The sequence below is a fragment of the Lolium perenne genome, chromosome 4, assembly GCF_019359855.2.
Source record: "Lolium perenne isolate Kyuss_39 chromosome 4, Kyuss_2.0, whole genome shotgun sequence".
NCBI lineage: Eukaryota > Viridiplantae > Streptophyta > Magnoliopsida > Poales > Poaceae > Lolium > Lolium perenne.
This window is the reverse complement of record NC_067247.2, coordinates 258,427,451-258,498,432: the sequence shown is the minus strand read 5'-3', so window position 1 is coordinate 258,498,432 and position 70,982 is coordinate 258,427,451. Positions and strand designations below refer to the sequence as shown.

Below are 70,982 nucleotides of genomic sequence, written 5' to 3'. Positions count from 1 at the left end.
TTCTCGTCTTCAGTGGCTTCAGCATCCCAGGAACGGCGGCGAAGAATTTTGGCTCCTCCGTCGAAAGGAGCAATGTTGTGCTCCGCTGAGTCGGAGCTTTCTTCGTGCACATAGAGCCATCTCTTGCGCCACCCTTGGACGGAGTCGGGGAACTTGACGTCGAAATACTCGACGTCAGAACGAACACAGATAACAACGCCGCCGATGTTATATGCGACGTTGTGGGAGCCATTACGGCGGAGACAGAAAATGCATTTCCACAGAGCCCAATTAAGTTGGACTCCAAGGAAGCATTCACACAGTGTGATAAAAATCGACACGTGAAGGATGGAATTGGGCGTCAGCTGATGCAGCTGAAGCCCATAGACAAAAAGGAGACCTCGAAGAAACTCGTGGATAGGGGGAGAAAGACCGCGGATGAGATGGTCAACAAAACTGACCCGATACTTGATTGGAGGCGAGGGATAGCGCTTTCCTCCTTGGGGAAGCGCAGCGCGTTCTCCTTCTTGATGAACCCAAGCTTCTTCAGAAGGTTCATGTCCTGGTTGGAGATCTTGGATCTCTCCCACTCCAGATCTTCGGCGGCCATCTTGGATTCGGGAGTGCTATGCCTGGTCAGACGCGCGCGTGGTGCCATCAATGAGCGTGGAGGAGAAAGGTGCGAGCGTGGTTGAGCGCAAGAGGCAATGGGAGCAGTGGAGGATTTTGCAGAGGAAGAATAGAGGTGCGGTGCGAGCGAAAGTATTGATGGAGGAAGACGATGACCTTAAATAGAGGTGCGGTGAATCGACGCACCGTTGGATGAAGAGATTGCGGGATAGATGGTGTACACGTGGACAAGGGGTAAAAAAGTAATTTCATTCAGAAGAGAAAGAACAGGAGCTACAGTACGTGCGCCAGGAAAAGTGGAGGACGTGTGTCCCCCACTTGCACGACGTGTCAATTTGAAGAGAAATTTGGGCCCGCAAGGCAGAGAGCGAGCAGTTCTCGCGTTTTCCCGATACAGCGGTCATGGCTATCGTCAGCAATGATATCACCGTGGCAAGAGAAAAATTCGGCTAAGCAGCTTCATAAGAATGGCGACAGCAGAAGATTGTTGATTATTTCGAGAGCCTTTGGTCAAATACAAGTTTTTGATCAAATGCTCGGGGGCTACTTTGGAACAATGAAAAACTCGAGAATAACAAAATAGAAATGTCGAGAGCCTATGATCAAATACAAGCATTTGCTCATAGCCTCGGGGGCTACTCCCATCGGGAGCGCTGTTCGCGCACCCGATAAATATGAAAACTCCGAGAAAGAAGGAAAATATAGCAACGTAAGGCGTTGAGCCTACACCCAAGCACAAGTCCTTGGCTGTAGCCTCAGGGGCTACTCCCATCGGGAACGCTGTTCGCGTGCCCGTTGAAATTATGAAAAAGAGAGAAAGAAGAAGAAAAAGTGAGCATATTTTGAGTTATATAAATAACTCTACATATACTCCCATCGGGAGAGCAATATTAGTCATCCGTTGACTCAATAAAATGTGCTATTCCAACAGCCAAAAAAGCACTCGACAATATATTCTCAGAGCGCCAAAGTTGCGATCAATCTCTGAATGCCGCAAAAATTTGCGAAGGTAAGACCCCAGATCCGTTCTGAGGGGCGTGGCGCCGTCTCTGACGTCGGTTTGCTACTTTTTTCCGTATCAACAGATACGAAGAAAAATCCTAATGGACGCGTTAGGTACCCGGTAAAATATGACTGGGACTCGACAGAATGGTAAGACCTTAAGCGGCACCTGTCGAAGTTTACACCAGTATCCCGAGATCATGTCCAAGGACGTGATCTTGAAGTAGGTTTTTGCGGATAGCCACTAGAGCAGTTAACTAGTACCTGATCCGTCAGATGAACTAGCCCTAACTACCATTATCCCTGTACAATATATAATTTCGTATCCAAAGATATGTGGTAAAGTTCAGAGCTATTGAATAAATATAAAGTTGGAGATTTTCTCTGACTCTGCGATTCAAGCAAAATCTCGGGGGCTACTGACATAGGCATCCCCAATGGGCCTGCCAAAGATGGTACCCGGGGTTTACTGAAGGCCCACAACCTGAAGGATAAGAAGAATCGGAAGCCCAAGTTGCTATTAAGGAAAGCTAGAGTTGTACTAGGAAATAATACTTGTAATCTTGCGGGATGAGTTGGAAACCTTCCCGGACTCTGTAACTTGTGTATTACGAAACCCTCGGCTCCACCTCCTATATAAGGGGGAGTCGAGGGACAAAGAAAGCATCGATTCATTGTCTCACAAACCCTAGTTTTCATATCGTCGAGCACTTTTCGGCTGAAACCTTCGAGATCTACTTGCCCTCTACTTCCGACTAAAACCCTAGTCTACAACCCGTAGGCATTGATAAGTTAGTCCCTTGTCACTACATGAGGTGAACAACCATGAAGACGGCGCCATGGACCTTGACGCTACACCGACAATGATGGAGATCATGCCCGTGCTTTGGAGATGAAGATCAAAGGCGCAAAGACTAAAGGGCCATATCATATCACATATGAATTGCATGTGATGTTAATCCTTTATGCATCTTATTTTGCTTAGATCGTGATGGTAGCATTATAAGATGATCCCTCACATTAATATCAAGATAATAAAGTGTTCTCCCCTCGTATGCACCGTTGCTACAGTTCGTCGGTTCGAAGCATCTCGTGATGATCATATGTGATAGACTCTACGTTCACATACAACGGGTGTAAGCCATGTTTGCACACGCGGAATACTTGGGTTTGCTTGACGAGCCTAGCATGTACAGACATGGCCTCGGGACAACGGAAACCGAAAGGTTGAACACGAGTCATATGGATGATATGATCAACATGTTGATGTTCACCATTGAAGCTACATCATCTCACGTGATGATCGGTTTTGGTGTAGTGGATTTGGATCGAGTACCACTTAACAACTATGAGGGATGTTGTATTAAGTGGGAGTTCATTAGTAATTAGATTAAAACATGAACTAATTATCATGAACATAGTCTGAGTAGTATTTTGAATTAATTTTGTAGTATTGGCATCCGTTTTCTACCATGCGCTAGTCTTGTAATTGAGATAGATATACTGTTAAGTCTGACAAGAAAATTTACGGACTGGTACCGTATTGTTAAAGAATCAAGATATGATTAAGTCATATTGCGAACTTTTAGTAAACCTCACATTGCTGATTCAAAGAACAATAGTTTCAATCAGTACCTAGAATCATCTTGTCTCCGTGAAACTTGAAGTTCAAATCTGTTTGAAAAGTAAGGAGCTGAAAATTTTGTTTTCAGAAATAAGCGAGGCATGAGATATATGTGATATCTAAGACCTTGTTGCAAGGTGATAGAATATAATTTGGTGAGACTACATAAACTCATAAGTTTTATGGGAATATATGAAAGTTGAAGACGCTAGGCGTCCCAATCCTCCAACTATTGGGGCACTAACGATATTCGCATATCCATGAATTGATCGTCCTTAGTATGCACCGTTGCTAAGACTCGTCGTTTCGAAGCATCTCGTGATGATCGGGTGTTATAGATTCTACGTGTGCATACAACGGGTGCAAGCCAGATTTGCACATGCGAATACTAAGGTTAAACTTTACGAGCCTAGCATGTACAGACATGGTCTCAGAAAGTCGTCATGATATGATGGATAAAATTATGAGTGATATTGTTCATCATATTAAAAAGTTACTAATAGTGAAATCTGGAACACTTGTCATATGATGATCAACTTCAAACTAAGAACCTCAAGGTTATTGGTATTTGACCAATGGACTTAGAAGTTATTGAAGGTGAAGTGTTTTCTAAGAATGAGGAAAACTAAAAGAGAAACTACAAAATATATTTTGGCAGAAAGAAATAAAAGACTAGAAAGTCTAGCTCAGGTGTATATAAATGATATACATGTTATGAATGTATTCCTAGTTTGGTCACACAATGAAATTCTTGGGTATCTGTAACATATTGGTTGGTATGAAGTGTCATACAAAACAACGCAATACAAGAATAGAATGGCCTCAGTGACTGACAAGGAATATGATAGGAATGCACGTCTGGAACAAAAATAAAGTGTTATTATGTTCGTCGTTGGCATTCTATCTAGCCCTTAGAATTTATAATAAAGAGCTTAATAATTGTTATTTTGCTCTGGTCAAATGAAAGCAATGAGTTGTTCAAATTATGACATTACTCCATGTTCGATGGATAAGTTATTATAAATCTTAATGGTGAAACACACATGCATAACACTGACGCTAAAATGCCATAAGGCAAATGATTTGAATTCCACTTATCCGTGGAACCTCCATTTAGGTCATGTTAGAAAGGAACGCATGAAGGAACTCCATGCAAATGGATTTTGGAGTCATTCGATTTTTGAATCGTCTGGCGCTTGCAAATCTTTTCTAAAGAAAATGACTGAAATACCGTTCATAGGCCAAGAGTTGAACGGGCAACTAACTTAGTGGAAACATATATGATGATGTATGTGGTTCACTCGGCATAGTTGTGTGCGGGAGATTCTTCTACTTCATGAAAACTTCCAACAGTGAATTGAGTATATATATGTGGATATATTCAATAAGGAAGAAGTTTGAAACATTTGAATGGATTCAAATAAATTTCAGCATGAAGTGGAAATCATCGTAATAGAAAAGTCAAATATCTATGATTGTATCATTGGGAAAATATTTGAATTATGAGTTTTAGCGAACATCTAAGAGAGTTATGAAATTGTTCCACAACTCACATTTCTTGGAGTATCATAGTGATGGTATAGTATCCGAGAGATGTATCCAAGCCTTGTTGGGTTAATGATGAGATAAAAATAAAATGATGCCATTATATTTTTGTGGATTATGCTTTAGTGACTACCGCTTTTACACTGAATAGAGCATCATCATGATCCGTTGAAATGACACCATACGAGTTATGGCATGGGTATGAACCTTAATAGTCCTTTCTTAAATTTTGGTAAGCATATCATATGTAAATAAGTTTACAACCAAAATCGGATGAATGTCTTTGTTGGTTATCCCAGAGTTTTGATTGGGAATTCTTTCCACTATGGAGACAAAGACAAAAGTGTTTGTCAATGTTTCTTATTTCCAAGAAATTGTTTTCTAGCGAAGTATTTGAGTGGGAGGACAATAGAACTCGATAAGGTTTATGAACTTTAGCATAATGATCAGAGTACCGCAGCATCGGAAATGATTCCGGAAGCGGCCACGACGATCTTGGCTCCCATAACTACAAAGTGTTTTAGCCATGGAGATCGAAGTACATATTGAACCTTGTAGGTATGGTTTACTTTGTGATCAAATAAATGATTTTTGGACAAAGGATTGATTTTGAACAATGATAAACCAACTACAAACAAAGAAGTTATGATGGGCCCTGACTCCGTTAAAATGGCTATATATACGCCATGAAATAAAAGATAGATGAATACTTTTTGAAAGTAAATGGATCTATAAAATTGATGGATTTTATGGAATATCCTTGAAGAAGCTCGACTTGTCGAAAAGTAGTTTACGACAAAGTTCAAAGAATTGACCACGATAAGATTAGATCTTCCGTAGCGATGCTTATAGTCTATGTGGATTATTCTAGTAATCGCTACATATTTCTTTTATGAGATATGATAGTAGGATGAAAAAATACATTACTTAAGAGAAGTGTGTATTAAAGGTGTATACAAGATACAACCAAGAGTTTTGCTAGTCCGTGGAATACTAGATAGGTATACGAACTTCAATTGGATGAAGTAAGTATCGCGGAGTTGGAATCTTCACCAGATGAAATAGTCAAAGAGTTTTTGATTTCATCAGAGACGATGAAGAGGCTTGCATTTGCAAGAAATTAAGTGGGAGCGCTGAGACATATTTATAATACTTTATGTAGATGACATATAGTTGGTTATAAATAATGTAATTATATACTTGATTATAAAATGTTTCATTGAGAATTAACTTCAATGAAAGGATATGGACTGAAACATATTTAGTGTCAAGATCTATGAAGATAGATTGAAACACATAATAAGTTTAAGTCAAAGTACATAGAATGGATATTGAAGTAGTTCAATATAGAGTTATTAAGAAAATATTCTTGTCATGTGAAGGTTTAACAAGACTTGAGTGTATCTGACACTCAATGCGTAAAAACACATGAGTGATTATAGATCACGAATAATATGTACACAATCAGATGTCCTGTGCTCTAAAGTGTTATGAGCATATACCAGAATGATTCATGTGATGATCATTGGACGACAGTAAGAATATCCTGGAGTACTTTAGAAGAACCAAGGATATATATATAGTTTTGTATGGAGAAATGACAAACAAATCGCTGTAAGTTGTTGCACCGATATTAGTTTGGTCACATATAAAAATGAATTTCAAATCTCAATTAGGATAAGTGTTGATTAAAAGGTAGCACAATGAGCTAGATGAAATCTATGCTAGATTTAGATGAGTTCTAAATATTGTGACGGATTCTACAAACGAAGGCAGAGTATGTCATTGTTTTGAAAATGACTAAGGATGTTTAAGTCGAAGAGTTCTTTGAGAACTTGGTATAGTTCCATTAGTGTCAGAACTTTGAAGCTATATTGTGTATGACAATATTAGTTACATATTTCAGACCGCGGAATTAAGGTCCCACTTGAGGACTGAACATATATGATTATGCCGACTCATTTGGAAAATGAGTGATGCATTGAGACGCAAAATGAATTGCAAAATACATACGCTTCTGAGCATGTCAGATCCGTTGACTAAAACCTCTCCCGTGAGCAAAACATGATAAAGCACCGGAAGGCCAAGGTGTTATATCTTTACAAATGTAAACTAGATTATTGACTCTAGTGCAAGTGGGAGACTGTTGGAGATATGCCCAAGAGGCAATAATAAAATGGTTATTATAATATATCTTTCTGTTTATGATAATGTTTGCATACCATGCTAAAATTATATTAACCGAAACATTGATACATGTGTGTTATGTAAACAACAAGGAGTCCCTAGTAAGCCTCTTATATAACTAGCTTGTTGATTAATAGATGATCATAGTTTCGTGATCATGAACATTGGATGTTATTAATAACAAGGTTATGTCATTATGTGAATGATGTAATGGACACACCCAATTAAGTGTAACATATGATCACATCATTAAGTTCTATTTGCTATAAGCTTTCGATACATAGTTACCTAGTCCTTTCGACCATGAGATCATGTAAATCACTTATGCCGGAAGGGTACTTTGATTACATCAAACGCCACTGCCAAAATGAGTGGTTATAAAGATGGGATTAGGTATTCGGAAAGTATGAGTTGAGGCATATGGATCAACAGTGGGATTTGTCCATCCCGATGACGGATAGATATACTCTGGGCCCTCTCGGTGGAATGTCGTCTAATTAGCTTGCAAGCATATGAATGGTTCATAAGAGACCACATACCACGGTACGAGTAAAGAGTACTTGTCAGGAGACGAGGTTGAACGAGGTATAGAGATACCGATGATCAAACCTCTGACAAGTAAAATATCGCGTGACAAAGGGAATCGGTATCGTATGTAAATGGTTCAATCGATCACTAAGTCATTGTTGAATATGTGGGAGCCATTATGGATCTCCAGATCCCGCTATTGGTTATTGGTCAGAGAGAAGTCTCAACCATGTATGCATAGTTCATGAACCGTAGGGTGACACACTTAAGGTTTGATGTCGTTTAAGTAGATATGGAATATGGAATGGAGTTCGAAGTTTTGTTCGGAGTCTCGGATGGGATCCAGGACATCACGAGGAGTTCCGGAATGGTCCGGAGAATAAGATTCATATATAAGAAGTCATTTTACAAGTTTGAAAATGATCCGGTGCATTTATGGAAGGTTCTAGAAGGTTCTAGAAAAGTCCGGAAGAAATCACTATGGAAGGCGGAGTCCCGGAGGGACTCCACAAGCATGGCCGGCCAACCCTAAGGGGAGGAGTCCCCGGTGGACTCCACCTAAAGATGGCCGGCCACCCCCCTGAAGGAAAGGTGGGAGTCCCACCTTGAGTAGGACTTCCCCCTTGAGTAGGTTTCCCACCTATGGCAAGTTTTGTCGTTGGGGTCTTATTCGAAGACTTGGACTACAAATCTTGGGGGCTTCCACCTATATAATGAGGAGCATAGGGGAGGGGCCGGGCACACCAAAGCCTCCTAGGCCACAGCCCCCAAGTGGCCGGCGCCCTAGACCCCCTCTCTCCCCAAACCCTAGCGCCCCTCCTCCACATATCTCTCCCGCAGCGCATAGGCGAAGCCCTGCCGGAGATCTCCACCACCACCGTCACCACGCCGTCGTGCTGCCGGGATTCCGAGGAGGATCTACTACTTCCGCTGCCCGCTGGAACGGGGAGAAGGACATTGTCTTCATCAACACCGAACGTGTGACCGAGTACAGAGGTGCTGCCCGATTGTGGCACCGTCAAGATCTTCTACGCGCTTTTGAAAGCGGCAAGTGATCATCTTCTGCAACAACGAGATCTAATCTCGTAGGCTTTGGAAATCTTCAAGGGTTAGTATCGTGATCCCCTCGTTGCTACCATCTTCTAGATTGCATCTTGGCTTGTTTTTCGTATTCGCGGTAGGAATTTTTTTGTTTTCTATGCTACGAATCCCAACAATATGTAATGCATGATTATTTGAGAGAAACGTCCAACCACTACATGAAGTTTAGAGGTCCCGATAAAGCTCCTAGAACTTGCACCCAAAGATTTTGGTCACGGTGTCACCTCCAACTTACCCACTTCTACTTTAACAAGCCATAGTGCAATCCTATATTTATGCCCATATGCCCACATGCGCCACAAGTTCATCTTTCTGTGCCGCACTAGGCATATGTGCCACAGAAAGTTGACGTGATTTTTTCTCCCCACACAACTTCACCCCCCACACCCCCCCTGTGGATCGCTTTTTTAGCACTGTAAAGTAAAAAAGAAATAGATAGAAAATTTAAAAAATAAAATCTTTCGAGGTACCCATGTATTATGTCATCTAGCACCACCGAAAATTAACAAACATGATTTTAGACCTTTTTTTTACAAAATTACGTTGGAAAATCATCAAACTGGATTCCTGGTTGCATACGAGCTCGAAAAAAACGCACAATATATCAAAATGTTCCCACGGAAATTCTACATCCAAATTTACCCGGCTTGCCCGGTTGGACAATTTTTAGAATCGCTAAATTCGAAAAGAGTAAAAAGATGCGGCAATTTAAAGATTTTTTGCTGCAAAATAGAAAATTTGAAAAAAAATTGTGTGGCGCACCATGTGGACATGCGCCACATAATTCTTAGCCGAATTTTTGAATTTTCCCGGTGCCAATCTCCTCCTCCACTTCTCCTCTCACTTCTCCATCTCCTCACTTCTCCTCCACTTCTTCTCCAGCCACCACCACCTCCTCCCTTCTTCTCCACCACCACCACCACCTCCTCCTCCCTTCTTCTCCGGCGACCACCACCACCACCTTATCCTCCTCCTCCGGCCGGCCTCCTCCTCCTCCTCCAGCCACCCTACCCCACCCAACTCAACCCACCCAACCACTCACCTTCCGGTGATATTCCAAAAAAAAAAACTCGGTGAAATTCCGGCGGCCCCAGATCTAGATCTAGATTTGGCCGCCACTTTTTTAAAAAAATTCAAAAAAAAATTCTATGGCGCATATTGGCATGGTGCGCCACAGAAGTTTTCAAGAAAATTCTGTGGCGCACAATTCTGTTGCGCATGTACATATGCGCCTTAGAATTCAAATACTAGTCGTGTGGCAACTGTGGAGACCTAAATATGCGCCACAGAATTGAAATTTGGTGTGCCACAGTTAGCCTATTTTCCACTAGTGCCATCCGGACTAAAAGAATGATAATACATATAGAGATTCAATCAAGTTACTACCATAAACCCCAAGTACAAGGGGTGAACTTATATCACATCATGGCAGAGAGTGACGCGGATGCATTGGTGAAGGAGGAGAGGTGGTCGGAGGCAACCCCGGCAGTCGTGCCCCTCCAATCTTCCTCGGGCGATGGACTGCAGGGTCTGTGTTTCATGGTTTCTTCACTCCACCTCTGGACATCGGAAAATAAAATCCTCGAGTGGTTTTAGGTCAAAACCAATCCACTGACATAAAAATAAAATCCTTCTCATGGCCATGGAGGCGAAGCCGCACCATGGGCCTTCATGGCCGACTTGATCGATGGTCTCCTGGCACTCTACTTTAGCTTGTTGGACCCGTCTCAAAAAATCCAAAGCGTGTCCTTTAACCTTGCCTTATTGAAGTCTCAAAGCCCCCTAGAAGTTTAACATATTAATAGAAGGTTTTTCTGTCATCTAGAGTTAAATACCGAAATAATGAGATTTCTTGCAAAATCCAGTAAATCATTAACAACGATGGTAATAACTTTAGATAAGATATAAATGTGTTGTAATATGTTCTAATAAGTTACAAAGGTCATTCATGTATTTTACATGTATCGGTGAATCATCTACTTTCAATGTTTTAGCTAGCTTGGAAGGAACCTTCATAGGGACTCCTCTCTATCCCCACAAGTTCTCCAGACTGAGCTATAGTCGAATCCATCATATATAATAAGAGTTGGAGGCAATAACGTCAACAACTTTCAGATTCACGAAAGGGCTTGTGCACCCTCTAGTAAAACTGGGAGATCTAGCTGAAATTGAGTCAAGGTCATCCTAAGTCGAGTATGAGCCAAGTCTAGAAGTTGATCTCTAAACGCAACAAATTAAGCTTCCACGGGTTTTAATTTGAATGGTCGAGTTAAGTCTACCCCGCTCAATCTCAACATGTAATGTTGTAATTGGCTTGTGTATATACCACATCACGTGTGACATGCATTCACTGTAGTGACTCCACATTACAAAATGATGGCGTGCTTTGATAAATGAAGTGTTGTAGCGTGTCCGTCCACTCAAACACATTAAGAGGAATCCTTTTTTTCACGAGTTCCTTCCCTCTTAGGCCCCACACCCCCTCGGCCCTACTACCACCCTCGCCCTCCTACCTTTCCAGATCTAGATCTAGTCCCGCTCCCGCTCCTCCTCCATTTCACCTTTGAGATCCTCTTGACTTCGTCCATGGCCGGCGGCCGATGATGAGTCGGCCTCCATCTCACTGGTAAGGCTATCTCTCAACAATCCGAGTATCCGCTTTTACATGTCTAGCGTTGGTGAACCTCATGGGTGACACGTCGTTGTCATCGTCAAGCTCTCTAGTCAGCCTTGCCTCTCCTTTCCTTCCTTTCTCGTAGCGAGTGGATCCCACTAGTGTATGGTGCTTGTTCTGTGCTCTATAATCATAATTGGTTTATGGCTTTGTGCGATGCAGAGGTCAGACCCCTCAATTGTTTAAATAAAATAATATTGGATCAGACGCCCATGGCTGCAGGCATGAATTGCCATCGTCCATGTTACCAAAACATTTTTTTCTTCGAAAAAGTGGAATTATCCTCCGCCTTTGGATCCGGAGATGTACAAAAGCATATCACATCACAAAACATGTATGGGAAAGAGAATCATCCTCCGCCTTTGGATTAGTGCATGCACACAAACATAGGACATCAAGGACCATGTATGTAATGGTGTTATGTCTGTTGATCAGATCTTAAACCCATCGACTTTGATCCATGCCTTAAAGCCGTGCAATTTGTGAAAACTTTCCCCTTTCTGCCTGCTTTTTTCCCCACCGCCCTTGTTTATTCGTCAAGTTGGCACCAGCTTGTTCGTACCTTGCACACCTACATCAACCGATAGGAAATCATTGACGACTCCGGTTTGGGTAAAATAGCACATAAGTCTTCATTTGTGGTAGAATACTGACATCCCCTTTTCACACCTTGGCAATTCTGAAAGGACTATTTGCAAATGTGCATCTTATATAGGAATTCCTATATATAAACAGTGGAGTCAGGGAGAGGGAGAGTTCTCACTTGCCACACATGTGGGGTTCTGGTTCTCTCAGACAGAAGAGCGTGACCAATTTGCTGGGTTCCCACTGGAATTTGGTTCCCACATGTGGCAAGCACTAGCTTGATTTGCCTCCATGAGACCCCTCTCCGTGCCATCAGCTCAACCAGAAGCTGCTGAGAGGCAGGGGCGTTCTTGGATCACTCGCACAGCTCCCTACAGGTACATGGAATTCACTTCCCTTTTGCTGACACGGTGTTGTTCTTCATCCGCATCTCCTCTCTCATCCCTTGCTCCTTCCTCTGCGATAGTTCTTCCATTTCTAAGTGTTCGAGAGACCCTGTCCAGTTCAGATGCAATGTGAGTAGGTCGCTATCATGTTTGATAGTTTGTTTATTGTGCCCACTTCTGATTTGTCGCACCGAAACCCTCTTTCTGAAAATGGTTCCCAGTTGTGGGCATTTCTGGTTTGATTTCGATCTTGGACAAGATAATACAGGATTACAGGCCAGTTCTTTTGTTTTATAGAATTATCCTTCTCGTCACTCGCACAGTGGCAGACACGGAGAGTGACTTGCGTTAGCAGCAAGGAGCCATGCTGAGCTTTTGCCAACATCGCCGTAGATCGTACGACTGTGACACATGATCTACCGCCGAATTCCCGGGTCTTTCTTGCATGTATGGTAATGGCGACATGTTTCTTGCTGCAGACATTCCCTTGGCCGTAGAGAGCGGATAGAGGTGTAATCGAGAGGCATGGAGAGGAAGAAGAAGGGGTGGTTCGAGCGCATCAAGCGGCTCTTCATCTCCGAGCCCAAGCCGAAGCCGAAGCAGGAGAAGGTTTGCAGTTCTTGTCCCACCAACCCTGTTAATTTCTGGAAAATTGCATGGTGCTGACTGAGTGACTGACTGATCGGAGAACATTCTGTTGGTTCAGAAGGTGAAGAGCAAGCGATGGCTACCGGGGAAGCTCAAGACGCAGCACTCGTTCGCGCTGCCGGCTCCGGAGCCGGTGCCGTTACCGGTGCCGGATCAGATTCAGATCAGGCAGGCGGAGGAGGAGCAGAGCAAGCACGCGGTGGCGGTCGCGCTCGCCACCGCTGCGGCTGCCGAGGCCGCCGTCGCCGCCGCACACGCGGCCGCCGAGGTGGTCCGCCTCACCGGGCCGCCCTCGTCGTCGGCTCCTCCGCGTGACACTGCGCCGTTCGGCCGTGATCTGTACGCCGCCGTGGCGATCCAGTCAGCCTACCGCGGATACCTCGTAAGTTCGGGGCAATCAAAGCATTCTGTTCTGGCGAAGCTGTCTGTGGCTCCATGTAATGAATGGTTTGTAACGTTGCAGGCGCGGAGGGCGCTGCGCGCGCTGAAGGGCCTGGTGCGGCTGCAGGCGCTGATCCGGGGGCAGGCGGTGCGTCGGCAGACGGCGGCGACGCTGCGAGGCCTCGAGTCGCTCGTGAGGATACAGGCACGGCAGCGCGCCAGGTCAAGCTCCGCCGACCACCACCACCACCACAACCACCCGGCGGCCGCCGCCTACGACGACGGCATGGACGCGCTGCTTCGGAGGGGCCGCGAGCTGTACGCCGCCGCGCTGCACGTAAGTGTCCCATCCTCCACTGACCACTCCGACGTCTGACGCCGCCACCAGCTCGATCGTCGGCTAGCCTGCGTGAACAGGACCCATCGGCGGCGAACGTGCGAATGATTAGCGCCGCACATGCGGCTGCATCTGACGCATGTGGGCAAAAGCCCCGGCGCGTCACGTCGATGTCGGCTCGACCTTTGACATTGTCCTCTCCATCGATCTGGACACGCGCATGCATGTGGGTTGGGGATGTTGGTGTTCTTCGTGCTGCGTTTATTCCTGCACTGCAACGCATCACTCACTTGCGCTCCGGCACGTGGCTTGTCTTGTCCGTGGCTCGATCAACAGTAGTGGTATGTATTCCTGTGCTAGCGTAGAGCCAGAACGGGATGAGACTTGCCAGAAACCACTGCACTGCATGAAGTACGTATCAAGCTACGTACTCATCTACCAGACTAACCTCTACCAACTCTACCAACAACACACAGGTCGATGTAAAAAACAACTAGTTTAGGACGTGAAAGGCGCAAATTGATGCTCCAACAGATGACCGGTGCTGTAAAGTGAAGCGCGCTGCAAAAGCGTTATCTCGTGCACTATATCTACTGTGCGGAAAGAGCATGCGGTACAAATCGCGCGCAGAAACAACTGCCCAGTTTTACAGCTTCAAAATTTAGAGCTTCTGGTAGAGGTGAATATGGCCTTACGTGCGAAACACAGATGGAGCACGCTGCAAAGTGCTTTTACAGTGCCAAATTTTAGCGCGACTGTTGGCAGCGAGCTGGTAAAAATTATTTTATTTTGATAAATCTGACTCTAGACAAAGGGATTAGCTAGTTCTCAGTTAGCTGAAAACTAACTTCATCCTCAGTTAAATCCTACACCATTGGATTTATATTGTGATTCGTGTTAGTCATGAGTTGCAACTGGGATTTTGACATCATCTGACTGAGAAAGAAGTTAGTTCTCGATCGACCGAGAAATAGTCAAATCCCTCGGCAAAACTAATGGGTGCATATTGTAAATCGATCATGATAGGGTATTTTTTGACAAATCTAATTCTTAGGTGAAACTATCTCACCCTTTAGCAAAACCATTTCGAAAACTGACTACTAAATTGATCGACATTGAGAATGGAGACAGAATTGTGTAGGTCGGCACCAATGCAACACGACGTTGGTGTAAACCATGTGTAGGTCGGTACCAAACTACGTGCTGCTTTCCCTTCACCTCGACCTGCACAATTTCAGCTCCATTCTAAATGGCGCTAGGGTTAGATTTGTCAAAAAGGAAAATACGTCGTAGGGCTCTCCTAAGTTGTAGATTTTGCTAGGATAGTGCAGGTATATACTGATGTGGTGAAAAGTGAGATCCCATATTTCGACCGCACCCGCCGTGCCACTTACCGCTGCGTCGGCCAGTGAATGAACTGCCGGGGGAAATGATTGAACCAAAGCCGCAGTACCGCCACGAATATAATTTTGCTTTGCTCAGTGAATGAACTGTCGGGGGAGAGAGATGATTGGAGCAGATCCGCAGTGTACTGAAACGAATATATATCTTGCTGTTACAGTGTTACTTTTCCTCACCCCGTGTTCTCGTGCGTGTGCAGGAGCAACATCAGCAGCAGAACAGCAGCAAGGGGTGGGACGGCAGCACCCTGTCCAAGGAGGAGATGGGCGCCGTGGTGAGGAGCAGGGAGGAGGCCGCCATGAAACGCGTACGCGCGCTGCAGTACGCCTCCCTCCAGAACGTAAACGCCTCTCTCACTGTCAAACATTACGTTGTACAGTACTACCGGACGAGCGAATGCACCGCGGCAGAGCTGACAAACAAAACGGGTCGTTTCTCTGCCATGGCAGGAGAAGATCGGCATCAGGAGGCAGCCCATGTCGCGGGACGACATGGACACGCTGAACCAGCGCTGGAGCTGGCTGGAGGAGTGGGTCGGCTCGCACCAGCCCTTCGACAAGGACGTCCCCGTCGCGCACCAGTCCCCCTGCCGGGACGTCGCCGTCGACGTCGTCACCACCCACCGCCACAACCACCACCCACCACCACCTCGCTCCAGGGACTCCCTCGCCTGCCTCGACGACGAAGACGAAGACAACGACGACGAGTCCAGCTACGGCGGCAGGCGGCTGGGCCACTCCTCCCGGCGCTCCTTCGTGCGCGCCAGGCGCACGCCGGGGAGGGCGTCGGACGTCGACAACAACGACGGGGCGTTGCACCACCCGTGCTCGCCGGCGTTCCCGGGGTACATGGCCTCCACGGCGTCCGCCAAGGCCAAGTTCCGGTCCATGAGCACCCCCAAGGAGCGCTTTGCCGCCGTGCCGTCAGACGCCTACTCCGAGCAGTGCTTCCCGTCATTCGCCGACCGCCTCATGTCGCCCATCCCATCCATGTCGCCCATGCCCTCCATCGCCAGCGACATGGGCTTCGCTCGCTCCGGCAGGCCGCCCGTGGCGCAGCGGTCGCCCAGGGTCAAGGGACCCATGACGCCGTCCAGGAACCGGTCCAGGAGGTCGCCCAGCCGACACAGCTTCGGCTCTGAAGCCGCGCTGCACCAGATGCAGATGGAGCAGTACACCCCGGTTCGGTAAACTGAGAGAGTTCTTTGCGATGTGACCAATGCTGCATCCCTGGTACCTTGTTTGGCGGGGGGAACAAAATCATGCTCCGGGTCTGCTCATGCTTTTTTTTTTTTTTACTGGAAACCTTGTCAAACTGAGCTGTGCGACAATGCAACATGCATCTGCAAACTTTTCAAATGAAACATGATATCCGCACATGCAACATGGAAGGACAAGATAAAAGTTCACTGATGATTAATATTCTGATCAACGTTTGTGAATGAGTAATAATATGATATATCCCAAAGTGGTTTTACACCATCACATAGGCACAAGCGACGCGCACTGTAAATGTTAATATTCAAAAGATGTTCACAACTTCACATGTGTCCACACTATTCAGTACAGGGCAAAAATACAGCTGAACCCAGCTTTTGACTAAACGAGTATTCATCCGGTCTAGCAGTAAACATCTAGTGTACACTCATATTGCAGAATCGAGCAAACATTCATGATCCAACTGGTGGTCCATCTCCATCATACAGGGATCATGCCTTTAGTCTACAACATGTTCCTGATTCGGTAACATAGACACAAATAGACAACGAGTACTGATCCAACATTGGTGGACAGCAAAAGGTCCTTTTAAATGACCATAGGTTTTCTTCATTGAAGGAAGAAGTGAAACTCACATGAAAGCAGATCACTACTTGATCATGTAGAACTCTAGCATCTCTTGTTCCACGGGATGAGTCTCTCCCACTATGATGAGGCAGTGAAGGGGTGCTCCAAAATCAACATCGAGTAGTTTCTTCATGGGGCCAGCAACAATCTTCTGGTCATCGCTTCCAAGGCGAGCTACACCCATACATAGTGAATCTGGGCCATAAGCTGGAAATAGATGAATTTTCAGTGTTAATTTTCCAGTAAGACCCAACTTTCTATAGTAAACAAAACATTTTAAAAGCACTATTAAGAATATCTGTGTTGCGCAATATTGATCAGCGTCTGATATGCATATCAACTCCTGTTTGACAAAGAGAATGTTTCAAAAAAGCCTATCTAGAAGGAAATAAGTTCAGAAACACTAGGATATACCAGATCCACCATGCAGTTCCTCCACCTCCAAAAGCTGACTTATTGCAGTGTTTACAGTCATAAATCGTGGTGGTTCATACACTTTCTTTCCCCTGAAAGTGAACATCTCAATTAAATCACAATTGCAAAAGACTACTTGCATCACATAAAATTGGCGAGTCTTGGGCGATAGAAATGATGTTGTTCACCCCAAGTTACTTCAAAGACACAAAACTATGCAAATTACCTGCACAAGGACTCGAGTGTTGGCTCTTTAACACGAATGTCTGCATTGAATAATAGAACTAAAGTTATGATAACAGCAACATTAAACCAAAGGCCATTAGCAGCAATAGATAAAGCAATAGTAGTACGGGCACTATGCTGAAAACAAACTTGTCCTATGTTCAATTTATCCCAATTATACAACATTATAACATGCAGAACGAATGGTAGTAGAATCACCAGTTTGCTGTCACTAAATTACTTGAAACAGTGACTAGGACTATTCAATGCCTAGTACTGTTGTATAGTTATCACTTATCAGAACTATATCTCACCCTCGTCAGGATATATAAATATATTGATCATGTACGCATTTCTTATGAAAACAATCAAGACTCAATATGATGAAGAAATATACCATCAGTAAGACATGCCATATATCTACAACCTGTCATGTTGAATCTTAGAAAGCCAAGTGTTGCCTGCACATGTGTAAATTATAGAAAGCATTACGAACCTAGTAGGCAAAGAGTGTGCAGGCCAAGTCGGCGACTGTTCTGAATTTTCTCATAGAAACTATCTGGTCTCCATGTCTCCGTGAAGAAAGGTATGGAGATGGTCTCCCCGTAGCGGTAAAGCTGCAACCCACAAATTCCGACGGCGTTCATGACAGACGCATTGTGAATAACCTTAACTTCCACCCCAATGTCCCTGGCCCGAACAACCAAATCAGTGTGGGTGGTCGCCCTGCAAAATTTCATTACAGTGAGATACATATCCAAATCTCTGAGACAAATGAGCACGCACGCATATCCAACACGCGCGCACACCCTCGCAGGCAGAGCAAACTTAATGATTGGAGAAAATAAAAACAGAGCAACCATTACCCGAACGGGTCTCCGACGACGAGGAAGGCGACGTCGGCGTCCTTGGCCTCGGTCAGCATCTGGTCGGCGCGCTCCTCCACCATCTCGCGGTCGGCGACCGTGATCTCCTTCCCGTACATCTTCTCCTGCAACGGAACGGGGCAAGAAAAGGGAGGTGAGCGACGGCCCTGGTCCTGGCACGGCCGTGCAGACATTTGCGCGAGCAGGTGGTGGGCATCCAAGAGAAGAGATGGGAGGGACGCACGAGGTTGGCGAGCGAGGCGGGGTCGAGGCCGAGGGAGAGCAGGGAGGTGTAGGCCTCCATGTAGACCTTGGCGCAGCGGCGGACGGCGTCGAGCCCCCGCACCGTGATGTCGCGCTCGTCGCCGAGGCCGAGGCCGACTATGTACAGCATGGCGATGGCGGCGGGCGTTTGCCGTGTCTTCTCTACGCTGTGGTGGGTGGGGAAAGAAACGGGCGACTAGGACTGAAAACTCTGCTCGACCGTGGTGTCATTTTATTGAACTGCTGCCGTGTGGGCCCGCCTAGTCAGACCTTAAATCTTAAGTTGTATGAAACTGAAACTTAAATCTGGAGTTCAGCAAAATTCGCTCTTTATATTGCTCGTGGGTACAAAAATGAACTGAATAGTCAAGTAGTACAAGGATTGGTCCTGTACGTACTCTACTTTCATTTGCAAGCTCAAATTGTACCCAATCCCATTCTCGTTATCCTGAGAAGTCACCACTCAGGCACTCACCACCTCCTTAATAAAAATAGTGTCTAGTTCCTTCTAGACATTCATTCATTTTCATCTTTCAATAAAATTATCGTTATCATCTAAGCCAGACTTTGATCTTCCACGAAGCAGCACTTTGAGTGTAGTACAAGGATTGGTTCTACATGCCGGGATTAAGTGTAGCCGACAGTTTTGTGATACTAGAACACCTTAATTCCGGGGTCTGAAACATAAATCCAGGGTTTCACGATAGCTTTACACGATCTTTAAAAGAGCTTTGCTGGCTCAGGTTCACTTGGGTACAAGTAACTAAGAACAACAAAACAAAATGAAAATGCTCAGAAGCCTGACCACACGAAATGGAAAAGGCAGATTCTATGCTCAACTGTTTGCAACCCATTTTCAAAATCCGTCGACAATGACAAATCTGCACCTATGTACTGTTATTTGTTCAAGGACTCATGAACTGTGTTCATTCTATGGAATTCCACTACAAATATACAATGTACAAATTAAAATGCACCGGACCCTGCTTCACAAGAATGACAAAAAAAGGGAAATGCTGTGAGAAGCCTGACCACACAAAATGGAAAAAAGGCAGATTCTATGCTCAACGGTTTGCAAGCCATTTTCAAAATCCAGCGACAATGACAAATCTGAACCTATATACTGTTACTTGTTCAACGACTCATGAACTGTCTTCATTCTATGGAATTCCACTAGAAACATACAATGTACAATTAAAACACACTAAATTATGTGCTTCACAGAGTGCCACTAGTTCAATTCAGCAGCTGCGAATAGCTTCTTCCATTTCTCCTGGTCGTTTCCGGGTCCTTCGCCCTGCACCACCATGCCATGCCAGTCAGAAGATACACAGAAAATTCAGTTAGGAATTCCTTTTCAGTCAGTAACTAGGAAAATAAACAGTAACACATTTGAAGTGGAGTCTGTTTGGTGTGTGGTGCTAGTTAGTTGGGTAACAAAATTCACGCCATGAGTTCAGCTATGTAGCAGTAGAAAATAACACGAGTAAAGGTTTAAATCAGGAGTTAACATCATGTCAGAAGCATGGGTACCTTCACCGAACTAATCTCGTATGCCTGTCCTTGGGTAGATTCAATATCCAAAGCTTGGATACACGCTTCTGCCACCACCAATCTGCTAGCTTCTCCCACAAGCTTGTCACCTAGTAAGTTTATGACGGAAGTATTAAGAATGTTCTTAGCGAAAGCAGTAGTTCATCAAGTGGAGGGGGGCGACAAAATAGTAACCTTGGCCTATCTCAACTGCTCGTCTTTCTCCAGCTGTAGCCTTAAGAAGTGTATTAAGGTCATAGGAAGTGTAGGGCCCATCAGTTAATCTCCCTGGCCTGCACCAGTTAGTAGCATATCAGAAAAAACATGTCCATCATGATGAGCCCTTGGACTATTATTTTTCTGTACATAATATTAACCTGATAATGGTGAAAGGTATGCCTGAATCGCGGATGAAGTCTTCTGCCATCTTCTTGTACTTAAGCACACCGAAGAGGTTCATGATACTGGTGCGTAGTATGAGGTAAGGTTAAATAGTTTACAATGTAGATGATATGGAAGCCAGTGTAAAACTAATTAATGAGCAAAAGAAGTATCCAGGTAAAGACACAAACCTAAGTTGAAAAAAACAAGCATGCATATCTTACACCACAAACACACTTGCTAACAGGAAGTAATGCTAAAATGAAGTAAACTGGTTGTGAAACTTTAGTGAAAAGGTAAAATTTGAGGAAATCTTTGCTTTAGAGAGTATTGATGAAACCTTTTACTTCATCAGATTTATAAGCTATACCTCCATGGTATTTCATTGTATTTTGTAACACCAATAGATGACACCAGAACCAGTCTCTCGATTGTCTTTGGCATGGCACTCACAAAATTCCGGACGCCATCCCAATCTGGACATGGTAAATGGTGTCTAATCAGTAATAAGTGATAAAATATTGTTTGCCCATGCTTGAATTCATCATTGGCGCTGCTAGCTTCCATACTTGCTAAACATGGATCTGGTTTCATTAATTTATAACAAACAGAATAAACGCTTCTAGACCAGGAATGGCCAAGCCATGAGCATGGTCATGATCTAGAAACGGCACATGCACACAAAGCTCTCAGAATGGACGTTTTTATTTCAGATTCTTATCAACGACTTATTAGCATTCTGAATGGATGTTTTGATTTCAGATTCCTATCAACGACTTATTAGCATTCTGCATCTGTCAGAATACGATACTTATTTTGTCGGCAGTGGAACTGAAAGACTTGAAAAAGAAAAGGAAGTGAAAGACTTATAGGCTCCCCAAGATTATCCTTTCCCCGAATCCCTGTTTACATTTGGATTACCGTGGGGTAAACGAATAAAATAAATAGTGAAGCTAGGTTAACTGCAGAATCTTGGGCAGTACGTACCTACACGTTCAGGAGTGTTATCCCCATCCCAGCGCTTTGATGGAAATGCTGTAGTCCCAGTAGTACAGATCACATGTGTAACTCCCTATGAAAATAGACCCTATATTTTGATTTATTCAATCATGCATAAATATACAGCCCAACAATTATGTATACGTATTCAGCTTCAGAAAATTATTGAAACAGAAGAGAACAACCTCAAACATTTCTGGAGTGAAAGCATCAACATTTCTTGTGTCCGCTTCATAAACCTGTCATACAGAAGGTACTTATATGAGGAAAAGTCACGCTCTGGATAAAACAGAATTGGAAGCTCTTGATGTGAGATTACCTGCAAAACATTCTCATCTTGCTTGCCAAATAAGGTGACTGCCTTTTCAGGGTTTCTTAGGAGCAACCTCGTCTTGATTTTCCTGCTCAGCAAAGACGCTACCACCAACTGCCCTGCAAGGGTCTGCACTATCAGTACCATTATTGAAGATCCTGTATGTACTGCGAGGCGATCGTTCTTCTTGGTTGAGGAGTGGGTTGCTCTCCAAACTCCGGCATCAACCAGCATGCACAGGCAGGTGGAGCACTGGCTTCCCCGCAGCAGGGCTGGACTAAGAGCATCTCCAACAGACGCGCTAAATCTTGGCGCTGTAAAAGCGCTTTACAGCGCGCTCTATCCATGTTTTGTGCGTGAGGGCATATTCACCTCCAGCAGAAGCTCTAAACCTTGGAGCTGTAAAAATCTATACCTGTTTCTGCGCGCGACGGATACAGCGCGCTCTTTCCGGCGCGGTAGATATAGTGCACGACATAGCGCTTTTGCCCAAGCTGTATTTTACAGCGCGGGATAGAGCGCCTGTTGGAGCATAATTTTACGCCCGCGCGCTAAACCAGCCGCTTTTTTGGATACAACGCGGGATAGAGCGCCTGTTGGAGATGCTCTAAAGTCAATGTCGATGGCGCTTTCTCTAAGGAGTCGGATACTGGTGGTGGCGGTGTGGTCCTTAGAGATCACCACGGTGGCTTCATAGGTGGAGCATGCCATTTTTTCTCACCGGTTTTGGATCCTGAACAGGTAGAGCTACTGGCATGTCGCCGAGGGCTGAAGTTGGCGCATGAAATAGGGCTCCCTAAAATGAAGGGAACGGACAAGGATCGATCTATCCATGGACCTCTCGTGGAAGAGATCAAGGTGCTACTCCAGGGTTTTGAGGAAGCCGGAGTAGGGTATGTGCGTCGAGCTTGTAATGAGGTGGCGTATAAGTTAGCGAAATTTGGCTGCGTGAATAAATCTTGTAATATCTGGGTTGGGGAACCTCCAGATTTTATTGTAAACGTTGTGGCAACTGAGAGTGCTGGAGTTTAATAAAGACGCAGCAAATTGATCTAAAAAAATCAAAATATAGCCCAATTGCTAGTGGACGGCTAAAGCGTGCGGATAATATCAAGAGAGGACGGGGTAGACCAAACTTGACATGGGAGGAGTCCGTAAAGAGAGATCTGAAGGACTGGAGTATCACCAAAGAACTAGCCATGGAAAGAGTCGCGTGGAAGCTTGCTATCCATGTGACAGAACCAAGAGTTGGTTATGAGATCTTAGATCTTATGGATTTCACCTCTAGCCTACACGAACTTATTTGGAAATAAAGAATGTTATTGCTATTGTTATATAGCTCAATTGCTATAGCAAGTGAAAACTGTAACTGCTACATCCAATTAATACTAGTACTAGCATGTTTAGATTGTTTGGAACAAAATCCTGACGGGAAACACAATTTGTGGGGAATCAAAAGAGGTCACGGCTGATTGCAAGTGATTTGTGGCGCCAGAATGTCCGACATATTGATACGAAGACAATTCGCTCCGCTACGAATTTTCGTGTGGGTAAAAAAGCAATACAACGGAGGTTCTCCCCATCACAGAGAAACAGTTATGGGATGGAGAGCAGAGGTGCCGATCTCGTACCTACGCCGCCGGTTCCGCCGACGACGAGGACCAGCTTCGAGGACGCCTCGGCCGCACCCTCCGCTCCATCCTCGCCCTGCTGCACGGTCCTGGACTCCACTGCCGCCGCGGCCCGCCACCCACCTCGGCCCGCCGCCGCGAGCCCCAACAACAAGGGAAGCGAGCAAGACCGCAGCACCGCTCTTCTTCCTGCCTGCGCGGAGCTAAGTTTGCAGGTTAGGCGGCGCGACGACGAGACCGCGAGCGCAGGGCCAAGGTGAGCCGCCGTCGCCATTGCTGGAGATGACCGCGGGGGCGAGGGGAGCGGAGCTCTGAGCTCTGGAAACTTGGAGGCGACAGCGGAGAGGGCAGAGATATCCGGGAGCTTGGCGCGGGAGTGGCCCGGGACGCGCGGCGCGGCTCAGCCACAGCAAGCCCGGCGGGAGAGACGAGCGGCCCGGATCTCCCGTCGCCGCCGATCAGATGTGCGTCGTGTCTCCACGTCGTGCCATTGGAACCGTACGTCAGGGTTTGAAGTTTGATCCATGTGTTCCTCGTGTTAATTCTTGTTACCCAATAACCAGCGTCTGCTATAGTGATCGTCTCGGATATCAACCGGAGATTGCAAGCCACAAAAATACTCCCACCACACGAAAGAAATTCAAAATTTTGTTAAAATTTAGACGCATCTAACTATTTAGTGTTTAGATATATCTAAATAAATCTCAGACAATCATCATGGAAAGGAGGGAGTATCGTCAACACCAAACACGAGGAAGAAACGGGTTGCACAGTTGTGTTCTAAGACCATGCATTATGCGATCCAAAAGCGATTCAAAGGCATTTATGAGTCGATTCAATACATAGTGGAGAACCGGTTTCAATTATCTGGCAAAAGAAGCGCACCAACATGTTGGTTCGGTTCAAAGCCATCAACATACAACATTGGTCCACATGGCATGAAGAGAATAATGGAAAGATAAGGTGTCCAGAAGGTGCATGCATGTAAGTTTTTAATGCATCGGTCAACATGCAAAGTGATTCACACATAGCAGCTAAAGCTTACAGGTTCCAAAGTCTGATAACTTTTTCTTTGAACCGAACACACATAGTGTATGGCCTAATTACTCCTTTAGTCTCACGAGGTTGTATGAGACTTGCCAAAATTTAGATGCATCTAGATACTAAATAAATAGCATCAGATATAGGAAGTGCATTAATTAACAACACTTATTACTAAGCAAATTTATTTTTACAATATGCCTTACCGCATAAAAAGTATTAGTGCTACAATAGTTATTATGATAGGATTAGGAGGAAGTACTGTCAAATCAGTTCCGCTATGCATAACATACCTAGCTCCTCTAATAAGTTAACCAGCATCAAATGCCACACCAAGTGTAGCCGGGAGGTCCATTTGTCCTCTGATATGCCCCGTCGAAAGCTCACATTTCATGGTACCGACTGAAAAACATCCAACATGATGACATATCTGGCATGGATGCATGGGCTCCTCTCTCCCTCCATTCCTCTTTCTCTCTTGTATTGCTATTTTGTCAGTCGATTGTCAGATTGAATTTATTGTCCTATTGACAACTAAGTGTCTTACGAGAAAAACGAATTTTCGACTCTACTTGAGTCATCGTTTTTAGAAAGGTAAATCAATAGATTTCGTAGGGAGTTGTGATTGCCATATGGAGTTGAGGTGCTTGTTCCGTAGCAACTTTCACCAATACATTTGTCATTAAACAAATTAAATAGCCACTTGCTTAGGAGGCATATGTTTTCCATCTAAAAGTCCTCCCTTTTGATCCCTAAACCTCCTTAGGGCTCCTTTGATTCATAGGAATATGAAGAGTGTAGGAATAGGAAAGGTGTAGGATTGGAATGCCATGCCAAGTTGAATCCTATAGAAATATGGTGTGTCTTTGATTGTAGCAAAGGAATTTTTTATGAGGTATGAGCTAATGCTTTTTTTCCTATAGGATTTGCACTACAAGATTCCTATAGGAATGTGTTCCTATGAATCAAATGGCTTGTGTAGGAAATTTTCCCATAGGATCAAATATCAATCCTATGATTCAAATGAGCCCTTAGTCCTTTATCTATATATAACAATCCACTTAGTCGACTGATATTCTCATTTACTTTCATAAATTTGACAAAAAAATATTTGTGATAGTCCATCATATTACATGGACCTTTAGGTATCTTGAAGAAAGATATCGTGAACATCGATAGATTTGTGAGGACACCAGAGTGACCAGGATAAGTCAACCTCCAAAAGACAAAATTTATCATTCCAACTCCTAAGTTTCCCTTTAGCTCGATCATCAACTGAGTTTCGTGTCTTATTCAAACAACTATTATGATAAATAGGAATACATGTGTACGTACGGAAACATAGAAACCAAATGGGGTTGCTTAATACTCTTTCTCGGGCAGCTTGGCTTTTCTAAAATAAAAGATTTCACTGTTGCTAAAGTTTCATTTTAGAGTAAATTCCCGTTTTTACCCTCTTGTTTGATTTTTGTGACGCATATTACCTCATTTAACATTGTTCATCTGTGTTACCCCCATTTAATGGATTTGTTGCCATATTTTACCCCTTCTAAAAATTAGAGAGCAATCTGCTAGGCGGGTCCAACGTACAAGTGGTGTGCGACGTTGCTCTTCTTCTCATGCCGTTTTCACCATGCCGGAATTGATCTGATAGCTGGTCTGTTCCGTTTTTCTAGTCACGGCCATCAAGTGCACATATATATTGCTTCAACGCAGCAGTCGATGACAGTAGGTGACTCGTCGAGGTGATTGCTGGCTATTTCAAAGTAGGAGGCAGCGATCCCATACTAAGTTGAGTGGTGCGTTTGGCCGATGGAAACCACATGTAGAAAGCTGCTGACTCAACTGAAATCTGGTAGCTAGCATGCAATGCACTAGATACGACCAGAATTGATTGGCCACATACATGTAACATGATTGCTTCTTATCTTGTGATTCTTGCTATGAATAAAATTATGACATGACACGTGATATAGCATACGGAAAAGCAAAGGCACAATACTATGTGATGTAACCTAGTTCAACTTAGAGACACGCAAACTGACACACACACACACACACACACATAATTGATGTCGTGATTATTTGCCACAACATAGAGTTTATGGACATATTGTTGGGTTTCTAGTTTTTATTAAGAGGCGTGCTGAGGATCCTCCGGAGGATCCGAACTCCCGAACCTCCGGGTCCCGCGCCGTTAGATCCTTGCGTGTGTACGGTCGTGATTGGTTGTTGACTGGTCAGCTCACGCGCACCGCGTCATCCTCGTGCGCCATCCTCACCGGAAAAAAGAAAAAGTAGGACCCCATCATCTCACGCGCTCCCCACTGCTCGCCTCCCCGCCCTGAAAAAACTGGTGTGTCACATCAGTTCGCCGGCAAAGGAAGCTCCGCCTCCAGCTTGCCGAGGCGGCCGGCCTGTAGAAGATTGCAGCACCGCCGCCGGATGGTTGCAGCTCAACCGTAGGCGATTGCAGCTTCCATGGGGTACGTTAGCAGCTCCCGTGGAGGACTATTGCAGCTCCGGCGGCGGGGCTTGCAGCATCGCGGCGACGCTCGACGGGCGGCTTGCAGCTCCAGCCATGCACCATTGCAGCTCCCCCGACACACCTTCGCACCTCCCCTGGTACACCTTCGCAGCTCCCGCGGCACACTGCCGGTGACGGGCGACGCGATTGGCATTTGCAGCTCACGTGGCGGACCACTGCAGCATCGCGGCGGCGCTCGACGGCGGGCTTGCAGCACCGGCGACCGGGCTTTGCAGCAGCCGCGGCCGGCCAATGAAGCACCGCCGGAGATCGCTTGCAGATCCGACGGCCAGCCTTTGAAGCACCGGCGGCCGGCCTTTGTAGCTCCGGTGGCCGGCATTTGAAGCACGGGCGGACGGGCTTTGCAGCACCGCGGTGGTCGCTTGCAGCTCCGGTCATTGACCCTTTCAGCACCGCAGTTGCGTCGCCATTAGCAGCAACAGGCGAGCACGGTGACTGCGGCCTGCAGGTCCGATGACCCACCTCAAGCTCCGCCGACGCGCTGCTCAGATCTCTGCGGCTCCACGGCTGGGAGCTCCGCCGCCTACTCCTCGGAGCTCCGCCGCCTCGCATCATGGTGGCGCCTGGCAGCAGCGGTGTGTCTCTCTGCGGTGGAGGCAGGTGGGAGAGGAAATTCAGGGAGAACGAGTGGAGGAGGAGGCGATGAAAAGATAAGGTCAGGTTGGTGGGCCCCCCATTGATTTCTCCTGATGGAACGGGACACGCGGCGCGTGGTGGAGTCGGAGGCTGCAACAGTGCGAACCTCCGAAGGAATTAAAGCGTTTTCCTTTTATTAAGGTGCAGGATCAAACTTTAGGAAAGGTGCCAATTGGGATCCACATTTGCAAAATCGTAGGGAGGGTAAAATCTGGCAAAATTTCGGATGAAAAAATGTTAAATGGGGTAATTAGTGTCAAAAATATTGAACTTCAGAGTAAAAATTGAAAATTACTCTTAATTTTAAGGACGTGCAATTGCTTGAAAATACGCAAGTCGGGCTTTGATTGTGCAGCACCCACAACAACAAGGTGATACAACCGATGCAAGTCAATGCTATCACGGAGATTTTTTTTTTTTTTGACGAAAGGCAGCAAGGCTGCTTTCATTGCGATTAGATAAGAGAGAGTACAAAAGGAAGAAGATCTTCCAGGGTACAAAACAAGAAAAAGGAACAGAACCTAAGAGAAAAAAACGAAAGAAAAAGAGCTACAGGCAGAAGCTTTGCAACCTGCCGCTACAAAACCAAGGCTAGCAGTCAATCTGGTTCGCGAGGCCTGATTAGCAGGGCGCTCACCCTTCCCCTGCCAGCATCAGCCCAGTCCCTGGCCTCAGTCAAAATTGATTGGAACAAAGCTGTAACCGGCGCCGCAGTATGTCTGAAAATTCTGTTGTTCCTTTCCTTCCATATGCACCACCAGATCAAAGGAACCAAAGCTCGCCAATCTTTCCTGGAATTGGACCCTACGAGCTGATCAGAACTGCACAGCCAAACCTTGATGTTGTCGTGGGCGTTCGGAGCAATTGTCAAGGGAAGCCTGGCCCTGGCGATGACCATCCTCCAAACTGTCTGCGCAAAGTGGCAGTTAATCAGCAGGTGCGAGGCTGTTTCAGGATAGTTGTTGCACAGGGAGCACAATGGGTCATGCGGGCATCGTCTTATAGCAAGCACATCTGCAGTGAGGCACCTTCCTTGGACTGCAAGCCAAGCAAATAATCTGCATTTTGGTGGTGCTTGAGAGCTCCAGATGATCTTTGTGAACTCAGGTCTTATGGAGCCGATGAATTGTTGCGCGTACGCCGAGCCCGCCGAGTAAGCTCCGTCTGCCGTCCATCGCCAAGTGACCCTGTCAGGGACATCCGTGAGTAGCTGCACCTGGCGGCAGAGGTTCCACAAACAGGTGAACTGTCGGATGGCGGCCGGCGTCAAGTCCTCCTTGAAGTGTTTGACCCACTTGTCACGCTCCAGAGCCTTATGGAGGGAGATACGGTGCAGCGTACAAAACTTAAAAAGATCGGGGAAGCGGATGGAGAGTTTCCCTGCGGCATGCCACTTATCTGTCCAAAACTGAGCCGTCTTGCCATCGCCGACCGAGATGATGGTAGATGCCTCGAATAACGACCTGACCCTCTCGTCGATTGGCAGTGGTAGCCCTGCCCATGGTTTTTGGTTGTCCATCCACGCCTGCCATAGCCACCGGCAGCGAAGAGCGACGCTACGGGCGGCGATGTCAGGAATTCCAAGGCCACCGTATATCTTAGGGGAGCACACTTGCCTCCAATTCACCAGGCACTTTACGCCCGTCGCCACGTCTTTGTTTGCCCAAAGAAAACCTCTAGCAGCCTTTCCAATCCTTTTTATGAACCAGGCTGGGGGGTGCACTGCCATGATCTGGAACACCGGCATGGCAAAGATGACAGACACCAACAACGCTAATCGGCCAGCCATGGAGGAAATACTGTTCCATGAGGCCATCTTGTTTAAGATCTTGTCGATGACGGGCTGCAGGTCAGCACGAGACAATCTGGAAACCGACAGTGGTAGACCTAAATATGTGCAGGGCAGCGCAGCAAGCGGGCACTGTGCCTCGTGGATCAAAGGTTGCAGGTCAATCTGGTCACATCGAATGGGAGAGATCGAGCTTTTAGAGTAGTTGGTACACAGCCCGCTAGCCTCGCCAAAGGCATCGAGGAGGCGCCGTGCAGCCGTGATCTCAAACTTGCAAGGATTTAGGAATAGGATAACATCATCTGCGTACAAGGAAGCTCTGAATCTTGGCAGCTTGGCGCCTATTGGTTTGAGCACTCCGACTCTGTCTGCGTTGTCGAGCAGCACGGAAAGGATGTCCATAGCTAACACAAACAACAGCGGTGATAAGGGGTCTCCCTGGCGCAGTCCCCGGCGATGCCAGATCAACTCCGTCAGTTCCCCATTAACCAGTACTCTGGTGGAGGCCGTGGCCAGAACAGCCGTGATCCAGTTGCGCCAACGTTGTCCAAAACCCTTCGCCTCGAGCACCTCAAGGAGGAAGTCCCATGATAGACTGTCAAAAGCTTTTTCCATGTCCAGTTTAATGAGCAATGCGGGGTTCTTTTTTAGAAAGTAGGAGCGAGCCAGACCCCGGACGAAAGTGAAATTGTCATGAATCATCCGTCCTTTGATGAAAGCACTCTGTGCTGGGGAGACGAGCTCACCCATCCTAGGTTGCAATCTTGTTGCCAGAACCTTGGTGACTATCTTGGCAAAGAGGCATACTAGACTGATGGGCCTATAGTCCTTGGCCGCCGCCGCGTCTGCCCTCTTAGGTAGCAATATCATCGTGGCAGCGTTCAAACTTCAAACTATCAAATTCCGAGGTTTGCAAATGTGCAAACGCCCTAATTGCTGCCATGAGGTCCGTCTTGACGGTGTTCCAGCAGCCTTGAAAGAAGAGAGCGGTGAATCCATCGGGGCCGGGAGCCTTGTCCCCATTTAAACTAAATACTGCTGCTTTAACCTCAGCCTCTGTTATCTCATCCTCCAGCTCGTCCAGAGGTATGGGTATGATTCCCAAAGCCTCAAAGTTCAGGGTGTGAGTTCGGCGCCTAGGTTCCCCTATCAAGTGCTGAAAATATTGGTGTATGTGTTCAGTTTTCTCCTCTTGCCCTGTGATGGTCTGTCCTTCGTGTACCAGCGATAAGATCATCTTCTTTCTTCTTCTAGCAGTAGCCCTTGCATGGAAAAACCCCGTGTTGGCGTCTCCTTCCTTCAGCCATGCCATTCTTGATCTTTGTCGCCAGTGCGAGCGCTGAACCGCTGCAATGCCCAGCAGGTTAAGTTTCAGCATGTTCCTGAATTGGCGCTCAGCGTCGGTGAGCTGCCTTGTGTCCATTGCTCGGTCGAGGCGTCCTATTAGCTCACTGGTCACGGCTGATCTTAGTTTCATGTCTCCTACCACCTGGCTGTTCCATCGCTTGAGCTCCCTTGAGAGCCTTGTCATCTTGCAGTGCATGATCAGGAAGGGATCCGAGCAGCTTGTTCCTTGGGTCCAAGATTTGGTGACCGTCTCTTCGAAACCATCTAGCCCCATCCAGTAGTTCTCGAATCTGAAATGCCTTGGTGGAGTGAACATAGCATCCGTCGATAGCAACAGAGGGCAGTGGTCCGACAGGTCCGAGGGTAGCGCTTGGAGAACGCAATTGGGGTGCTCATTCTCCCAGCCCTCGTTCATGAGTGCCCTGTCAAGTTTAACCTTGATCGCATCTGCTTGCTCATTCGACCAAGTGTACCGACGTCCATGGAGATATATGTCATGCAGCTCCATCTCGTTGGTGAAACGACGAAAGGCCATCATGGTTCTTCTGTTGAAATTATTTGTGCTCTTATCAGACGCCTGGAGGATCAAGTTGAAGTCGCCCACCAGCAGTGCAGGCGAGGTTGTGGTGCAGTGCGGCTTCAGATGTTGTAGGAATTGGAGCTTGTCGGGCACTGCCTGCGGCCCGTACACCGTGACCAAGTTGAAAACCTGCCCTGTAGCACGCCAGCAGCATCTGGCAGAAATGAAGGAGTCCTGGATCATGGGTTGTACTACATCAACAAAGTCTGGGTTCCAGGCCAAGATGATGCCTCCTCGAGTACCCGCAGCCGGCGAGAAAACAAACTCGGTGAAGCTTGAGCCGCAACAGTCAATGATCAGAGGCAGATCAACAACAGCAACTTTTGATTCTTGAAAACAAACTACAGCAGGGTGGTACATTTGCACAACTCCTCTCACGACAGTGCGCCGTGCCCGATTGTTCAGGCCACGGACGTTCCAAACTAAAATGCTGTAACTAACCATTAAAACTAGAACGACTTGTGAGGATGCTATCACGGAGATGACACCCACCCGTACCTCCCAACCTGGCAAGATAGCGTGCCTTTTCCTGACTAAACAAAACGAAGCTTCAACAGCTGAGTGGATGCGCATCCACAGCGAGTGTCTCGGGCGGAGTAGTGCGCAACGCGATCAAGGGCCATCGACTCTCAAGGTTCAAGCATCTTGGAAGCGCTCCTAAAACTCCAGCGCTGGGCGGTATGGACCCTTGTTGCTTGTATGTCATTTCAGTTCTCTTCGAATATCCCATCTCTCTTACCACATGCACGTACACTCAATACTCCTACGATTCAAAATCTTGTGGTGCTAGTATTTATCACAATCCCCAACGTATCTGACCCATCACAATATATAGTCGTGGCGACACGACACACACAACGAGAATGAGTTGTTGCTAAACATGAAACAAGCATTCACCGTTGGCCTTGCACTGCATCTGCATGCCAGTTATGCATCGATTTGATTCCAATGATAAATAGTAACGACATATTGTCATGAGACTAGTTAAACTGGTTATAGTGGGTAGTATCATATATTTGTATCATGCATATGGTATTTTTATATGATATTATCTCTATAGTGGGTAGTATCATGGAGCGATATCATAATCTTGTTATATTTAATGATTTGTAGCATCTCAATGCAAAATTGTGACAACGTTTGTTTGGCATTAACTTTTTCTCGTGATGTGCATGATACAGTATCCACCTATGTTACTCTAATCTCTTCTCTCTTCTTTAATTAGCTGTCACATCAATATTTGGGTGGGATCAATATGTATGATATTACCTATGATACTAGCACTATAGCTAGCCTCACAATGCATAGTATCATATAAAAGTATCGTGTGTATGATACTACTACATGTTACCATGTCCACGATGCATGGTATCATGTACTAGTATCAGAATCTTCTTATATTAATTGATTTGTAGAAACTCAATGCAGATCTATGTACAAGATGTATTTGATATTAAATTTTCTAGTAATACGTGCTATGATACGGTATGTACCCATGATACGTGCATTGAGATGCTACAAATTCTCTCTCATCTTTAATTGCACTGCCACATCAGCTTTTTTATATGCATGAGATACATGATACTACCTATGAGACTAGTCACAATGCATAGTATCATATAGAAGTATCATGCGTATGATACTACTACATGTTACTATCTCCACAATGCATGGTATCATATACTACTAGTATCATAGTCTCTATATATTAATTGTTTTGTAGAATCTCAATGCAAATATATGTACAAGATTTACTTGACATTAATTTTTCTAGTAGTATGTGCTATGATACAGTATCTACCTATGATACTAGTACCCTCTCTCTCATCCTTAATTGCACTGCCACATCAGCATTTTGCATGCATGGAATGCATGATACTACCTATGATACTCCCATTGTGGGTAGTCTGATATTTTCATTGTGGGTAGTTTGACTTGACCAGAACGCTAAGAAGCCTAGCCATAAATGTACGCCAAATAATGGACCATCATCTAGAATTTTGAAGATGGAGATGGTCAGATGATACACCGTATATACTACAGGCTCAGTCTCTTAGTTTGCATTGATGCCTCAGAGGCCTAGATGGGCCGAGAGGCCCCGAAGCTTCAGGCAGCAACTGCAGGGGCACCACCGCCGCGAGAGGATGCATCCCCTCAGCAGCTGACCAACCGTGCCTGCCGCCGGCAACGCCGTCGCACACGCCGCACCGAGACCACCGGTTGGCATGGCCTCCATCCACCGCCGCCGCCACGGGCCGCAACAGACGAGGTCTGCCACCCACACTACCGCCTCCATATGTGAGAGGACGCCCCTGGCGCAGCACGCCCGCTATCGCCACGCCTGGCCCCGCTGACCTCCACCGAGAAGCACCGCCGCCAAGCAAGGTCACCGCCCCACACAGCCCGCCTCGCGCTGGGTAAGGAAAGACCCGCTGCCACTGGCTCTGCGCGAGCTTTGCTCGACGGTGCACGCCAACATCGTCCTACATACACCTCTAGGTATCTCTGAGAAGATATCATTAGTGAGGATATTAGTAATCAGGACAAGTCGTCCTCAAAAGTTTACCCTTCCAACTGCTAACTTTCAAATTAATACGATTCTCAACTCCTCCGTTACGCTTTTTGTTCAGTAGCTCATAACATGAATAGGAAAACATATGTAGGCCATATGGTTGCTAAAATGCTTTTCCACAAAAAGCTTTGCCGTTCCACAACAAAAGATTTCATTTTTGTGCAAGCTTAAGTTTAATGGAAGGCAACTGATTAGAGATACTGTTTATCGAGCTTTCATTGTACGACACCCTCAACAACGAATAAGGTGATCCAACCGATGAAGGTCAAATCTCTTCCACGGACGTGCACCATACCTACAAGCGGTACCTGCATATTTAGCGAGGCCGAAATAGCTGCGATTAATGATTACAAAACGTAAAGTTACCCCGTTCGGGAGGACGGCATCGATGACCGGGGGCTCGTCTGCAGCCGTGCGCAACACGATCAAGGGCCACCGACTCTCGAGATTTCAGCATCTCGGAAGCGCTCCTCGATTTTTTTTTGAGAAGTAGCCACGTTCATTATCTTAAAACAGAACAGTACAAGCACACACGCGGAAACCTCGGGAAGGAACGGGAGAGGATACACCCGAGGAACAAATGCAGAAAGAACCCCCAACAAAAGAGAAAAGAAGAAAAGCTCCTAGAGGACCCCTCACCCACCATCTTCACCAAACATCGCCGGATCCGAGTGAGCACCATTGCCGTCGTTGGCTTTACGAGTCGAAGTAGAAGCTTCCCGCAGACGGAGACGCCATTGGCATTGGGGCGCGTCGACAGGGGCTCCTCCCCATGCTTCAGAACGGACCCCAGATCGACCGTTGCACGCCGACCACGTCAGGGAAAACCGGCAGACCTACCAACGACAAGCCTCCAGCCTGCTCTCGGGCCGCCATCTTCTCCTGACGGTCGACGCCGCCACCAGGGGCAGCGGACGCCAACTATCTTCTTCACTCATGAGCAGGGTCTCCAGGCTTCGCGATGGCGCCGGAGGAAACGCCATCGAGACGGGGCCGAAGTCGGAGAACAAAATCTCCTGGATGCGTCGCCACCGCCGCCTCGTCGATGCACCCTGGGAAACCCTAGCCCCGCCATCCGACAGGAGCGACGGGAGACTACGCCACCACGCTCCTCGACAAAGTCGAGATGGGGCCGGAGGTGGTGGACCTTATTTGGCTTGAGCGTCGCCGTCGCCGCCATCTTGGTGACGCCGCCCCCAAAACCTAACCCTAACCTATCTACACGCCATGGACGAGACGCGGGAGTTACCCACCCCTCCCGCCGCCGGAGCGACCGACGGAGGGGGGGAGAACTCCTTGTCTCGCCGGCGGAGAGCGGTGGGACACCGGTCGCCTCCCTTTCGCCTGTTTCGGGAGAGAGCAGAGAAGGGGAGCGAAAAGTCTGCCACGCTCCTCGAATTGCAGCGCTGGACGGTATGGACCCTTGCTGCGTCTATGCTATTTCAGTTCTCTTCTAATATCTCATCTCCCTTACCACATACACATACACTGAATGCTCCTACGATCCAAAATCTCGTGGTGCTTATATTTTATCACAATCCCAAACGTCTATGACGCTCACAATATATAGTCGTGGCAACACACAACGAGAATGAATTTGTTGTTAAACACGAAACAAGCATTCACCACTGGCCTTGCATCGTATCTGCGCGCATGTGTTTCTTCCATGTATCTGCATGCGTTGTGCATGGAGTCCATGTCATTGGGAAACAGGAATCTCATGATAGGACCGGAATGCTAACAAGTCTAGCCACAAATGAATGACAAGTAATGAACCATCATCTAGAATTTTGAAGATGGAGATGATCACCCTATATACTACAGGCACCCCACAGTGTAGCTAACCTACCCTACTGAACTATATTTGTACACTATAGACGGAAATTCAATTTAGCTTCCAGGTGCATATGCCCCCTCCACCCAAAACGCATATTCCTAATTGTCAAACAATTCTAACAAAAAAAATCCACATATTCATATTGACAATCTATGCACGTTCACACAGTTTCGTGAAAAATCGATATTTTTTTGTGATCGATGTAATAATATATATGTTTCACAAGAGCCTTATTTTTACGCCAAATTTGTCTTTTTTTTCATCAAATGAGAAGTCAATTTTTCATGAAAAGACTTTGTGCGCACTAGCATGTGAAGATGCAAACGTGAATTTTTTGGTTGAATTTTTTTAATATTTCAAAATATATCAAAGATGCATTTAAAATAAAGGGAGCATATGCATCTAAGAGATAAAACATCACTCCCTAGAATTGTGGTGATGTTATGTTTATGGCTTTAGTGAGCTCCACAACAGAATTCTCTCCAACTTCACCGGGTTCTTTTGTACTTGCAAAGTCGCCTCTACAAAACTAGGATCCAATTGGCTTGGCCCAAACCGACAAGCCCTTATCGGCCGGCCGAAGCCAACATGCCCACTCAGACTAGGCAAAGTCGATAGGAGCATTAGAGACTCGACGCGTCTACGGTGGCTCGAGATATCAACGGACAGTCCCTTAGCACGTCAGTGATGGCTTGTCAAGACATCAACGATCCGGAGATCATGGAGGCACTAGCTTGCAGAGAAGGTCTAGCTTGGGCGCGCGATCTTAACCTGCAACGAATCCGTCCGGCTAGTGATTGTGCTAATGTTGTCCGCACTATCAAGGAAGGAGCTGTGTTGGGCTCTTACGATCAGCTTGTAGGGGAAATAAAAGCAATTTTGGAGCTGTTTCGAGCACATGAGCTCGTGCACGAGAGCAGCCGCTCGAACACGGATACCCGTAACTTAGCTAGAAGTTCGATTTTCTTAAGTCTAGGTCATCATGTTTGGTTTCTGAATCCACCTGAGGGTATTGCTGTAAACATCGTGAACTAATGAATAAAAGGGTGGAGAGTTCTCAAAAACAAAAACAAAAACAAAAACAAAAAATAGAGGCTCGGCGCGTGGGCGACTTGTCCCGGTCACGGTCGGTCCCGATCTCGGTGTCGGCGGGAATCGTCGTCGCGGCGGCGGACCTGGTCCCTATCCCTGTCCCTCCCGGTCGGAGGCGCAACCAAAAAATTCAAATACCAGCTCTAAAGCCACCGCGTACCTCGCGAACGCCAAAACTCCTCGGGCGCTGTCTCCTCCCCAGCCCGACAGGTTCCTCAGGCTGCCGCACCCACGCGACGGTGCACGCCCGACACCTCCCCGCTTCGCCGGCCTCGGCCCTCACCTTTGATCCTCCGGTCACCGCCTGCCCTCCCCTTCCAGTGCCGCCGTGCCGCCCATCCTAGCTATTTTCCTCCCATCCTAACCCCAAAGCCGCCGAAACCAGACGGTTCCTCGTACCCTTACCATGGCGACCTCGCCGGGCGATACTCTGATCGATGGAGGCCATCTACTCGTTAAGCTGGCTGCGGCCGTTCTGATAGCGCCCGCTCTCGTATGGAGTTGGGGTCTCCTCCCCGGCACCTCCAATCTCTACCGCCGCCTCCTCTTTGGTGGCCGCCGCCGGCATGCTCTCCTGCTCCCCATTAGCCATGATGCCGTCGACTCCACACGGTGAGAAACCCATACTCTTGTTCTTCTTATGCTCTCCAGACTCCAGACTTCTGCTTAATTAAGCAGTGCCGCATATGCTATTTTGGTAACGTTTGGGCAAGCCAAGTGAATTTTACATAGATTCTGGGTTACATGCTACGGGGTTATCTGTGAAGTACACTTGTAGTTTTGAGACCTATAGTTGGTCACAGATGCAGCATTGGCAAATTCAACATTCTCCTTTTTGGAGATAACTAGATCCGGTTATGTGGCTATTGTTCTCTGATGATGTAAAGTTACATGGATAACATTATACCGTAAGAATGTAAATACTACTTTTAGAGCTGCACTACATACTATTGTCCATAGGATTCACTTTCGACTATTTTTTCTATCACGTGAGGCCTATCTTAATGTGTGCTTGTGCTACATACACAATGGTAGACTCTCTTTGCTACAAGTCTGCTAAGTAGGTTTCATCTTATGGTAAACTTGACCATATACATAGGTGATGCATGCCCTTAGTATCTCGGAGAAGACATCATTCGTGATGATATTCGTAATCAGGACAAGTCATCCTCAAAGGTTTACCCTTCCAAGTGCTATGTTTCAATATTTAATACGATTCTCAACTCTGTTGCACATTTTGTTCAGCTGGTCATGACATACATATGAAAACATATGTTTTTTTTTCTGAAATGGGAGAAAAACCCAGCCTCTGCATCAATAGATGCACACGGCATCTTCATTTATATCAAAGTTTAAATTATTCAAAGTTTACATTCATGGATCAGACAAGGTTCAGATATGCATGAACAAAAAAATGATAAGGATCGAAAATCTATCAATTTTGGATTCTACTAGCATGACGCTATCCAGTAGCCCGGAAAAATAAGTTCTGATTAACCGTAAGTATTCGGTTGCACGCAGTTGCCATACCCCCCCCCCCCCCCCCCCCCCTCCCGATCCTCCCCAATAAGTAAAGGCCAAAGTTCAGGTCGACGAATAACCTGCAAAAAATTAGTATCCTTCTGCTTGTTAAAAACAATATCATTTTTGCTTGTCCAAATTAACTAACACAAAGTTGAAAGGCCAATAGGTGCCTTTGCTTTATCATTTTTATCGACACCATTTAACTAGTTACCAAACATATTAGTAATATTAAGAGGTGGTGGCCATTCATTCCACTTATGTTCATTATAAATGTCCTCATAAAAGCAATGTTAAGACTTGTGAGGACTGAATTAATCAAAACGAGTCTATCCCCATATGAGAGAAATTTTCTACGCGAGCATCCTCGCTTTGAAAGAAAACGGCTCTCAACAGGGTTGCACTCCGAGTTACAATGAATTCGATGGTGACTATGTATTCCAAGGTACCTAAATGGTAAAGATCCGGACTTAGAGACAAAAAACTATTTATATTATTTCTCCATATCCTTAGCTTTACCAAAACAAAAAAAGCTTGCTCTTATGAAAATTTATTTTCAGTCCTGACATTTGTTAAAAAATGCAAATAATAAGTTTCATATTAACAACTTCTTCGATATCATGCTCCAAGAACAAAATGGTGTCATCGGCATATTGGAGAATCGACAATCCTCCCTCGACTAGATGGATCAGTAGCTCTCCTACATGACCCTCCTCTTTTGCTCGAGCAATAAGGATAGCCAACATATCGGCTACAATATTGAAAAGTATTGGGGACAGAAGATCATCTTGTCTCGACCCCTTTCACGTCTGAAAATTATGGTCAATATCATCATTAACCTTTATTTCCACACTCTCTCCTTGCACGTAATTTTTGATCCAATCGCACCAATTGGGGTCAAACCCTTTCATCCTCAACACTTGCTGAAGGAAACACGAAAATATCACAATCATAAACTCAACAATAGGAAAACATATGTATGTGATATTTTTCCACGAAAAGCTTTGCCGTTCCACAACAAAAGATTTCACCTTTGTGTAAGCTTAATTTTAATGTCGGGCAATTCATTAGAGATAAAGTACATCGAGTTTTCATTGTACGTCACCCACAACAACGAGTAAGGTGATCCAACCGATGAAGGTCAATTCTATTGCACGGACGTGCACATGTATTTTTAGCGAGACCGAAGTAGATGCGCCTAATGATTACAAAACCTAAAGCTACCCCGTTCTAGAGGACGACATCGACAGCGGGGTCTTCATCGACAGCGTGGGCCTCATGTGCAGCAGTGCGCAACGTGATCAAGGGCCATTGACTCTGAAGGATTCAACACCTCGGAAGCGCTCCTAGAACTGCAGCGCTGGTCGATATGGACCCTTGCTGTTTTTATGATATATCAGTTCTCTTCTAATATCTCATCTCCCTTACCACATACACATACACTCAATGCTCCTACGATCCAAAATCTCGTGGTGCTACCATTTTATCACAATCCCCAAATTCTCTGGCCTTCACAATATATAGTCGTCGTGACACACAACAAGAATGAATTTGTTGCTAAACACGAAACAAGCATTCCCCACTGGACTTGCATTGTATCTGCATGTGTGTGTGTTTTTTTAACCATGTATCTGCATGCGTTATGCATGGAGTCCATGCCATTGGGAAACATGAATCTCATGATAGGACCGGAATGCTAACAAGCCTAGTCATAAATGAATGACAAATAATGAACCATCATCTAGAATTTTGAAGATGGATCGAGATGATCACCGTATATCACCGTACCCATAGTGTCGCGAAACTACCCTATTGAACTATATTTGTACTCTATAGGTGGAAATTCAATTCTGCTCCCGGGTGCATATGCTCCCTCCACCCAAAACTCATATTTCTAATCGTCAAACAATTTCAACAAAAAAAAATCCGCATAGTCATCTCGACAATCTATGTGCGCTCACACAGTTTCATGAAAAACCGATGTATTTTTTGTGATCGATGTAAAAAACAAAAAAAATCTCTCACAAAAGCCTTATTTTTAGCACCAATTTTTTTTCCTTTTTTTTTCATAGCCAAACGAATATTTGATTTTTCATGGAAAGACTATGTGCGCACATAGCATGTGAAGATGTAAACGTGAAATTTTTGGTAAGTTTCTTTTGATATTTTAAAATATATTAAAGATAAATTTTAAAATAAAGGGAACATATGCAATCTAAGAGATAAAACATCACTCCCTAGAATTGTGGCGATGTCATGTTTATGGCTTCAGTGAGCTCCTAGAATTGTGGTGATGTCATGTTAATGGCTTGAGTGAGCTCCACGACAGTATTCTTTCTAGCTTCTTCGGGTTCTTTTGTACCTGTAAAGTCGCCTCAACCATATACTAGTATTTGTTTAATTAGCACCCAAAAAGGCTGAATATGTAACACCTTAAGAAAATCCCCCCTTCATTGAAATAAATAATAGCCGGATGTCTTGTTGGATAATGGGATCCCATACACATATATGATGAGGCACAACCAAAATGTCAAATATAAAACACAAAGGCGGGTACCACTGCCTAGAGACCGACTTTCACGAAGGGAAACTTCCTCCCGTAAAACGCACCAGAGATTGACGCGTGTCGGGCGCCGCTCGACTCAACGAGTGCTTTCCCGCAAGAGCGCGGTGGCGCGAGTACAGATTCCTTTCTCGGCTCCCCAGGCACGTACGCGACTCCGCGCGTAGGTACGCAACGCTCCCCGCGCGAGTACATCTACCAGACTCGCACCACACCATGCATTCATAGTTAGGTACTGTAGCTGCTTTGGCACATGCATGGAATCGAATCAATTGGCTGTACCCGTGATCCACCACCAGCACTACCGCATGGTTTTCTTAGTTGCATCGAGAAGTACATTAAATAAAGAAGTACGTCTTTGCATCTCTGTAATCACAGTTAGGTATAAATACGAGTACGCTTACACATAACACACAATTACAATTGTATACAACACACGAGTACAGTTGTGTATAACACACGAGTATAGTTACGTACAACACACGAGTACAGTTGCACACACGGGCGAGCACAAGTACAATCGCGCACACGAGCAGGTACAGTTGCGCATACGAGTAGGTACAGTCGCGTACACGAGCGAGTACAGGTACAGTCGCGCACACGAGACAGGTACAGTTACGCTCACGAGCAAGTACAGGTATAGTCGTCCACATAAGACAGGTACAGTCGCGCACACGAACGAGTACAGGTACAGTTGCTCACACGAATAAAGGGAAAAATGCACCAACTACATTTAAAATAGAAGTACTTACCAGTTCATGGACGAGTACAGTTAGATACACAACATGAGTACAATCATAGTAGTATAGGAAGTACGAAAAAAAAGTATCTCCAAACCTATCAACATGGGATCTAGTTTTGAAGATCTCGACGAGGGGATCTCAAAAGTGGAAACGGTTCGTCATTTGGACTTACGGTTCTCGAGATATTTCATTTTGAAAAAATGAATCTACGAAAAAAAGGAAAAACTGACCAAACCCAGCTCTTCTCTCTCCTCCCTCCTCCCCACCTTGCTTCCCCTTGCGACACGTGGCGAGCAGGGAGACTACTTCCCACAGATTTTCCGGCACCACAGCGCGCCACTTGTCACATGCGGAGCGAGTTGTCTTTCCTTCGCAAAGGTCGGCCTTTTTTAGAGAATTCGCACAAAGGCTTACGAAGAATATGCAACCTCTAGGAGACTAGGACCAATCGGCTTGGCCCAAACCGACAGGCCCTTATCGGCCCGGCCGAAGCCAACAGGCCTAATGGGCCTGGGCCAAGTGGCTGGCCGAAACCGGCATTAGAGGCTCGGCGCGAGGGCAACTCGTCCTGGTCACGGTCGGTCCCGATCTCGGTGTCGGCGGAATCGTCGTCGCGGCGGAGGCGCAACCAAAAAAATTCAAATACGACCTCCACGCTGCTCGTCCTCTAAAGCCACCGCGTACCTCGCCAACGCCAAAACTCCTCGCGCGCTGTCTCCTCCCCAACCCGAGAGATTCCTCGGTCCGCCGCGCGCACCCGCGCGACGGTGCACGCCCGACACCTCCCCACTTCGCCGGCCTCGGCCCTCACCTTTGAACCTCTGGTCACCGCCTGCCCTCCCCTTCCATTGCCGGCCTGCCACCCATCCTAGCTATTTTCCTCCCATCCTAACTCCAAAGCCGCGCGCCGAAACCCGACGGTTCCTCGTACCCTTGCCATGGCGACCTCGCCGGGCGATACTCTGATCGATGGAGGCCATCTAGTCGCTAAGCTGGCTGCGGCCGCTCTGATAGCGCCCGCTCTCATATGGAGTTCGGGTCTCTACCGCCGACTCTTTCGTGGCCGCCGCCGGCTTGCTCTCCCGCTCCCCATTAGCCATGATGCCGTCGACTCCTTACGGTGAGAAACCCATACTCCTCTTCTTATGCTCTCCAGAATCCAGACTTCTGCTTAAGCAGTGCCGCATATGCTACGTTTGGGCAAGCCAAGTTACTTTTACATAGATTCTGGGTTACATGCTACGGGGTTATCTGTAAACTACTTGTAGTTTTGAGACCTGTAGTTGGCAACAGATGCAACATTGGCAAATTCAACATTCTTTTTCTTTTTTGGAGATAGCATTATAGATCCGGTTATGTGGCCATTGTTCTGTGATGATGTAAAGTTACATGGAGATTTTTTTTGTTTGACTATAAGATCTTTGCAGGATTGCTGGTGAGATGCCCAAATCCTTGGCCATCTTAGAAGATGTCGTGCAGCACACTCTGTCTAATCTGCATGCTATTCACAAAAGCCTACAGTATTGGCAGTCAAGAGCCTTGGTATTAAGTTACTACTTCTGTCCCAGAAAATTTAGGAACAGACTGATAGTTCATCAGAATCTCTAGTCTTTTGCTTGCTTCACCTTCATTTTATTTTTTGCAGGGAACAGATTCACAGCTAGTGTATTTTATGATGTTTCAAAGAGGTCCAGAGGCCTTTGTTCAAGCGACATGCCAAGCTCTCACTAGCCTCAGGAGCAACGGAAGCCCATCTGAGTACCTTTTACACTCTGCATCTGATATGTTCGCCACAAAAGTTACTGCCCTCGAGAGAATGCAACGCTGTCTGGCTGTTTTTCTTTCTAAGGTTTGCTATTCAGATGTGATATGATTTGGATGCTCTGCTGATTCCGCGCATAGTTAAACTTTCTCAAGTGTAGTTCGAAAATCAATTTCTTAGCTGCTATCGCCCAAAGAACTTTTTTACTACTCTAGTTGAATTCCATGCTTTTCTCTCTTTATCCTTTTTTTTTGTTACTATATATTGCTTTGGGCAGCAGGACTACAATCGCATACATGCATGAATTTTAACTTGCGATTTCAACAGGTATATTCTGAAGTTGATACATGCAGAGATAAATTAACGGAAAGTTCAGATCAATCACTGTGTACACTGATCGCGGCTTTGGACATTGTCTTCCGCGAATTGGAGGACTCTTTTGGAAACGCTGGCGATGTATGCTGTATTTGTCTTTTCTATACTTGGGTGTTATAGCTATGTCATAATTTTTTTCTTTGATGTACTAATGTAACTGGACAATCAAATGTTTCCAGGGTCAAATTGTAGCAACACATGACGGAAACGTACCTATGCGTCTCTTCAAAAGTTTGCCACAAGTTCATGTTGGGAGTTCAGACGCTGTAACAGAAAGCGCTATAAGTTTAATCTATGAAAACTTGCAGGGGCTGGATAGTTTTGTTTCTTCTGAGGTAAACAATTCCCCTCTCAACTGCTTGTAATACGTATGCACCTGAGACATGTAATAAGATTCCCAGAAGTTGTTCTTGAACTCATCTTGAAACACTAAAACTTGTATAGTGATAGTGTCTCACTTATACAAATTCATTACATAAAACGATATGTTGCTTGTATTATCTGAACCAATTATTTCTTGAATGATAGATTTCAAGCCATAGAAAGCCACGAAATATTACCATATACTGGTTACCCTACACATTTGGAGCAATCGGCCTTTCTGCATGTTCTCTGTGGCTTTTACGCCATAGTAGCTTGATGGGAAGTTCTGACATGGACAACTGGATTCATGATGCTAAGGAGTCGGCTGCTAGATTTTGGGATGTGAATGTTGCAAAACCGGTAAGATACTTTTTGAATATCTATTTTATTATTTATCTTACTATTTCTGATGCCGCTGTAAGGTAGCTGAAGGTAAATCAAGCTATTTTATAGAGGCAGAGTCTTTCCAGTTGTTTATATTTTTACTTGTAATATTATGCAAGTTGCAGGAAGATTGGATCTGTTACTCATTGCAAACATTTGTGCATTATTAGCTGTACCCTTATGCTATGGTATTATCGTGTCGCATCAAAGCGAATTCATGTGTCCTTCAGTTGATCACTTGCAGTTATCGCAATGAACAAACCTAAGTAACAGTAATATAATATCATGACACTTGTTAATATGCATCAGCACAGCCGCATTCACAACACCATCTCTCTTATAGTTCAATAAATTTTTATGTAGATTATGTTGGATATTTTGGTGATCTAGGCTGCTCTCCTAGGTCAGATCTTTTTGGGCTGCTACAGTAGGGCGGTGCTACAGTAGCTACAGTAAGGCGGCACTACAGTAACGCTACAGTAAATGGCCACCTATCCTTATGTGGTGTCTTGATCGGAGACATCGATTTTGATCCAACGGTGCTGGTTCCCCTAGTGCATAGTGCTAAACATATATAAAGGGGTCAAATGACCCTAGAAGAGTAGAGAACACACGGCTGCTCTCAGTTCTCTCTCTCACTCTCTCTCTCACACAAATTAAGCCACCGATCAGGCTAGCACTAAAGCACTGGGAAGAATCAAGCACAAGTTGCTCCATTTTGGTGTGAGCAATTAAACAAGAGGAGACATGGCATCATCTTCAGATCAAGGTATTTCTGATCTTATTCTTTTGTGGCTCAAACTAGAGCTAGTTGATCCTGCTGGATCCAACAATGGTATCAGAGCATCTAGCTCTTAAGTTTGAGCCCTCTTATGTTAAGATTCATGCTTGATTTATCAAGCCAAAATCAAGATCAGGGGCATATGCACATACCCATGTGTTTATATGTTGTCACCAAGTCAAGACATATGCCCAAGTTGCTTCTGTGAAAGAATTTTATGCTTATGTTTAAAGGCTGTTCTTCCTGGTTATCAATTATGTTTTAAGTTTAAGCCCTGTTTTCTTAAGTAACAGCCCTAAAAGTTCTAAAGTGAATCTAGGGTTTTCTCGGTTTTAAGCATATATGAAGGGGATTAAGGCAGATTCTTGCAAATCTTCAAATTCCCCAATTCCTAGAAACCCTAGAGTTAAAATCCCTTATGATTCTCCTCTGAAATCAAGTTGTGGTTTCGGCTTAAGCATGATTCTTTAAAGGGGAATGAATAAATAATGATGAATTTAAGCACTTCTTCCCAATTCCGAAACCCTAGATTACGAAATTCCCCAAATTTGAAGGAACCCTAACCCTAATTCAAGATTAAGATCAAGGCGGACTTTACCTTATGGGCCTCGTCGTCGTCGCTGGCCACGGCGGCATCGGAGCCATCTTCTTATGTTGGAAGGTGTGCTCGGACTCGAACCCGAGCAGCCTTCTTTGTCCATTGAATCGGCCGGTGGTCGCTTTGCTCTCCCCGCGCGCTCGACGCCGTTGGAGACCAGCTGCTGTGCCGGTTCCTGGCGAAGGAAGCTGTCGCCGTCGCGGGGACGCCCACACGCGCACGCTTGCCTCGCACAGGGGCGCCGCCCAGAGCCGCTCGACGGAGCTGCGCGCTGGCCAAAGCTGCACGCAACTCCGGCGAGAGGGCCTGGTTGACGCCGAAGCCTTTTCCCCGTCGCGCGGTGCTCGCCGTCTTCGCTATTGCAGCGGCGTCGCCAGCTTGTCGGGAGAGGAGAGCAGGAAAGAAAGGTAAATGGGCTAGGGTTTCGTGGGGAGCCGGGCGGCGGCGACGCGCTGGTTTTGATCCACCGGGGTCGTTCACTGGCCATCGGATTGCATCCGACGGCTCGGGTGGTCCTGGCGTTGCAAATGGGCTGTGGCCCAAGAGGGGATCAGGGGGAGCAAATACTGGGCTGGGCCAATTTTGGCCCAGTTCAGCAGGATTATTATGCTAATAATAAATAAATAAATAAAAAAAATTAGGGCTGAAATTAATATCTTTTCAGGGCTATTTTTTCTGGATAAATTGATTATGCTTATTATGTTTATTTTAGGCCACAATTTTAATTGTCATGCTTAGTTAATTTACATGTTGATATTACTTTTATTACTTAGTTTATTTATGATTAATGAATTATGGTGATATTTATCACTATAATTATTATGTGATAATGCTTTCGCTGCAAAATAAAGTTTATGGATCCTCAAATAAAGTGTGGTTTTATGCCTTGTCATTCTGACCAAAGTTGTTTGACGGGCATTTTAACTGCAAAATTCTTTTATTGGTCTGTTTCACTTCTGGCCAAAGCTGATGTGAACCGGGTCGGTAAAAGAAAATAATGAATGAGGATTATTAATGTGTGGCTTCTATTTATCAATTTGGCCAAAGCTAATTGATGTATATTTGTCCACAAAATTTTGCTGTTCATTTTCATCTCTGGCCAAAGCTGATTTGAATTTGATCAATAAAATTTAATGATGATTATGATGATGCTTACTAAAGCATTTTGAATTTTTCTTTTGCAGCAACTAATGTCTCTAATATTGCTGGAATGCTAAATGGCATCGAACAGCTAAATGGCAGCAATTATGTCACGTGGAAGGAGAAGCTTGAGATCACTATGGCCTTACTCAATATTGATTATGCTCTCCTTAATGATCCTCCTGAGGTGCCTAAAGAAAATAATGAAAATTATGAAGCCCTCAAGAAAGAATATGACATTATTAAGGCTAAGTGGGATGATTCTAATCGCAAGTGCCTTATGATGATAAAGGGCTCCATTACACAGAGTATGAGGGGAGCCCTTCCTGATTGTGAGACAGCAAAAGGGTACTTTGCAAAAATTGAGCATCAATTTAAAGGGTCTTCTAAAGTTTATGCAACAAGTCTTATCAGAAGGCTAATTGATGAAAAATATGATCCCACCGAAGTCTTCGAGAGCATATTATGAAAAAGTGCAACATGGCCGCCAAACTAAAGTCAATGGAGATGGAAATCTCTAATGGTTTCCTCGTCCATTTTATTATGTCATCTTTGCCTCCCCAATTTGATCCATTCATGATCAACTATAATGCGATGGATGTTAAATGGGAGATTGATGAAATGATGGCGCGATGTGTGCAAGAAGAAGAAAGGCTTAAGGCTGACAGAATTGATCATGTTAATCAGTTTGGTCATTCACAAAAGAAGAAGTATAGAAAATTTGTGAATGAATATGTGAAGCCCAAGCCTTATAAGTTCAAGGAAAAAGGCCAATCCTCAAAAGGATCACAGCAAAAGAAGCCTGAAAAAGCGCCTAATGCTGAAGGAAATAATTCCAATGCTTGCCACTTTTGTGGAAAAGGTGGGCATAGGCGAAAGGATTGTTTTGGCTTCAAGAGATGGCTCAAAGAAAGAGGTATCGACACTATTACTGTTGTTGAAGAATCCCTTTATGTTAATTATGCCACCAATACTTGGTGGATTGATTCAGGTGCAACAATTCATGTTGTAAATTCGTTGCAGGGATTCAATATGAGGAAGACCCTAAAAAGAGGGGAAAGAACAATTAGAGTTGCTAATGGTGTTGAAGCTTATGCCGAGGCGCTTGGAGACTTCACTCTTACACTTCATGGCGGTTTTAAGCTTCAGCTAAATAATGTTCTCTATGTACCCTCGATGAAACGGAATTTAGTTTCCGTCTCATGTTTAGATGATGATAGTTATGAGTGTCACTTTGGGAATAAGCAGTGTATAATTACGTATGACAATAATAATGTTGGTCTTGCCTGTCGACAAGACAAACTTTATGTAATTTCCCTTTGTGATGATATAAATAATGTGGGTTCTACCTCAAATATAAATGTCGGTACCAAACGCAAACGTAATGATAATGAGACTTCTTCGAAATTATGGCACTATCGTTTAGGCCATATTTCGAAGGGGAGGATTGAGCGTCTCATTAAAGATCAAGTTCTTCCTTCTCTTGATTTTTCGGATGCGGATGTTGATCATTGTATCGACTGCATCAAAGGAAAATATGCCAAGAAAATTAAGAAAGGTGCAAACCGAAGCACGGGAGTTTTGGAATTAATTCATACGGATATATGTGGTCCGTTTAATGTGAGATCGGTGGACGGTTATAATTCATTCATAACGTTCACTGATGATTTCTCCCGTTATGGATATATTTATCAAATCAAAGAAAAATCAGAGGCATTAGACAAGTTCAAGATTTTCAAAGCTGAGGTTGAAAATCAATGTAATAAAAGAATTAAAGTTGTAAGATCTGATCGTGGTGGTGAATACTACGGCAGACATGCAACTTATGGTCAAATTCCTGGACCATTTGCAAAATTCTTACAGGAAAATGGCATTGCCGCCCAATACTCAGCACCGGGTGAACCTCAGCAAAACGGGGTGGCTGAAAGGAGAAACCGCACACTTATGGATATGGTGCGGAGTATGTTAAGCCACTCCACTTTACCGGTGAATTTATGGATGGAAGCCCTTAAAACAGCAGCACATATTCTTAACAGGGTTCCCAGTAAATCGGTGCCCAAAACACCGTATGAATTATGGACTGGGAAAAAGCCAACCCTGAATTATTTTCATGTATGGGGCTGTCCTGCTGAAGCAAGGATTTTTAATCCGGTTATGGGAAAATTAGACCCCAAGACAGTCAGTTGCCATTTTATTGGTTATCCTGACAAATCTAAAGCATATCGATTTTATTGTCCAAATCAGACAACGAAATTTGTTGAAACAAGACACGCTGTGTTCTTGGAAAGTGATATGATGAGGGGGAGCATGACTCCCAGAGAAATAGTCTTGGAAGAAAAACAGGAATATGTCCCGATGCCTGTAATCCAAGAGCCAGTGTTTCCAGTACATACTGAGACTGCACCTCAAGTTTCAGCTCCTGTAGCTGATGGTGCTCACATAACTGGACAACAAAAGGACCAAGAACAGCAATTACGAGTGTATTCAAGAAGGCAACGTGCTGCTAATGCAACACCTGCTGATACACCGGCGACTGTTCCAGATGTCACATCTAATGATGCTCTTATTGAAAATAATCAGCAGTCTCAAACTGTTATTAATGTGCCGAATAATGAGCCTCTTAGAAGGTCACAGCGGGCTAGAAAGCCTGCTATTCCTGATGATTATCTCACCTACATGAGTGAGGATACAAATGAGCCAGTGTTGGATAATGATCCCACCTCATTTAAGGAGGCTATGGAAAGTGAATATTCGTCTAAATGGCTCGATGCTATGAAAGATGAAATGAAGTCCATGAGCACTAATGATGTATGGGACTTAGTAGAAATCCCTGAAGGAGCCAAAACAGTTGGATGCAAATGGGTCTATAAGACCAAACGTGACTCCAAGGGTGATATCGAAAGGTTTAAAGCAAGGCTTGTGGCAAAAGGATTCACTCAAAGAGAAGGGATTGATTATAATGAAACTTTTTCACCCGTCTCTTCGAAGGATTCATTCAGAATAATTATGGCACTCGTGGCTCATTATGATTTAGAGCTACATCAGATGGATGTCAAAACGGCATTTCTAAATGGTGACTTACATGAAGATGTATACATGGCACAACCGGAAGGTTTTGTTATGGAAGAAAATAAACATTTAGGATGTCATCTGAAGAAATCCATCTATGGTTTGAAACAAGCATCAAGAGAGTGGTATCTCAAATTTGATCAAGTCATAAAGAAATTTGGCTTTAAGGAAAATAAGAAGGACAATTGTGTTTATGTTAAGTTCAGGGGGAGTAATTTTATCTTCCTGATATTATATGTTGATGACATACTCTTGGCCAGCAGTGATAAAAATATGTTGATGGAGACCAAGAGATTCCTGTCTTCAAAGTTCGATATGAAAGATCTCGGTGAAGCAACTTATGTTTTAGGAATTGAAATTCAGCTGGATAGTTCCAGAGGGATCTTGGGGCTATCTCAGAGAGCATATATTGAAAAGGTACTGAAAAAGTACAATATGTATAAGTGCTCAGCCTCGCCTGCTCCTATTGTTAAGGGCGATAAATTTGGGACTTTCCAGTGCCCAAGAAATAATTATGAATCTGCGCAGATGAAGTCAATTCCTTATGCCTCAATTGTTGGGAGTATTATGTATGCACAAGTGTGCACTCGCCCTGATTTAGCTTTTGTGACCGGGATGCTTGGCAGATATCAGTCCAATCCAGGTCTGGATCACTGGAAGGCTGCTAAAAAGGTCTTGCGTTATTTGCAAGGTACTAAAGGCCTCATGCTTACTTATGAGAAATCTGATAATCTCGAAATAGTGGGTTATTCAGATGCTGATTTTGCGGGGTGTGTTGATACTAAGAAATCCACATCAGGTTATATCTTCATCCTTGCAAAAGGAGCTATATCATGGAAAAGCTCGAAGCAAACTGTTACTGCATCGTCGACAATGCAGGCAGAATTTGTAGCATGTTATGAGGCAACCGGGCAGGCGGTATGGTTGAAGAATTTTATCCCGGCACTAAGAGTGATTGACAGCATTTCCAGGCCTCTCACTCTATACTGCGATAATCAACCCGCAGTGATCTATGCGAGTAACAACAAGTCAAGTGCAGCTGGCAAATTTATTGACCTTAAGTATCTTGTTGTGAAAGATAGAATCCAGGATCAAACAATAGATATCAAGTACATTAGTACTAAATTTATGTTAGCGGATCCGCTCACGAAAGGCTTACCACCCAGCGTATTTAGAGAGCATGTTGCCGGCATGGGTTTGGTTGAAAGCTTTTAATCCTGGAGAAGTTGGAACTATTATGGCACCATCTCCCCAAAAGGGGCTCATTTTGAGATCGGATGGGAACCATAGTCATTTGGTTTAGCAGTACTTAATTGACTGTTGTAACCTATTGTCTTGGTGTACCATTTTATCAAAAGATGAGTCTGTAATGTCTATGATGTTTATGTAAAGAATTATGTAAATTAAGTTAATATATGATGTGAATAAAGTTTATGGAGCTCATAAATTAAAGAGTTTCATTTTGATATGAAGTAATGTGCTATAGTCACTAGATTAAATGGTACCTAACAGACCATTATAATCTTTTCGTCCTAGTGCATTATTTTGTTGAAAAAATGAGCTTATAATGATCAGCCTTACGATCAAGGGGGAGAATGTTGGATATTTTGGTGATCTAGGCTGCTCTCCTAGGTCAGATCTTTTTGGGCTGCTACAGTAGGGCGGTGCTACAGTAGCTACAGTAAGGCGGCACTACAGTAACGCTACAGTAAATGGCCACCTATCCTTATGTGGTGTCTTGATCGGAGACATCGATTTTGATCCAACGGTGCTGGTTCCCCTAGTGCATAGTGCTAAACATATATAAAGGGGTCAAATGACCCTAGAAGAGTAGAGAACACACGGCTGCTCTCAGTTCTCTCTCTCACTCTCTCTCTCACACAAATTAAGCCACCGATCAGGCTAGCACTAAAGCACTGGGAAGAATCAAGCACAAGTTGCTCCATTTTGGTGTGAGCAATTAAACAAGAGGAGACATGGCATCATCTTCAGATCAAGGTATTTCTGATCTTATTCTTTTGTGGCTCAAACTAGAGCTAGTTGATCCTGCTGGATCCAACAGATTAGTCAAATTTTACATAGCCTTGCTACAAGCAGGTATATATTATTCTTTAGATTTGGAAATCAGTTGCTGTGCTCACATCATTTCAATTGTTCTCTTTTGACAATCACTAGACCATTTCCATTAGAGATTTGCTTCTCGGGGTATTCAAGTGCACAGATAAATGTGGAGTGAGAAAACTTGAGGCCCAATCGACTGCAGAATCATTGCGAAGGTTATCTCCAATTTTGCTTCTTCTGTATGATGATTAATTTTACCATGGTTGTTTCTTGAATTCCATGTATTCTTTTTTGCTTACCATAAGAACCAGTACCATACAGTTGCTAAATTGATATCCATCTGTCCTATGTTAAGTTTAACATGCTTATTCAGGTAAAAAGAAAGAATTATCCACACAATATAAACCTGTGGAGTTGGGATTTTGAAATGAGTACTTAAGTATGTGTTGTTTAATGTGAGTGTTGCCCGGAATTTCAATTTGGCCTACATCCAGCACTTTGAAGATTTTTCCATTTACCTTAGGCACAATTAGTGGGCAAATAATTAAGCTTTGCATGAGTATCACAGATCTTCTCGAGGAGGTTGACTTCTCCCCTCGGGATCATTTTTCTTCTAACTATCCAGTCTAACTTCACTCCCTCAAACCAATTTTGCCTAAAGTAAATGGAATAACTTGCACAACTAAACAATTTGTTTGGCTCTCCATGTCACCAGCATGTCCCATGTGGTGTCAGTTCACCCTTCTTACCTCCAACCTGTCCAGCTGATTTTCGAGTCAAAGAATTTCCACTGTCCTCACCGTCTCCAGTTTATTCTTAGTCTAAATGTACAAATTAATTATTTCAGGACCTGGATTTGCAGGAATATCGCAATTAGCTATTAGAGTAGAATGGTCCATTTGTTACAGAAAAAAAATGATCAAAACCAGACACAGAGGGCCAAAACCAGCCCCATAGGTTAATAATGGAAGTTATAGATATAAAACCCACTCCAGATGATGAACTCTTGAAAAGCACAGACTCGCGGTGCAGGTCTGATGTGCCACCCAAGAACCTGTACCGGATCCCAAGGGAGCACGACAGAGGGGCTGAAGGGCTAAAAAACCTTGCACCGCCCAAAAGACACCCTGCCCCACAAATAATTGAGTGAGAAAATTGGACTAGCAAGTTTGTTCATTTCAGCACCTACACGCTCTATTTACTTACAGTTTGCTATTATTGCTATCTGTTAAAAGTCTTGTCATCGGAGGGAAAATTCAGTCATTCAGAGTGCTATAATTCCACTCAGTATTCTCATTTTCTTCAAAACACGATACTTCAGCTTTGCAGTTATGTTCTGAGTGCATGTTAGAGTGTTATCGAATATGTTTTTTGCATTATTTACCCCACTTGTTTGTGTTGCAGGATGTTACTTGCCTTCTCTGAGCAAACTTTGAATGAAGAACAGCCACAAGATGCATCAGAGCAAGCTTTGATGGACACTGTCATGAAGAGGTAAACTGTTTCAAGAAAGATGATCTGGTTTCACGTCTCAATTATAAGTAGGGTAGGGTTCTTTTTTTATCATTTTGAAAAAAAATCTGACTCTGTAGTTCTATGACGGCAACAACCAAAGGTTTTTAAGGCGGTAAGATGGCACGAGGCTCCTGGTGGACATTTCACCTATAAGCGCTAAGGCTTTAAAATAACTGGTTGTTGAGCCATATAGCACCTATCCATCCCACCCACTAACTGACCTCAGCCTTTCAAAATTTACCCCTGTTTCCCGGTTTCCCGCTGCTCGAGTGCTCTGGCTGTGGCTTGCCTTGCTATCGAAGGGTGCCCGAGCACCTTAGTGACGCCTTAAAACCATTGCAGCGACATTATGGATTTTTTAGAAACTGACAAGGGCTGCAAATTATTCGGTGTCAAATAATGTATTTTCTGCTTACATAAGTAGGGAAAAGTCCTTTGCATTACCCCCACCCTCCACCCCTGCCATAAAGTATCATTTAGTATAATTTATTGGCATGGCATACATTTGCAGTAGCATCTGGAGGAGAGTGATCATACAATAAGCATGCTTCATCCATGTTTCTAATATCTTTGTTGCTAATTTACATACCCTGGCTATAAAACTAGCTGACGCGTATCTTTCTCTTTATGCCCACTCAATAGACTTATTTTAATGGCAGATTTTATATAACCATCTAATGGACACATTGGTTCTGATTATTTGAGCATTTACTTGTACATTAATGCAGATATGAGGAGGAGCTGAAGCATCCAGTTCGAAACATGTTCAGTGGAGAATTAGCCCGTACCATGCTTATTGAGGTTCGTTCTTTTTATTTTCTGTTTATAGGCTACATCCAATGCAAGTAACTGACATTTTTTCTGAACTTAAACTTTAAATTTTTCAGATCCAGAAGCATAGACTAGATCTTGAGCAGTAAGTTTTGCTATTATTGCCCAATAATATGGATTAAAATGCACGCAGATGTATTTTTGCCGTGTTTAATGTTCCATACAAGAGATAATCGGACTGTTCTTACACAGGTCATTGGTGGAATTGGATCGTATTGTGAAGGCAAATCGGATAAATCTTGCTATGCTTGCAGCTCTGCCTACATTTGGTCTTTCTCTTCTGCTGCTCAGTCCAGTACGAGCATTGGCTGTGCATGTATGTATATGTACTTCTGTCATTATCTTCTTGATTGCAATATCAACTCCAGGGCACCCGGCAAAAGTTATTGTAGTTTTTTGGAGCCTTTGATATGTTAATGTTTATAACCTATTTATACCCCATATCTTGCAATTTGCATAGTAGACGAGTGTAGTGTGAAGAAAGTAGAAAAGAGGGCGTGTTAAATATGTCTTAACTACTGCAATGATTGTGAATTAGGTCCAAGGTGCAGAAAGGAAAGGCAGGATTGCAAGGCGTCAGGGAAGGCTGCTTCTCATTCAGGCTGAGCAAAAACTTATGGAGTTCATGAGATGCAAAGATAATGAAATGGTAATTTTATCTAGTACTCCCTCAGTCCCATAATATAAGATGTTATTACAACCAATATAGTTTGTAATTGGTTGTAATAGCATCTTATATTACGGGACGGAGGGAGTATATCATAATTTAGTCTTACTCTGTCTTGTGTTTTTAGATTCATACACACTTTCTTTTCAAGTTCTTGTGTCATTTGGTGTCCTGTTGGTGATTATTCACTTACTCTTAATTGCAATCTTCTAAGTTACACGGATAAGGATACATCCAGTACAATATAATGAATACAAATTGATATTTTTGTAACATGAGCCCATAGTGGATATTCAGGATTGTATGTCTTGACCCCTTTATTCTTGGGTGTCAGTAGTAGCATTTTCGTTCCCAGTCACACCAACAGCTGACTGGTCACCGGTCCCAGCCATGCCTCTGTCCACCAATGCCATTCTCCCTAGGCAGGCGTCAATGAGCAAGAGATCTGGGCTGCCGCGCAGGCTGGTGATCGGCCGATCCCATCTGTCCTGCCCTGTTTCTCCACTTGCAGGCATTGTCCGAGTGGAGGCTTGCTTCCTAGATGATCATTGAACCTCTTTGTGGTCAATCCGTTATTTTTATATGCACAAGTATGATAGGACCAGAATTTCCCTATTCGAGATTGAACACTCTGACCTTTCACCCTAAATATTGAGATGAAAGCACTTGTATTAGAAAGAAAGCCATTTGTCAGAAACTTTCGATTTTTTTTATTGGGATTAAGAACCTGTATTTCTTACTTGACAGGATGAAGAGGCGTGCTTTAATTTTGGATTGGCAGTGTACGCGCTTGACAGACTATACAATGCTGTTGAGTTTCATGCTCGGGGAACAGACGAGTGGTTTAGGTCAGTCCCAGCTCAAAAGTTCTTTCCACTTCTTTCATTGATTATGATGGCCTGTTGATCAGATTGTTTGCACTGCAGAGTTAGAGAAGACATTTTTCAGCTGGCAATGCCTAGCACGGGAATGCAGCGTAAGAAGAATATTTTATCGCGACTGGATTCGATGTACGAATGCCTATTTCCACTGCAACATCTGTAAATCTCTTATTTATCAGGCTTTGGTCGAGCAGTGATTCAGTTAACTTACCTGTAAATTATACCGTGAAAAATCTGCTACTTATATTGTGCTAGAACACGTGAAGATTTTAACGTGAATGCTTGTGACTTTGTGAGCCGTTTGCCTAGAGCCATGAGGCCGCATATGTCCTTTGTTGTCCTGCCCGTAGTGCCCACCACAGTTCGTCTCAGTTTGTTATATTCGGTAGATAAGAATGGGCGTCACAAATGATATTGTGTTTTTGCTTCTTTGGGCGAAGCTGTCAACACGAGATTCCTGTGTAGGCAGCACAGGGTCTTTTTTCTTTTGAACATGGAAATATATTAACATTAGAGCTCACGGGACAACAAATCTCGGCGACAAAGCATCGAGCAGGGATCAAAGGTGCCTAGATGCACAACAAGAAATAAAGATGACCTAAACACTTGTAGTTGATACCAAAGATTGCATATGAAGCTAAAGACCTTCAAGGACCTCCAACCTACTCCATACCAGTTGATGCCCCTGTGCGTGGCTACTAAAGATTTTGATGACACCAAGCTCATTCCCTGTCGTTGAATCTGGGGATCAACGGTAAAGATGTTGTCGTCCATCTTTGGTGACACAGCCGAAACGGTAGAAAGACAACATCTTCTACAATGTGATCATCCAGCAAGAAAAACTCCATACATTTTGAACTTGCCAACATATGATCCTGCTCGTAATATTGTGAGGTGCCGCCACTGTTGATTGTCATATATATATATATATATATATATATATATATATATATATATATATATATAGGTATATGTGTAATTCCAAGATCTCTGCTGCCCATGTATATCATTTGTTATGTGTGAGCATAGCTGATCTTCCAAAAGTGTGGCTATTATATTGTCTTGGCTCCATAAGCTCACACTAAGAAAATTGTTCCAATTCCGGTATTGCAAATCGTGGGCAGCAACAACCATAGGCCACAGAAGTATGAATCCAGAATCTCATGTATGTGAACATGACTGTCCAGTAAAACTGCAGCAGTTGTATTAACTTGTGTCCACAAGTTCACACTAAGCAGGCTATTCCAATTCTGATAAAAAAAATTGACCCTGGAATTCTGATAATTCTGGCAATGAGCAGCAAAAGCAGAAGTATAACTCATCGGTCTCTAAGAGCAGAACATATGGAATTTGAATTTTGCATGCCAACATTTGGAGACTAGTGCTTCCAACCTGACGAACAACTTGTGGGCAAAATCAGCACCTCCACGCCTACCTGCTTCTAGATTAGCCGCAACGAACTGAGCAGAAAAACAAGGAGCTGGGACAAGCCCTTTCCTCGTGTGCAGGATCCACATCTGCAACAACATGCTCATCCCCTTGTCAACTTCAGAAGCAAAGGCGAGCATAGATCGCCCGCAGCTACCGCCCATGGCATAGCTAAGAAAGCACAGCAGCACAGGGTCAGGGTAGTCTATTGTTTGAGCAGCAGATGCCAGCATTTTTTCAAAACAAACTGAGGGAGATAAAAGGAGACTGGATCTACTACGTTCTCACCTTATCAGGGAGTAAAAGTATACCCAGGCCCGGTCCTGAGCTTTCGAGGGTGTGTGGCGAAACTAGATTTTAGGGCCCCTAGTATTTTTTCTCAAAAATGTATGTATAAAAAATACAAAGAAAGACTTAAAATGTATTGATAGAAATGTTAATATAACAATAATATTATATACATCTTACCCTAAAACTTTCTCGTTACATTATTTTGATCGGCTGCAAGAACTAGTGCCAACTGATCTGGATTTCTCGATGTGCTGGTGTTGCTCTTCAAATTTGTTTGAATAAACTTATCTTTCTTCTCTCTCAACCTCCTTTTGGTGGAACCGGATAAAGGCTTTCTAGGAGACATAACGCGGCTGAAAATAAAAGAGACAAATTGTAACTTAAATTAGGGCATAGGGTCATATAGACTACGTATAGCAGAGCATCAGAATTCAGAGATTAGATGACTATACCGGTTGTAATTTACTCAGGTTTCGCGTCTCCTGCCTGCACCTGCTGTGGCCGATTTCGTCAGGTCAGCGAGCGGCCGGCCGGCCAAGCGAGTTGGAGAATTTGGGAGCCATCGACGAAACTCACGAAGTTCACGAACAGCCGAGGCATCGGGTAAAATAGTATAAGATCGAACCGAATCTAATATGTATACGTGCCAGGGCCGGACGCTCGATGCCGAAATCCTTAAAAAAGGCCGACCTTCGCGAAGGGAAGGCAACTCGCTCCGCACGCGACAAGTGGTGCGCTGTGGTGCCAGAAAATCCCTGTGAAGTGGTCTCCCTGCTCGTCACGTGTCGCAAGGGGAAGCAAGGTGGGGATGAGGGAGGAGAGAGAAGGCTGAGTTGTGTCAGTTTTTCCCTTTTTCTTCTAGATTCGTTTTTTCAAAATGAAATATCTTGAGAACCGTAAATCCAAATTACGAACCATTTTCACTTTTGAGATCCTCGCGTCGAGATCTTCAAAACTAGATCCCATGTTGATAGGTTTGGAGATATTTTTTTTCGTACTTACAATAATATTATGATTGTACCTGTGGTGTGTACCTAACTGTACTCGTGATAAGTACTTCTATTTTTAGTGTATTTGGTGCAATTTTCTCTTTACTCGCTAACTGTACTCGCCCGTGTGCGGGACTGTACCTGTACTTACGCGCGACTGTACCTGCTCGTGTGTGCACTGTACGTCTGTACATGTACTTGCTTGTGTTCACGACTGTACCTGCTCGTATGCGCGTTTGTACCTGCTCGTCTGTGTGACTGTACTTGTACTCGCTCGTGTGTTCAACTGTACTCGTGTGTTGTGCGTGACTGTACCTACTTGTGTGCACGACTGTACCTGCTCGTGTGCATGACTGTACTTGTACTCGTCTGTGTGTTCAACTGTACTCGTGTGTTATACGCAACTGTACTCGTGTGTTGTACGCAACTATACTCGTCTGTTATACGCAACTGTACTCGTGTGTTATGTCGGAAGTACTAGCAACGTGCACGGAAGTACTAATCAATTGCATGGAGGTAGCGCGGGGCGAGTACGTGTGGAACCGCGAAGCACGGACGACCTACGCGCGCGAGTACGTGCGGGGACGTACGCGGCTCGCTTCGTAGGCTGCGCGGCCGTAGAGAGTTGACGCGCGGGAGGAAGTACGGAGACGTACGCGTATACGCTTGCCACGCATCGGGCGTTTGCTGGCCCGACTTCCCTTTGGGAAGGTCGGCCTCCACGCAGTTGTACCCCTCGATGCCTCACTCGATCGATGGAATTCTTTCCCCTTCGTGAAAAGAAAAGGCCCAGCTGAGCTTTCCTCTCTGGCCTGGGAGCCTCCCTGACGGAGGCTAGCAGCCGTGCCGATATTGAATTTGGGGAGAGCCCGCAAACCTGCTGCGGTTTGGGGTTGGCTTCAGCGGCCCCTAAATTGGCCCCCAAACATTCAAGAAAGCTAAAAAAAATAGGAATCCAAACTATCTTTACTATTAAATTCGGATCAGTCGTTCGTACGTGTACGTCGCACAGCACCACCGATCGATCTCACGCACCATCGACCGAATGGGCCAAGCGGGCCAGGCCCAAACAAAACTACCGAAGCGAAGTGGACAAGTCCATCTTATCCTCCCTTCTTCCTCAAATTTGGCCTCCACCCTTCGTTCCTCCATATGCTGCCATGAGCGCGACGCCTGAGACCTCGAGCGCACCGACCAGTCCGACGCGCCGCCGTCAAGGACGAAGGAGTTAGCCGCGCCGCGTCGCCACCGATCCCTGTCCTCGCGCCTGCATGAGAGAGGAGGAGGATGGGACGAGCCAGCTCTTCCTCCCGATCATGGACGGGGAGGAGGCTGATTTGCTCTTCCTTTGCCCCCGCGGATCTGATCTGATCTTACTTTCTTATACTGGGAACATTAGCACATGCTTACCTTGGATCTTGATTTGGTCATAAATTTCTGATTTTTCTTGTTCAATATATACGTACTCTCCATTAGGCATATCTGTAGTTCTGTACTAATTTGATATGATTATATGGACTAATTCATTCTATGGAAGCGAAGTGGGATTCAGTGTTTTGTTTTTATTCTGATGTATGCCGATGGAAGCGAAGTGGAATTCAGTGTATGTTTTCCTTGATTTTGGAATAATTTCCTGTTTGTTGCAAAATTTGGAAAAAATATAGCCTAATTATTGAATCGATAAATGTACTGCATGACAGATATACAAGGAAAAGCAGAACTTATTTTGTATATAAAATAAAAGGACTTCCTGACTAAAAATGAATATAAAGCAGGGTGTTATGTGAAATGTGTCCGTTACCCCCACATATATTTAGAGATTGATTTCGGCAAACAAACGGATCGGGAAGAAAGCGCTATAAAATTCAGATCGTGAAAGAAAATGTCACGGACGCCATTGAGGTGAAGCTCGTGTCGGTAAAGCCGCCAGTGAACGGGTCATGGGAGGCAAGGTACGTCCTGGCGCTCCACCAGGAGGTGTTGGCGTTGGAGCTCACGGTGACAAACGCAAACACCACATCATCGTCGGTGGCACTGTCTGGCGCCGTCTCCAACAACCTTAGCGTGAGCACCACGGAGGACGCCACGTAAGCCGTGGGGCTCCACAGGTCGGGCTACCATAGCATTGAGTCCACGCCGTCGAAGTCCAGCATCGTCCACCCTGCCGGACAGCGGGATACCGGACAACCACACCTGGTCAACAAGGGTTTGTCATGCTCCTGACCGACTGCATCGCAACACTGGTGGCATACGAGTCAGACGGCGAGGAGACTACAAGCAGCTATATCGGATTAACAATCACGCTTAGTTAGAATTCACCTTCATCGACAATATAAGACGATAAATCTTTAGGACATCATTGCAATGAGTGCAACCAAAAATCAAAGATTTCAACTGATCTCAAATTTACAGTTCTTATAGAATATTTGTATCATTAATTTCTGATATATCACTAAGCTTTATAAGAAATAACATATTCAAAAGCTATTTAAGAAAATATGCTTTAGTTATTTACGTTTTTCGTTTGTGCCTCATATTTCTGAAAAAGGCCATGTTTATATGTACTGAAGTTTGTGGTGCTGGATCCTGGAAATACATGTCAAGGGGCTCACTGTATTTGCAAACCAAACGTGTAGACATAAGCTGTCGATGAAGATGATGATGGCTCTGCATAGACTTGTCACATGCACCGTTCGTACATACATAGCAAGAAAGTGTATGTGAATCCACTCCGTTTTGTTTTTTCTTTTCTAAAAGCCTACACTGTGGTATTGCTGTTCTGAATTGAACATGGGACGCCTCAAGTGTCTTATTAAGTGATAGCTTTTTTTTTTTCGTTTTTGCTTTCGCAGCAACGCGCGGGCATAGTGCTAGTAGTTCAAAATTGCCCACGAAGGCGCCCACATTCAATGTATAGTCTCAAATTCAAATCAGCGACCATGCAGCCGGCTACCAAAACAACATCAAAGTCTGGCTCATCATATTACAAACCATGTTACAAACCGGGAAGAGAGGATAGAAATCAGATGGAGGAGGCAAACGGGTCGTCAATGACAGCCGGTGATGGCTGCTGTGGCGCTGCAGGTGGGTGCTCTATCGCTGGTGTCTATTGCGCCGGTGTTTAATGCTCTCCCGTCGGCGTGGCCTGCTCTGCCCACCGATGCTTCCATCATCTCCTTCATGATATGAGCCTGAGCCATCTTATACCACGCCTTGGCATCATCATCCATGATAGAAGTGTCGGCCATCAAGATCTTAGAGTCCTCCTTCTGTCCTTCATCTTGGTCACCGCCGCTTGCGCCAACTCGTTTATGGCAAGGATGTGGGTGTCTTGGGCGGCGACTTTGGCACAACCTTAGCCTCCTCCAGATGATCTTGTATTCGGCCTTGTCTGACAACGCCTTCCACCTTTGATCGTTATTCTCATCTCGCTCATCATCCTTATCCTTGAAGCTCGAAACCATGCACCTCGGCAATAAGCACGTCAATGGATGCTCCCATGGCGGCCAGCGATGCGGCACCATTTCTCTTAGCCTTGGCTTTGTTGTTGCCAATTGGGAGCCCAACCGAGGCAGCCGAGGATGCCCCTCCTCCACATCAATGACCCGTGTGCCCTCGTTGAGGGTGAGTCGGGTCTTCTCCCATTTGGAACAATTCTCAAGCTTGGTGAAGTCAGGCCTGGAAAGGGTCGATCTACGCACCTTGATCCGTTTGTGTCCGGCCGCTGGGTTGGGATTTTTGTGTCCTCCTTTTCGCGTGGACCAAAATGGACCGCCTCGGTCTGTTTGATCCGCGCCGCTGAAGATGCCGTAACTTGCGGTCCTTCGGGAACAACCATTCGGATAGGGAGTGAGAACCCCAAGTTCAGCACGAAGATCCTTGCCCTTTACTGTCCAACATTGCCCGACCTCCACTAACTAAAGTATGCTATCAAATCCTTTAGGCACCCACACAATGATGTCAATTGGCAAACTTCTACATTATGAATTGGCATGCTCTCTCATGGTGACCGTTTGGTCCTTATTAACTCCGTCTTAAATAATTTATCGATTTTTATGTTTTTATTTATTTTTAAATAACTAAATGGGTAAGGAAGTGTTTAGATTTTTCTCTCAGTCAAGATTCTTCGGGTAAAGTGAGGAAAATGAGAAAAATATAAGTTATCAAAGTGGAATATTACATGCCACCATAAAGACCGCGGAGGACTAGGTATTGAGGTGTTAGAATTTAAAAACATGTATTTAGTTAGTAAATGACTATTTAAACTACTTACAAAAGAAGGGACGTGGTAACAATTGATGCATGACAAATACCTACATAATAAAATGTTGTTGCAAATTGATGAAAACCAATAGATTCACATTTTTGGAAAGGCCTTATGCGGGTTTAGAGGCTCTTTCAAAATAGGATATGGGTCGACGGTTCGTTTTGGAAAGATATCTGGCTCGGGATACGGAGTACATCACTAGCGCAGCAGTACCCGCCATTATAGAACATTGTAGAAAGTAAACAAACACTGAATATTTCCTTTGGGATGGCGTTAACTCACAATATAAACGTACATAATGGTTACGGTACAAATTTGTTTAGAAATCACATCCACAAGCCTATTTGGTGTAAAGCAGTGTAAAATCTATGTACTTGGACCTAATAGACGGTCATACAAGATGCTTGCGTAAGTTTCTTTGAAAGCTGAAAATTACAGATTAAAATTTCTCTGTGGTTCCTTTAAAATAAATTTCTGTTAACAAAAGAAAACTTAGCCAAATGGAATAATTTCTGTTAATAAAAAATAACTTGGCTAAACGGAATTGGAATTGATGTCAAAAGTGATGCTTTTGTGGCTCAGTGGAGAGTGTAGAACACTTGTTTATCATGTCCTTTTGTCTGTATTATTTGGCGCACGGTTTACTTCGCATATAATATACCTCCACCAACAAATATAACAATATATTTGGTAATCGGCTAAATGAGATTGAAAAGAAAACTAGAGCTAGAATACGAGTTGGTGTTTCAGCTTTGTGCTGGTCCATACATGTGCAGAAATAATATTGTCTTTAATAAATAATAGGGTACTTTTTTTTGCAGGTTATTCAACTAGCTACGCACTGGATTAAACTATGGTCCTACCTCCTCTCAGCGGATCCAACGACAGCCTATGGCCGTTAGATGCAACCAATTTCTGATGGTTGCACATGACTTCTCGCGACATATTAGTAGACTTTAAAATGGATAGTTATTTGCTGCTTTTCGTTTTACGATGGTTGATATATGTCTCAACCCTTGTTGATCCATGATAATAATAATATGAATATTTCGAGCGTTGTATCAAAGGTTTTAGACTTAGTAGAACTAAAATTGAGTACATGATGTGCCGGTTTTAGTACTACTAGGCACAAGGAGGAGGAGGTTAGCCTGGATGGGCAGGTGATGCCTCAAAAGGACACCTTTCGATACTTGGGAAGATTTTGACTTCAGCGTAAACGCTTTGCTATCCGGTGCGCTAAATGTCTTTTTTGATCAAGGGGAGATAATTCAACACCTTTTTATATGTTATGCTTTGCAAAGATGGTCTCGATAATTCTGTTCATGAGTTTTAATATATCCCACCTTCGAATATTACAAACTTATCTGGAAACTAGCTAAATGGGGTAGCTAATAAAGTTAAAGCGCACATTAGAGTTGGTGTGTGCTTTACTTTAGGCGGACTAATTTGGACGATCTGAAATTCCTGCAATAACTTAATTCTTAACAGAAAATGTTTTTCCAACATTTTTGTAGGTTATTCCCTTAACTTCACACTGGATCTATGTGTGGTCAGCCGGTGGAGCAGCGTGCTGTAATGAATATTGGGTGCAACCGAGCCGGTTGTAATTGTCAATTTTTAGATGACTCATTTTTACTGAGACTTTATGTGATCCTTGAACTTTGTAATAAGCTTGATACTAGTTAATGTACTGCTGAATTTATATTAATGAAAATAAAGTCGTATGGATGAATTGATGCAGATGCTGGGATACTCCATGGCGGAAAAAAATCCGATGAGCCTTGAGTTTACCACCTCAAAAGCTACAGTGGAACCATAGAGGTGCGCCTTGACACACGCAAGGCACGTATGAACAGTGATGTGCCTTGACCATTTAACCGTTGGATTGAAGATGGACAGCCCAGATGCAAGACTGCAGCACATGTATTGTAGATGAACCACTGTAGCATGCGTCCTGTAGATAGGTCCTGTAGTTGTGAGCTGTTCATGCTCATCCAACCACGAGTTCTCACTGGAACCAGGTCCAACGACCTAAGAGCATCAGTTCAGTGCACCGAATTTGTGTTTACGGGCCGGAAAATGGCAGGCGTAGAATAGAGCCCGTAACGAAAACTGAAAAACTTCCGAACCCGTAAAAACAGGGTTTATCAAATTGATTAGCATATGATTGATCAAACCTGACGATAAAACGCAAACAAATCATGCATAATTCATAGTGCAGACATCAAATAACACAATCATCTGACACAATCAAATGACATAGTTATTAATAGTTCAAAACCGCCAACATCAAACAGAGGTTGGCCCGCCGTCAGCACCATCGGCACCACCTCCTGGAGCAGCATCGGCAGCAACAGTTGCCTCTTGACGAGCTGCTCTTCGCCTTGCCGTGATCTCCGCGGATGTCTCCTGCCACCACTCCAGCTGAACCTCATTCATGTCCTTCGTGTTCATCATCATGATCTCCCTCTCTTCGGCCAATAGTTGCTTCATTGCTTTGGCCTTCTTCACATTGATCCTCATCTCCTCCAACTTGGCTTTGCTCTTTGCTTCCTCTCGGCTTGCTTCAAGCTTTGCAAGGCTCACCTCCTTCTTTGTGTCGATGATGACACGCTTGGTATCCAATTTATTGGTCACTATCACCTCCTTCGACTTCATCATTTGATCAAACTTGTCCCTCAACAATGCAGCCTCCCCCTCGAGCCTTAGCCTTTCCTTCGCCTTCTTGTTCCCCTCCGGCTTGTCGGCGTTCCTGCCATCCTTCTCGTCCTCGGTATCGTCGAGCGCAACCATTGCAGCCTTCTTCGGTGCAACTTCTTCATCTCTCAATTTCCACTTGGGGAGGTGTTAGAGCACATCAAAGCAATGACGCATGGTGAAGCTCTTGCCCTTGCTGCCGGCCATGTCTCTGTACCTAGCATCGGCAATGCGATCCTTCATATGCAAAAGAATCCAACCAATCGTCAATATGTCACCGAAGCTAAAGTACAATTAGATTTGCAAAATATGCACTCACAAATTCATCTACAGTTGCGCCGCTAGGAGGATTGGACACCACTTGGTCCATTGCTGCTGCCCACCAGCTACACGCAGGTTTTATCGCGTCCCAACGACCTTGGAGGGATCGGTAGGTGCGATCGACAGGATGGCGAACGCGCGGCATGAGCTTATGAAACTTGTCCTCGATGCGCTGCCAGTACCGTTTTTCGGTTTGATCCGTGCCAGAGACGGCATCCATCCCCACGGAGGCCCAAGCTCGGCACAAGGTGGCGTCTTCAATCTCAGTGTAGTTGTTGGCCCGCCGCTTCTTCCGATTTCCATCGGCGGTGACCTCCACCACACCGTTGTCCCCTTCCTCGTCCCCTTCTTCCCCTTCCCCCCTTCTTCCCCTTCTTCCACCTCGTCGTTGCAATCACCGAACGGAGGTAGTGGGTTAATGTTCACCTCCCCCAACATCTCCATGTACGACGCGGAATCGTTCCTAATTTGACGAGGCCTCAGTATCTACTCGCAATCAATAATAAACGGAGGAACAGATCATGTACCTTGCTGACCCGTCGTCGAGCACGTCCTGGGCGGCGTTCGTGGTGGCTTCCGGAGGCGGCGGCGGCGTTGCCGAAGATGGGCACGGAGGCGGGGCACCACGGGAAGTAACCGCCTTCACTTTGCTCCGCTTCGGTCCCGAACTCTTCGGTCTCGCACGGACTGCCTTCGGCTTCACCGCTGACCCATCACCGGTGACTGCTGCGGCACCGGCTTGCGAAAGTAGATGTGTTCCCGCGCGACGCCGCTTCACCCCTGTCGTCGATGACACCCTCGAAGAAACTTCCGCGGGGGTTACAGGGCTGGGAGTGGTCGCCGGGGTGGTTGATGGAGCGGCGGATGCTGCGGCGACCACGGGAGAGGGTGGAGGCGCCTGCGCGGTAGCAACGGCGGCCGGCAGGGTAGCTACGGCGGCCGGCGGGCTCGATTCGAGACTCATCGGGGACAGATCGGCGGCGGCGGCGGTTGGGAGGAGCTGAATGTTCCCTCGCGCGCAAAGTAGGGATTGTGTTCGGGCTGCGTTCGGTTCGCTCCTTCGGCCCCTAATACGTCTCCAACGTATCTATAATTTCTGATGTTCCATGCTAGTTTTATGACAATACCTACATGTTTTGCTCACACTTTATAATGATTTTATGCATTTTCCGGAACTAACCTATTAACAAGATGCCACAGTGTCAGTTCCTGTTTTCTGTTGTTTTTGGTTCGAGAAAGGCTGTTCGGGCAATATTCTCGGAATTCGACGAAACAAAAGCCAAGGCCTTATTTTCCCCGGAATGTTCTAGAACACCGAAGGAGAGCCGGAGGGGGGCCAAGGGGGACCCACACCATAGGGGGGCGCAGGTCCCACCCTGGCCGCGCCGCCATGTGGTGAGGGAGCCCTGTTGCCCCTCCGACTCCGCCTCTTCGCCTATAATGTCCCTCGTGACCTAAAAACCCGATATCAATTGACGAAACTCTAGAAAGACTCCAGGGACGCCGCCGCCATCGCGAAACTCCGTTTCGGGGGACAAAAGTCTCTGTTCCGGCACGCCGCCGGGACGGGGAATTGCCCCCGGAGTCATCTCCATCGACACCACCGCCATCTTCATCGCCGTTGCTGACTCCCATGATTAGGAGGGACTAGTTCTCCCCCGAGGCTGAGGGCTCTACCGGTAGCTATGTGGTTCATTGATGGCGTGTAACTCACACGTTCGTTGGGAACCCCAAGAGGAAGGTATGATGCGCACAGCAGCAAGTTTTCCCTCAGAAAGAAACCAAGGTTTATCGAACCAGGAGGAGCCAAGAAGCACGTTGAAGGTTGATGGCGGCGGGATGTAGTGCGGCGCAACACCAGGGATTCCGGCGCCAACGTGGAACCTGCACAACACAACCAAAGTACTTTGCCCCAACGAAACAGTGAGGTTGTCAATCTCACCGGCTTGCTGTAACAAAGGATTAACCGTATTGTGTGGAAGATGATTGTTTGCAGAAAACAGTAGAACAAGTATTGCAGTAGATTGTATTTCAGTATAGAGAATTGGACCGGGGTCCACAGTTCACTAGAGGTGTCTCTCCCATAAGACAAACAGCATGTTGGGTGAACAAATTACAGTTGGGCAATTGACAAATAAAGAGAGCATGACCATGCACATACATATCATGATGAGTATAGTGAGATTTAATTGGGCATTACGACAAAGTACATAGGCCGTCATCCAACTGCATCTATGCCTAAAAAGTCCACCTTCAGGTTATCATCCGAACCCCTTCCAGTATTAAGTTGCAAAGCAACAGACAATTGCATTAAGTATGGTGCGTAATGTAATCAACAACTACATCCTTAGACATAGCATCAATGTTTTATCCCTAGTGGCAACAGCACAACACAACCTTAGAACTTTCTCACACCGTCCCAGGTGTCAATGCGAGCATGAACCCACTATCGAGCATAAATACTCCCTCTTGGAGTTACAAGCATCTACTTGGCCAGAGCATCTACTAGTAACGGAGAGCATGCAAGATCATAAACAACACATAGATATAACTTTGATAATCAACATAACAAGTATTCTCTATTCATCGGATCCCAACAAACGCAACATATAGAATTACAGATAGATGATCTTGATCATGTTAGGCAGCTCACAAGATCCGACAATGATAGCACAATGGGGAGAAGACAACCATCTAGCTACTGCTATGGACCCATAGTCCAGGGGTAGACTACTCACACATCACTCCGGAGGCGACCATGGCGGCGTAGAGTCCTCCGGGAGATGATTCCCCTCTCCGGCAGGGTGCCGGAGGCGATCTCCTGGATCCCCCGAGATGGGATCGGCGTTGGCGGCGTCTCTGGAAGGTTTTCCGTATCGTGGCTCTCGATGCACCGGGGGTTTCGTCACGGAGGCTTTAAGTAGGCGGAAGGGTAGGTCAAGAGGCGGCGCGAGGGCCAGACCATAGGGCCGCGGCCAGGCGAGGGCCGCGCCGCCCTATGCTCTGGCTGCCTCGTGGCCCCTCTTCGTTTCGTCTTCGGACTTCTGGAAGCTTCGTGGAAAAATAGGCCCCTGGGCTTTGATTTCGTCCAATTCCGAGAATATTTCCTTACTAGGATTTCTGAAACCAAAAACAGCAGAAAACAAAGAATCGGCACTTCGGCATCTTGTTAATAGGTTAGTTCCGAGAAAATGCACGAATATGACATAAAGTGTGCATAAAACATGTAGATAACATCAATAATGTGGCATGGAACATAAGAAATTATCGATACGTCGGAGACGTATCAGCATCCCCAAGCTTAGTTCTGCTCGTCCCGAGCAGGTAAAACGATAACACGTATAATTTACGGAGTGACATGCCATCATAATCTTGATCATACTATTTGTAAAGCATATGTAGTGAATGCAGCGATCAAAACAATGTATATGACATGAGTAAACAAGTGAATCATAAAGCAAAGACTTTTCATGAATAGCACTTCAAGACAAGCATCAATTAAGTCTTGCATAAGAGTTAACTCATAAAGCAATAATTCAAAGTAAAGGCATTGAAGCAACACAAAAGAAGATTAAGTTTCAGCGGTTGCTTTCAACTTGTAACATGTATATCTCATGGATATTGTCAACATAGAGTAATATAATAAGTGCAATAAGCAAGTATGTAGGAATCAATGCACAGTTCACACAAGTGTTTGCTTCTTGAGGTGGAGAGAAATAGGTGAACTGACTCAACATTGAAAGTAAAAGAATGGTCCTCCATAGAGGAAAAGCATCGATTGCTATATTTGTGCTAGAGCTTTGATTTTGAAAACATGAAACAATTTTGTCAACGGTAGTAATAAAGCATATGCATCATGTAAATTATATCTTATAAGTTGCAAGCCTCATGCATAGTGTACTAATAGTGCCCGCACCTTGTCCTAATTAGCTTGGACTACCGGATCATCACAATGCACATGTTTTTACCAAGTGTCACAAAGGGGTACCTCTATGCACTTTGTACAAAGGTCTAAGGAGAAAGCTCGCATTGGATTTCTCGCTATTGATTATTCTTCAACTTAGACATCCATACCGGGACAACATAGACAACAGATAATGGACTCCTCTTTTATGCATAAGCATGTAACAACAATTAATAATTTTCTCATTTGAGATTGAGGATATATGTCCAAAACTGAAACTTCCACCATGGATCATGGCTTTAGTTAGCGGCCCAATGTTCTTCTCTAACAATATGCATGCTTAACCATAAGGTGGTAGATCGCTCTTACTTGGACAAGACGAACATGCATAGCAACTCACATGAAATTCAACAAAGAGTAGTTGATGGCGTCCCCGATGAACATGGTTATCGCACAACAAGCAACTTAATAAGAGATAAAGTGCATAATTACATATTCAATACCACAATAGTTTTTAAGCTATTTGTCCCATGAGCTATATATTGCAAAGGTGATGATGGAATTTTAAAGGTAGCACTCAAGCAATTTACTTTGGAATGGCGGAAAATACCATGTAGTAGGTAGGTATGGTGGACACAAATGGCATAGTGGTTGGCTCAAGTATTTTGGATGCATGAGAAGTATTCCCTCTTGATACAAGGTTTAGGCTAGCAAGGCTTATTTGAAACAAACACAAGGATGAACCGGTGCAGCAAAACTCACATAAAAGACATATTGAAAACATTATAAGACTCTACACCGTCTTCCTTGTTGTTCAAACTCAATACTAGAAATTATCTAGACCTTAGAGAAACCCAATATGCAAACCAAATTTTAGCATGCTCTATGTATTTCTTCATTAATGGGTGCAA

The 70,982-nt window shown here is 44.8% G+C and overlaps 4 protein-coding genes across 6 annotated transcripts; 2 read left to right on the top strand and 2 right to left on the bottom strand.

Moving 5' to 3' along the window:
• The first annotated feature begins 11,998 nt into the window (after positions 1 to 11,998).
• On the top strand, positions 11,999 to 16,398 carry LOC127332147 (protein IQ-DOMAIN 11). Of its 3 annotated transcripts, none has more exons than XM_051358403.2 (6): positions 11,999 to 12,232; positions 12,721 to 12,850; positions 12,951 to 13,271; positions 13,353 to 13,607; positions 15,208 to 15,348; positions 15,458 to 16,398. In XM_051358403.2, the coding sequence occupies exons 2-6, from the start codon at positions 12,767 to 12,769 to the stop codon at positions 16,196 to 16,198; spliced, it is 1,542 nt and encodes a 513-aa protein (XP_051214363.1). In that variant the 5' UTR covers positions 11,999 to 12,232; positions 12,721 to 12,766; the 3' UTR covers positions 16,199 to 16,398. The 3 variants fall into 3 exon arrangements, with proteins under 3 accessions (XP_051214363.1, XP_051214361.1, XP_051214362.1); XM_051358401.2 differs by having other exon boundaries at positions 12,000 to 12,232; positions 12,948 to 13,271; XM_051358402.2 differs by lacking the exon at positions 11,999 to 12,232 and adding an exon at positions 12,537 to 12,637 and having other exon boundaries at positions 12,948 to 13,271.
• A 96-nt stretch (positions 16,399 to 16,494) lies between these two features.
• On the bottom strand, positions 16,495 to 18,835 carry LOC127332148 (probable diphthine methyl ester synthase). Its single transcript, XM_051358404.1, has 7 exons — positions 18,602 to 18,835; positions 18,358 to 18,482; positions 17,988 to 18,217; positions 17,493 to 17,532; positions 17,267 to 17,358; positions 16,861 to 17,059; positions 16,495 to 16,742 (listed from the first exon to the last, which is right to left on the bottom strand). The coding sequence occupies exons 1-6, from the start codon at positions 18,749 to 18,751 to the stop codon at positions 16,875 to 16,877; spliced, it is 822 nt and encodes a 273-aa protein (XP_051214364.1). The 5' UTR covers positions 18,752 to 18,835; the 3' UTR covers positions 16,495 to 16,742; positions 16,861 to 16,874.
• Positions 18,836 to 19,662: 827 nt separating this feature from the next.
• On the bottom strand, positions 19,663 to 23,888 carry LOC127332149 (uncharacterized protein At5g02240). Its single transcript, XM_051358406.2, has 9 exons — positions 23,479 to 23,888; positions 21,854 to 21,966; positions 21,720 to 21,773; positions 21,523 to 21,607; positions 20,906 to 21,011; positions 20,532 to 20,618; positions 20,350 to 20,447; positions 20,155 to 20,264; positions 19,663 to 19,918 (listed from the first exon to the last, which is right to left on the bottom strand). Exons 1-9 carry the CDS (start codon positions 23,750 to 23,752, stop codon positions 19,853 to 19,855), a joined length of 993 nt encoding a protein of 330 aa, XP_051214366.1. The 5' UTR covers positions 23,753 to 23,888; the 3' UTR covers positions 19,663 to 19,852.
• Positions 23,889 to 42,685: 18,797 nt separating this feature from the next.
• LOC127328449 (protein DGS1, mitochondrial) lies at positions 42,686 to 56,470 on the top strand. Its single transcript, XM_051355046.2, has 14 exons — positions 42,686 to 42,867; positions 43,175 to 43,289; positions 43,393 to 43,596; positions 43,837 to 43,965; positions 44,064 to 44,219; positions 44,413 to 44,607; positions 52,395 to 52,495; positions 53,685 to 53,774; positions 54,524 to 54,596; positions 54,683 to 54,711; positions 54,819 to 54,942; positions 55,165 to 55,275; positions 56,041 to 56,141; positions 56,220 to 56,470. Exons 1-14 carry the CDS (start codon positions 42,686 to 42,688, stop codon positions 56,335 to 56,337), a joined length of 1,728 nt encoding a protein of 575 aa, XP_051211006.2. The 3' UTR covers positions 56,338 to 56,470.
• The last annotated feature ends 14,512 nt before the right edge of the window (positions 56,471 to 70,982 follow it).

What these genes read in the sequence shown, in the direction of transcription:
- LOC127332147 (XM_051358401.2), top strand. Translation starts at nt 12,767, where the DNA reads ATGGAGAGGAAGAAGAAGGGGTGGTTCGAGCGCATCAAGCGGCTCTTC. An exon ending in CAGCCTACCGCGGATACCTC is followed by an intron (nt 13,272 to 13,352) that starts GTAAGTTCGGGG and finishes GTAACGTTGCAG; the next exon opens with GCGCGGAGGGCGCTGCGCGC. An exon ending in TGTACGCCGCCGCGCTGCAC is followed by an intron (nt 13,608 to 15,207) that starts GTAAGTGTCCCA and finishes GTGCGTGTGCAG; the next exon opens with GAGCAACATCAGCAGCAGAA.
- LOC127332148 (XM_051358404.1), bottom strand. Translation starts at nt 18,751, where the DNA reads ATGCTGTACATAGTCGGCCTCGGCCTCGGCGACGAGCGCGACATCACG. An exon ending in CCGCCTCGCTCGCCAACCTC is followed by an intron (nt 18,483 to 18,601) that starts GTGCGTCCCTCC and finishes GTTCCGTTGCAG; the next exon opens with GAGAAGATGTACGGGAAGGA. An exon ending in GGAACTGCATGGTGGATCTG is followed by an intron (nt 17,060 to 17,266) that starts GTATATCCTAGT and finishes ATCTATTTCCAG; the next exon opens with CTTATGGCCCAGATTCACTA.
- LOC127332149 (XM_051358406.2), bottom strand. Translation starts at nt 23,752, where the DNA reads ATGGCGACGGCGGCTCACCTTGGCCCTGCGCTCGCGGTCTCGTCGTCG. An exon ending in CGGCGGAACCGGCGGCGTAG is followed by an intron (nt 21,967 to 23,478) that starts GTACGAGATCGG and finishes AGACCCTTGCAG; the next exon opens with GGCAGTTGGTGGTAGCGTCT. An exon ending in TCACTCCAGAAATGTTTGAG is followed by an intron (nt 21,608 to 21,719) that starts GTTGTTCTCTTC and finishes CTATTTTCATAG; the next exon opens with GGAGTTACACATGTGATCTG.
- LOC127328449 (XM_051355046.2), top strand. Translation starts at nt 42,686, where the DNA reads ATGGCGACCTCGCCGGGCGATACTCTGATCGATGGAGGCCATCTAGTC. An exon ending in ATAGTTTTGTTTCTTCTGAG is followed by an intron (nt 44,220 to 44,412) that starts GTAAACAATTCC and finishes CTTGAATGATAG; the next exon opens with ATTTCAAGCCATAGAAAGCC. An exon ending in CCCGTACCATGCTTATTGAG is followed by an intron (nt 54,597 to 54,682) that starts GTTCGTTCTTTT and finishes TAAATTTTTCAG; the next exon opens with ATCCAGAAGCATAGACTAGA.